This window comes from Papaver somniferum, chromosome 7, assembly GCF_003573695.1.
Source record: "Papaver somniferum cultivar HN1 chromosome 7, ASM357369v1, whole genome shotgun sequence".
Taxonomy (NCBI): domain Eukaryota; kingdom Viridiplantae; phylum Streptophyta; class Magnoliopsida; order Ranunculales; family Papaveraceae; genus Papaver; species Papaver somniferum.
Genome location: NC_039364.1, coordinates 19780855 through 19852943, shown reverse-complemented (window position 1 = coordinate 19852943; position 72089 = coordinate 19780855). Strand labels below are relative to the sequence as shown.

The following is a 72089-nucleotide window of genomic DNA, read 5'->3' as shown; positions in this document are numbered from 1 at the left end:
AAGAGGTAGCCAAAAGGAGGAGCGTTTCGATATTATCAGCAAATGGTGAAATTTCATTCTCATCTTAACATCTTAATCCTGTTTGTGCCCCTTCTGTCAGACATGCAGCTGCTCCTACAGTCAGATAATATGGCCTGGCCAGGAGACCCTTATGCCATTTTTAACTCATGCTCCAGCTAAATTCTTGATACTTACTGACTGATTGCAAGTTTATGCAGGATGAACGAACTAGCTTTGCTTAGAGAACAATATGAGTGGTATCTGGAGTTTCGCAGGAACGGAACAATTAAACATGCATGCTTCAATCTAGAGCTAGACCATATGGTTCTCTTCTCCACTGGCCTTGTTGATATTAGAGATGTCATCCCTTTTCCTAGAAGCTACGGCAATCCGAGATTCCAAGACTGGGAATCCAAGTGTTGCAGCTTCTGATTCCTCCTGACAGTTTGGATCATTGGATGAGAATGAGATATACGAGTAAGTTTATCGCAGCACCAAAGCTCTGAACCAAGCTGTCTTGTCTATCGAGCTGTATTATCTATTGAATTTGCCTCCATATCTCTTAAATATGCTATAGGTTTGTTCAATATATGTTGAGTTGAGCTTTTAGTCTTTGTCCAAATATACCTTGCAAACTACGATGGTCCAGAAATAACTGCGTCGGCAGCGATGAACTAGGCGTACTCTTTGTTTAAATGTAATGACGAGTTTGTGTCTGATAGACGGATATGCCTACACCGCACAGAACATTTTTTGAATCTTATCCTTCTGGATTCTTTTACCTGCATAATGTATGTTGAACAACTGTGCCTGCATCTCCAAACTTAACTCTGCTTGTATAATATTACATCATTTTCTAATAAATGTGAATGTATCCTGTCATTGTCCACTGGAGACCTTGAAGGAGGTCAGGAGGCTTTTGAGGAATCACTGGGTTTTCTCTGGTTTTTTTTATTTATTATTATTTATGGCTCGATGTAACCCTCTGGGTCAAGGAATATTACTGGTTGTGGAATCCGTATCAACAAGCCTGATTGAAAGCATTTTCATCGATGGTCGCCTACTTTTCGACTGATTTTACCGTATCTATTTCTATGTGTTTTCTGCTGACTCGCATCTGTCTGAGTTGCACACTGTATTTAACTTTAGGCTAGGGTGATCAGTCAAAAATGCATTACTCTTTATCTGTTGCTGTTTACATCCCATCTAACTTCAATACATTAATATGCCTCTGCAAGGCATGCAAGTCAGATCGGCTAAGTTAGACTGAAAGATACACTATATATAGGTTATAGAGGATTCCCCAAAGAAAGGGCTGGCTAGGCATATGTGTATCTCCAGTAGGACCTCTTCTAGGATGTCAATAGTTACAATCTTTTCCAACAACGGTGAAGGTGATGAAGCTACATAAGAAAGTTCTGCTTTTTATGCACACCATTCCATTATTAAGTTCTGAATTCAATCCAATGACAAATGAAACAAACCCATTTGAGCTTAAGGTTCTGAGAATTCCATCCCAAGAAACCCTTGTTCTTGATTTGCCATTTGAAATAGACCCACAACTTGAAGATTGAATAAAGTGATCAAAAACCAGATCAAGGTTGATTGGAGAAAAGGGTTTAAGAACACCATGAATTAAGTAAGCACCTTGACTGAAAATACCATGATTCGAAATCAAAGCACATGTTTGTCATTAAAATATAACTTAGCAACAGATTAGGGTAATTAAAAAGCACAGCAACCAGTTGCGACACAGCAAGACTTGTTCACATGATAAAACTGATATACCAAAAGCTGAGAAGCAAGAAACTCTGAACAACCAATTTACAGACTTGACAAATGAAAGAGCAGAGGCTCCGCTGCTGGTTATCATCTGCTCATTCGTCTCTTTTCTAATTAGGATGAGTAAGCAATTCTCCATGTTTACGCGCCTCCTTGATAATATATTTCAGCTCCTCAGAAAATTCTTCGGGTTCAAACTCCTCCTCCTCCCCTCTACAAAGCTGCATTTTCGCCAAGAAATCTGCAGCTTCGTTCATGCTTCTATCACAACTTACTAATAGAATGAATATTATCTTCTTACCGTATTTAGAATAAGGAGAATGATCTCCGACTTGATTATTGTAATTCCCAAAAGATATTATGATTTTGATATAAAGTTGAATCCTGGAGAAGATAACTCGACAAGGAAACCTTTCCCAAATCCAAGATGGTATCAGCCCCTTCTACGATCCTATTTTCTCTAAACCATTGAAATCAATGGCGACGGAACAACTGAAGCTCACAGACATTGCTGAGGCATATAGCTCCATGCATCTACAACAACCCGATGATGCTTTCTACATGGATGTCGGTGCTACATCGCACCTTACTGCTGATCCAGGTAATCTACACAACGTTTTCAATTCTAGCAATGTACGATCTATCTTAGTTGGCAATGGCATAGTATTCCAGTTACTGCTAGTGGTACCAAGTTCATAACCCTTCCTTCTCGTACTCTTCAACTCAAAAATACCCTTGTTGTTCCCGATATTATCAAAAACTTAGTTTCCGTTCGTAAGTTCACCACTGATAATCGTGTGTCTGTTGAGTTTGATCCTTATGGTTTTTCTGTGAAAGATCTGAGTTCGAGGAAAATTATCCTTCGATGTAATAGTTCAGGGGAGCTCTACCCTATCACCAACTCTGTCGTGCCACCTATAAAATCGTCCCAGTCTTCCTCTATTTCTCTTGCTGCTTTCTCTCCAGATATTTGGCATAGTCGCCTCGGCCACCCTGGCAAGGCCATTTTAGATGTCTTACGTTCCAATAAATCTATTCAATGTAATAAGCATAATTCTTCTACACTTTGTCATTCTTGTCAAGTTAGTAAACATGTTCGATTGCCATTTTATGAATCTAATTCCAATACTTTTGCACCTTTTGATATCATTCATAGAGATTTATGGACCTCTCCATTACATATCGATACCGGTTTTCGCTATTATCTTATCTTGCTGGATGATTTCACCAATTATCTTTGGGTTTATCCTCTAAAATTTAAATCCCAAGTCTATGACAAATTTTTGGAATTTCGATCTCTTGTTCAAACACAATTTGAGCGTAAAATTAAAAGTTTTCAATGCGACATGGGACGTGAATTTGACAACTCTTCTTTTCACAATTTTGGTCGTACTAATGGTCTAGTTTTTCGCTTCTCTTGCCCCCAAAATTCCTCTCAAAATGGCAAGGCCGAACGTATGATACGTCGTGTCAATGATATCACCCGCACCCTTATGTCTCACGCTTCCGTTCCACCAAAATTTTGGGTCTATTCTCTCCTCATGGCTGTTTATCTTCATAATATTCTTCGAATGGGTTCTATTGGAACTCTACGGGCTTTTCCTCGCTCCCTTCATTTCGAACTAAGACTGCACTGATAGCATATGAAGTTGCTCCGAGGTATAATGTGAGGACCTCCGATGGCTCGGGTCTTTGTAATACTGGAAGACTTACAAGATGTAGCTTAATATTCTGAAACGCCTCCTCACAGGCATCCGTCCATTTGAATTTCTCTCCCTTTTTAAGAGTGCTAAAGAAATCCTTGCATTTTTCGGACGACCGAGATATGAATCTCCCCAATGCTGCTATACTTCCGTTCATCTTTTGTACGTCTTTTATTGTGGCTGGTGACGGCATCTCAAGGATGGCTCTGACTTTCTCGGGAATTGCTTCTATCCCATTTGGAGTGATGATATATCCCAAAAATTTTCCCGATGTGACCCAAAAATCGTATTTGGTCGGGTTAACTTTCATTTTATATTCTCTCATCGTTCGAAAAATTTCCCGCAGGTCTCAGATGTGATTCTTGGCTAGGCGACTTTTTACTAGCATATCTTCGACATAAACCTCAATGGTGTTGTGGATCTGGTCTTCAAACATGTCGCCCACCAACCTCTGATATGTGGCGTATGCATTCTTCAGCCCAAACGTCATCTTGGTGTAGCAGTATTGGCCCCTTGGTGTGAAGAAGGAGGTGTGCTCTTGATCCTCGGGAGCCAGCGGGATCTGGTTATACCCCGCGTATCCGTCCATCAATATTAGTGCCTCGTACCCCACTATAGATTCCACCAGTTGATCAATACTTGGGAGAGGGAAATTGTCCTTCGGACAAGCTTTGTTCAGGTCGCTGAATTCGATGCAGATTCTGACTCCTCCGTTTCTCTTTGGTACCACGACCATGTTAGATATCCACTGTAGGTAGTGCGATTTCCTAATTATCCTCGATTCTTGTAACTTCTTTAGCTCCTTCTCGACGGCCGTCTGTAATTCTGGCGCGACTCGCCTCATCTTTTGTCAGACCGGTTTGAAGCTTGGGTCGATCTTTAAATGGTGACAGCATACCTCCGGGTCTATTCCCTCCATATCGTGCACGCCCCATGCGAATGCGTCCATGTTCTCCTTTAGCACTGCCACGAGCTGGCTTGTTTGCTCGTCTGATAGTAACGACCCGATCCTCACTATCCTTAGTTCTTCTATAGTTCCCAAATTAACCTCCCGAGTGGGTTCTACGGCCGAGAAGTTTGGTTTTGGTTCCTTCATCGGTGTCGTCTCCTTTAATTGCTATGAAGGTTCATTTCCTTGTGTTTCGTACGCCATGACCGCCTGCAAAATAACTTTTTCCAAGTCCTCAGCCGCTTTGGGTTCTTTAGCCTTGTTCTTCTCTCTCCTTTGTCGTGCTCGCCGCTCCTCATTTATTTGAGCATCGACCTGCATACACTGTCGGGCTGCCTGTGAATCTCCTACGACCTCAGCTATCCCCTCGTATGTTGGGAATCATAGCCTCTGATGATAATCCGATGCCACTTCTTTGATTCCCGCGATCCACGGTCTCCCGATAATAGCTTCATAGGGCGAGGCGACATCGACCACACAGAATGTAGTTAACGTATCTAGGTAACCACCTCCATCCGATACTCTTAGAGTTACTTCGCCGTTTGGGATGGTCACGGTCCCATTAAAACCGTAGATACAATATGTCGATGGGACGAGTATATCATCTGACAACTCCATCCTCTTGAACGTGTCGTAGAAGAGTACTTCGACTGAGCTCCCACTATCCACTAGTATCCTTCTTACCCCCCATTCCTCAATCAGCAGGGTGATAACCAAGGGATCACTGTGAGCTTGGCCGTTCATCGGGACATCCTGAGCCGAGAAAAAGATGGGTCGCAGCATCCAGGATTCCATCGACAAAGATTTTGCTACGCTGAAAATTTCCTTCCTATTATGATCCCTCTTGTGGATTCTAGACATGATTCCAGGATTCAGATTGTACGCTTGAGTAGCCGAATGCGAAATCGTGTTGACAAACTGCGTGGATCTGTCGATCCTGACCTGATGGACGGGTGCATCGGGCGCTGCGGTCATCTGGGATGGGTGTCGGACGAACTGTCTCAGGTAACCGTCTCGAATAAGATGTTGCACGATGTCTTTTACTTCTCGGCAGTTATTTGTAGAGTGGCTTCTATATTGATAATAATGGCAATACTCTGGGTGATCCTTGGTCTCCTCGAACTGTATCCCTCTTGAAGATGGGTATATGATGTCACTCATTTTCTTGACCTCTTTGAAGATTTCTTCTAGTGGAGCATTCAAAGGGGTGTATGTTCTCGCCTCGTGCCTCGGCGTCTTTCCTTTAGCTAACCATTCCTTCTTCCCATTTACTCGCGTAGGTGGGATCAATCTTTTCTCGGGTCGACGTTGAACATTGACCGATGTCGACTCGGGCGCCGCACTAGCCTCTTGCACTCCCCTATCCCTTGATTCCTCCTGAGTTTCTTCTAGGGCGATGAAATGCTCTTGCATTTTCCTCATTTCTTTCAATGTTTGTGGTTTTTCTGTAAACATGTCTATCCAGATGGGATCCGACCTCCCAAGTGCGTTTTCGAACCCGAATATTTGTTGGTCGACTGGTACTTTCCCAATTTCTGTACACAAATTTCTCCATCTATCGGCCAATGATCTGAGAGGTTCTCTGAACCGTCGGGCCAATGTGAATAACCTGTTGACCCTGGGCCGAGGTCTGCTGTTGTGCATGTATTTTTCAAGGAAGGCTTCGACTAGAGTCTCATAACTGTCGACTGTTCCTGGTGCGAAGTTGTAGAACCATTTCTTTTCCTCGCTTTCCAAGATTGCATGGCAGAACTTGCACATTACCACCTCATGGTTTTTCCATTGTATTAGGGACATTGTGTACATCTTCAAATGCTCAACTGCGTCTCCCGTGCCATCGAACCTTGATGGGAAGGTGGGGAGCGTGAACTTAGGTGGGAAGGACCTTAGTTCTAGCTCTTGGGTGAAAGGGGTCCTCTTGGCCTCGCTTATGACCTCGGCGAGCTTATATTCTTCGCCGGTTCCTGACAACTTCCTTATCTTTTCCTCTAACTCTCTTAGCTTGGCTTCATTCGCATAGTCGGACCTTGTGTTTCTCTGTTCTCTCGTGCCTTTCGTCGTCTGTCGGTGAATCCTCGGGTGGACCGTATATTCCGATAGGTGGTGTTGGGGGTGGTCCTGATCGACCGGAATTGCTTGGTCCTACTGCAGGTGGTACCTGCCCGATTCGGCCTTGGTTTCCTGATATCCCTCGGCTAGAAGATCCTCTCGACCTCGGCCTTAAGTTCCGTAGCTGATAGTTCTCGAACTCTAGATCTAGGTTCCTCTGCTGAAGATCCCTTAAAGCCGCCTCTTGCCTTCTTTGGCTTTCTAGAATTGCGAGCAGTGTTGGATCTGTACTCTCATGGCTAGAGTGACCATTTGGATGGCCTAAATGGGCAGAGGGTGGTGTCGTCATCAAAGGTGGTGGAGGTGGTACTGTGGGGGATATCTGAGTCGATGTCGCCGGATCGATTCCGATAGTTGTTTCTCTTCCTAGTTTTACTCGCCTTAGTCGTTCTTGCTCTCGCCCGAGGGCTTCTTGATACTCAGCTTGTCGTCTGATGTTTCTTCTCTGAGCATGCAGGATTAATGCTTCCTCCTCATCATATTCCGTGTCTGACGCGGTAAGTCCATCTATTTGATCATCCCTCCTTGGGGGCGAGACGATTCGCTCCAGAGGCGATGGGTCATCGTCTCGTTCCAGATCGATCTCCTCGTCCACAGTTGGCATACCCCTTGCAGCAGCTCGTGATTCCTCTGGTGGTGGATGCCCATCACTCCCTCGCCTCGTCCCAGTTACTCCTCCTTGCATGATGTTACTGGAGATCGTGCGGTTCCTAAGAGTTCTTCCCATCCCTGACGTGCTAGCCATCGGACACAGTGTGCTGTTAGTCCGAGAGTCGTCCCTACCTACGTCAGTGAAAACTGACAACACCTTACTTTGACCTGTTTTTGAAAAGTTTCTATAGTACATACAGTTTTAGAAGAAAAAGGTGACTGACACTAAAATTGAGTTTCAAAAGTACGATTCCCTCTACTCTGCCATACTGACCTCGCCAATTTTCCATGTTCAGACTCTAAGTGTCTCCTTTTATACGGGTATCATGCTACGTCGCTTTCAAAGTTGCACGATGTCACTTTCAGTACCACGACTCTGCATTAACAACAATTTGTCCTACATTCCCTAGACTCCAAATCATTAACACCTAGTTATTTGTGGGTAAAAGGTCCAAATTCGTACTTTTATGAGGTCAGCACGCTACGGAAAAAACTGGACTAAGACTTACGCACTCCCTTGGAACTACAAAGGGATGTCTTCCCTTGATTCCTTGGATTCCTTCACCGGCAACCAATAATCTCGTCGTGCTGTTATTTTGGCATTTTCCCCAGCCAACATGGAACCTCAAGCAACTTCAAACACACATCAAAGATGTTATTTGGGAGTTTATGGGTATTCCGTTGTTGAACTCGCAAGACAAAGCTAAGATCAAAATACGAAGACAAGTGCAAAAAATACTATGAAAACGAAGATTAAGACACGAAAACAGACTCGCCTACAAGCAAGACTAGTCGACTGTTCGGGATCGACCCAACTGAAAATGTTTGCTAACGACTCGATCTTAACAACGAAAACCTAACTATCTCAACATACTTCAAACCAAACGATCATATACAGACTTTCACCGAGCAGAGTTCATCCCATAGCATCAACTAACACGCAAAGTGTTTTTAGGAGCTTTTGGATCGTCTCTGTCGGCACATGAAGTCAAGGTATCCGGAGAACTTAGACGTTCCCCTTAGTCGGCGCCAAAATGTAGTGGCATAAAACCACACACCACATCCAACGAAGTGGAAGATGATTCAACACAAAGTGAAGATACACAACAAATATATACACAAGGATATACGTGGTTCGGTATGATAACCTACGTCCACGGGGTGAAAGGATGAATGTTATTATTGCTCTTTTTTGATTACAAGTTGTTCTCTCCCTCTCAAGTGGTGAAGCTCTCACAACTCAAGTATGATGACTTGTTCCTCTCTCCTCTCTTAACCTGCCTCTCTTTCTCGACCTGCCCTTATATTTATAGGCCAAGGTCGACATACAACAGAATTACAATGTTGATCACATTACATCAATTTAGATGTTCCCTATCGGACCTTCGCTGCTTGCCCGACTTTCTGGTTTGACCGATAGTTCTTCACCCGAGGCCGAGTCTTAATCGTCTGGTTAACACGATGTCGCCCTTCTTTCTTCTCGTTCCTTTGTTTGACCATCTTCCTTCGTCTGACCGAGTGATTTCTGATTTTTCGCCCGACCTGTCAGAGGATAAGGGTCACGTCACATCCGACAACTATTAGGCCATCACGTCCGACCCACGTGATACCTCGCTCTTTGCGCCGTTTGGTTCTATCTTGTGCTTCGCCGCTCTTTGTTCTTTGGTATATCACAGCTTAGGATATTGCCACCTAGCCCTGTGGATTATTTACACCTACAATAATCATAATCATCATCATCATCTTCATCATCATAAATAGTTAGCACTTGTAATTGAAATTTAGAAAGACGATCACCATCAGGCCCCTCACTGCTAATACCAACATCTTGGTACCTCTCATGTGGAAAGGCATCTTTACCAGTGCGAGGAGGGTTATAAGACTACCTAAACCACGGTATTTTTCTTCAACCTCCTGGGGACTTAGATAATAAGAAGGTTCTGGGAAAGACGAGGAACTGGCAGATCCAGGATGCTTGTTTTTAACTCTGCCTGCTGTCATTAAACAGTAAGAAAATGCCATCAATCAGACTCTAGAAATAAAAGAGGTTTACAAAGCGGAAGCGTAAATAGTTTGGATCAAAAATCCAATGGACAATGAAAACTAGAGAACAAGTAATAATATTGGATGTAGAATTTATTTGTCTCTGCACGGTATTAGTCCTTTTATATAGCTTTAGTAATTCCAAATATACTAGGAAAAAGAAAAAGGAAACCGTTTAAACTAGGAAACTAACCAAAACTTGGAAAAAGAAATCCTAAATTAAGAATATGTGTCTCTGTACAGTATTATGCCTTTTATATAGCTTCAGTGATTCCAAATATTCCGGAACAAACAAAAAGGAAAACTCTTAACCAAAACTTGGAGAAGGAAATCATAAATTAAGAAACAAACTAGAAACTAGGAAAAGAAAGTCCTAATAGTCTAATTTTATCAAAGCAAAGTATTTTACGGATACTCATCCTTTACATTATTCAAAAAAGACTCAACCTGGAGTTGGAGAAGCATAAATTCTGAATTTGACCTCGCCAAGAGGTTTAGCTTCTGGTCTCTAGGTAAAGGATTTATGGCAGGATAAATGGATTCTCCACATGGAAAATCTTTCATTTCCCAAAGAAGATGCCAACAATCCATATTCTTATGTTTATGTTTCTGATTTAATATGTCCTCACAACAGCAGTTGAGAGAAGTCTGTCCTGGAAAGAAGTTGTTTCTAGAATTCAGCTGTTCATTTGGCAGACACATGCATACTTCTGATCAGAGTTACCTAAGATGTAATGGTCAAGTGGGATCTACTACGCCTATTATTCTTGATTATCCATATGCAAGGGTCGTATGGTTCAGAGATATATTTCAACTATTACTATGTCATACAATTTTATCTTATCCCAAAGCCAGTTAGAAGGAAAATTCACCTTTGTTACTTTTAATATTCAAAATATTGAAGGGGACATCTGAGCTCGTAGAACGACAAGGAGGAAGGTTTTGGTTACTGCTAGATTCATCCAGCTCTGTAAAACAAAGGGTTAATTATAGTTTGAAGAACAAAAAACCATAATTTCTAAGAACAAAAAACCATAATTTCTGAAAAATAATCCCCCATTCACCTTCAAAACGCCTAGATTTGGTAAGTAACGCATAACTGTTGATGAACCTATCCGGATCTGTTGTTAGCCAGTAAGAAAAAGCAATTATCAATCAAACGAAACATTTTAAGAAACTAGAAAAAAAAAAAAAAAAAAAAGGTCATCATCCACATCACCTTCAAAAAAGCTACTGCTACCACCACCACCACCACAAGCACTGCAGGGGTAAAATATCGCACATGTGAATAATCATGCGAGACAACTGAGTTACTAAGGAGCGAACATAGTTCGCACATAGCATATCTTAAATGACGAAAACAATGACGTCACAAAGTCACGAGTAAAGTGTGAGAGTTGTACGAAGTTGAGGAACACGTGCGAGAAGACCAAATACATGGGTGCGAAGACATCGCATGCTAAATCCGAAAATAGGGGCTTTGTTAGCTGTCTTCCACTATGTAAAATCCCTATATATAGGACCAACCACCCTTGTGGTAGAGAGAGATCTTTTTGAAAGTGGAGATAGAGCTTTAAGAGATAAAGTTATTTGTTTCCCAAGTTAGGGTTGTATCTATCATCTTTGTATTGATTTACATACTTAATAAAACGGTTTCTAAGTGTTATTCATAATGTTTTCTTAGTTTGATAGATAGATTGTTTAAAGGGTGTAGTAGTAGGATTTTCTACTACTACATTTTGGCGCTAGAATACAGCTCGGGATTGGGATTGAATCTGTTTGTGAAAATTTTAAGAGGAGTTTCTTTTTCAAAAATTTCTTTCAAAGTAAAAGTCTCTTATTGTTTTTGTTTTTGTGAAGGATTTTGATCATAAAGTGAAAATCAGACATTTGGAATCATTCATTGAAAACACAGTTTTCATCAAGAAAGAAAATGTTAGTTTACTTATGTTTTAGCTGTAGTTTTCATAAGTCTGCATAAGTATTATTTCAAGAACACAAAATGGTGAGGCAAACATCCGCAGGAGAAAATACACCACCGGTTAGGAGGAGTCGAAGGATTGCGGGTAGAAGAAGAGGTGAAATAGCAGAGACATCAAGAAAGGGCAAGAGAAACAACGGATCTCAGCCGATCAGATCCGAGATCCAACATGAACAAAGGGAGAACGATCAAAGAAATTATGATACAGTAAGTGTCCATACTTCGGATACAGATACCGCCGAGGAAGATGATGAAATGACACATGTAGTAGGAGCTGAAAGAGAGACGAAAACAACATAACCATTGCAGCATTAAGGCAGCGATTGGCAGAGGAAATAAGAAGAGAAGCAGAACTACGTGCGAATTTGACACGACAAAATGATGAGTTAAAAGAGGAAAATCAGAGACTACAAGAGCAAATGTCACAATCAAGTTCCAGAACAACGCATGCGAGCTCAAGATCAAGGACAAGCAAGAGTACTACTAGGATGAGTAGATCTGAGCACGGAGATAATACACAAGGACAATTTTTGGATAATACTTTTCAGGAAAATGAAAATTCGCAGGAGGAGCAAGAAGGGGATCGCATAGAAGACAGGTATATCCAAGTGGGAGAGGATGGAACCAGGCGAATGCGTCGTAGAGAAGGTAGATTGGAGAAGAATGGGGAGAACAATCGCGCGCATGATGACGAACATCGAGAGAATGACGTAGAAGAAGCAAGGATGATACTTCATGGAAGAGAGATGCTGAGACAGCAGGATGAGCGAGATAGAGCAGCACAAGAACATGCGAGAAATGAAAGGGAAAGAAGAAATGAGGAAGAACGGCAACAGCTAGAAGAGGAAATACGCAAAGCAGACATGAAAACAGGATGAGAGAAGCCCGGTTGAAAAGGCCAAGGGAACAACAAGAAGAAGACATATTCCCAAACGCTGAAATCCGAAGAGAAATAGTGGAGTTAAGAGAATTAGTGACTAAAGGGAAAGATGGAGGAAGAAGACAACTGGAGGATGCGATAGAAGAATCATCAAGGACACCCTTCGCACGGAGGATACAATCAATAACAATACCAAGAAAGTGTGCATTGCCCACGTTTCCTAGCATCTTTGATGGATCTACATGTGCGATCCAGCACATAAATACATACAGCTTGGCTTTGTTACAATATGAGGATAACGAGGCAGTCTTATGCAAGTTTTTTCCAGCCAGCCTCGCAGGAGAAGCCTTGAAGTGGTTCGATGGGTTACTAGTAGGAATAATAAAGTCATTCGAGCACTTACATAGTCTGTTCTTAGCGCAATACATCAACAGTAGTATGCTAAAACCAGGAATCGAAAAAGCATTCAGCCTACGAAAGAGAACAAACGAAAGTCTGCGAGATATGACCAACAGATGGAGGAAATGAGTAGTGAAATGGCGGGGAGGGTGGATGAAAGAAATCTCATCTTGTCATACATCAATGCGATGTTACCAACTGACTTGTTGTTTACACATATCTTTAGAATGAAAGACATAATAACAATGGCTGAGCTGCGCGAATACCAAGAGGAGTACATCGCACTCGAAGAAAAGCATAGAGATATGGAATCTTACCCGATCGCGGTAACGAACGAAGGGACAGGAAATGATAGTCTATTAACAAGGATGGAAAATGCAGTTACGAGTACTTCGCATGGAAGCAAAGAGAAATTAATCGCAGAAGATCAATCCAGGCAGGTTGCAATGAGTAGCAGAGACCAAGAAATGTATGAACAAGAGTACATAAAGAGGAAGTATAACAACCACGGAGGAAACAACAAAGTGTCAAGATATGATAATCATGACGACGGATATGGAGGAAATAGGAGGTATTACAATCAGGGTACGAACTACAGAGGAATAGAGGTCAGGATGCCACCTCTTAACACAACAGTGGAGAAAGTTTGGGAAGCTGTTATATTGATGGAGGAGATAACACCACCACCCAATCTTGGGCAAGAACCACTATCGGGAAGAAGAAGCAAAGAGTTTTACGCTTATCATCGTTTCCACGGACACACAACAAATAACTGCAAGAATATTCAAAGAATAATATTAAGAATGATCGGACAAGGAAAGCTTAATCACTTCCTAGCTACGCCACTACCTCCTCCACCACCAGCGCAACCAACAACAGGAGGACCATCGTCAGGAGAAGACAAAGGAAAAAATACCTTTCTAATAGAGGTGGGAGCGAGTGACAAAAATCTACAATGTAATTCAATAATACACTCGTACAAAAGCATAGAGGACTTCCATGACAATGTGTTGTGCCGGGTATACGCGAGGGATGCTGAAGGAAAAGAGATTATGAATTTAGCAAAGATACCAAATCTCAAAGAATGGCAGAAACAACCAATAACATTTAGCGTAGAAGAAGTAACTGGAGGAGGCAAATTTCACGAGAGTCCACTAGTGGTTAAGTTAGAAATAATCCCGAAAGAAAAACCGAACAAGGAAGAAGAGGAACAAGACCTCGCATGGGTGATAAATAGGATACTAATTGACTCTGGAAGTTCTGTGGATATTCTCTTTTATCACACATATAAGATGATGGGAGGAAAAGATGAAGATTTGATCCCGTCAACATAAAAAATATACGGCTTCAATGGAATGGCAAACAAGCCGAAAGGAGAAGTCACCATGCGAATACCACTTAAGACAATCTCTACGGAAGTAACATTTTGTGTTGTAGATGTCGAATCTCCATACAGCGTATTGATTGGAAGACCGTGGTTACATAGCATCCTGGGTGTGGCTTCCACATACCATCAGTGCATTAAGTTCCCATTTTCCCAAGGTGTTGGAATCATAAAAGTAGACACCAATGAAGCGAAGACATGTAATGAAATCGATGTAGAGAAAAGTGAAGAGCGTGCGATTAAGAGAAGGAATGTCTGGAAAAAATACGTAGAAGAGAGCAAGAGGTGCGAAAGATTGATGGTTCATTTCATAACAAAAGAAGGAGAAGATGATAAGAATGGAGAATACTCGAAGGAAGAAGCATGTAATAGTGACCTAACTCAAAAGGGAACCGAAGGAACAAAAGGTCTTAAATATGCGAAGCAATCTAAAAGGGAAGACTTTCAACCAGGATATTTAGTCATAAGCGAAGTGCCACCTTATCGAAAACAAGGAAGAAAGAAGAAAGGAAAAACTTTATGGGATGGACCATATGTGGTGAAGAAATATGTTGGTGATGGGATGGACCAGCTAATGGAAAGAGATGGAATAAATACGGAGAAAATGGAGAGTCGACTTTACAACAAGAAGTATCTGAAGAAGTATTATGGTTAGTATATTATGTGCATGAGAAGTGAGTAAAGGGATTAAGCAGTGAGTAAGTTTTAAAGTACTAGTAGGATATTTATATTTGTGCGAATAAATATGAAGAAAAAAAATCAAATGTGTACGAGCAACAATTATTACAAGAAAAATTTTGTTTCTTCTACAAATGTGTAAAAAGAGGACAAGGAAAAAACAATACCTCAAAGTAAGACCTCAATATGGAGGAAAAAATTTAAAACCTCTAACTAGGGAGGCTGGGTAACTAATTATGGTGTGCATCCTAGTTCGCACTTGTGCAAGAGTAAAAATAAATAAGCCCTAACGCGCGTCATAATTGGGGAAAAACCTGGTAATGCATGGCTCATACGAAATCCATACCAACCCTGGGATCTGAGTCATGGAAGGTGGGGGAGAAATAAAAGCATATCCGGTAGAGACTCCTTAGTCGAAAGGCTAAGGTACTAAGTTCTCTATTATGGAGTGTAGAAACTCGACCATGGCGCCTCGGTACACGGTTGAGCTAAGGGTGCCAGGGGCGTCTGGAGCGTACCTCACCGCTCTTAGCAAGTCCTGGCAATGATACACTCGGTCCTCAAGAAACCCCACTTAGGGAGAAGAATCGAACGAGTCTGCGAAAACAAATGGTTGTTGCATCACTGGATGGGAGGATCCCACCCAACCCGGTAGGGGTACGTCTCCTTGAAGGGGAAACCAGGGGGAAGATAAGGACGACACCCTCTGATGTAGTTTTTAAGTGGTAGTAAAGTTCGTTTAACTCAGACTTGTGTAGACTCGATTTTAGACTCAAATTAAAATAGAAAACTTAAAAAGAAATTGTTATCAAGATTATAAAAAGCACTGAGACTCAGGATTCCACCAATCTCCAATTTTTATGTGATTTAATCGAGTCAATATTTATGCAACTCTTTACGTTTAAATTGATTCTAATATTTTTTCCTAGACAAGTAGATTCTCAAAACAATAGTTGTAAATCGAAAGCATGGACCATCAAAAGACTTAAACTAAGCATGACCCATCAATTGAGAACACAACCACTTAATCAGAATCATATATTCGATTTCAGTTCAGTGCAAATAATCATAAAAGAATTACAAAAATTAAATTAAATAGAATTTACCACATAATAATTGAAAAAATGGCTTCCTCCGTCGCCTCAGCAATGGGGTTTAGCTTCTCATATTAATCACTTGCTCAAAATATTTGTTCATAGCCCAAAAGTTGATTAAAAGAATGAAAAACTATAAAACTGATTGTTTGCAACGCTTTAATGGCGTTACAAAATGATGGACGACTGTTACAAAGAAGTCACTGTAGCAGCATTACAAATTTGAGACGTTGTTCTTATTTGCAACGTTTGTTCTTCGGCAGCAGCAGCAGCAGAAACGCGGGTTTTCCTGCAACTCGATCTCTTCAGCTCTGTGGTGTTACAAACTCCTCCGCGACTGCTCCAATGACTTCGTCCCCTTCCATGGAACTCGAACACACCTTTTATACTGCTCAGAAACCTAAAAATAGCGCTTAATTCTCTCTTTTTCTTTTCATGCAAGCCACGGCAATAATCTTCTCTGCCAACTTCCTTACGCGTTTCTAAGACTTCCAAATCATCCGAAACTCTTCCTTAGATAGAATCTCACCTTAGGAAACAATATCACGCCTTTAGTCTCCCTGAAATTCCTAGAATAATTTCACACAGTTTTCGTATACAACTCAACCTCTGTTTCCTTTTTCCGGATTATCCAGCCCAATTTTATCGATTCCATCGCACATACCAAGCCTGTTATGCTCAATCACGTTCAGCCCAACAAATTCCAGCGGTTGAATCTCTCTAAAACACCCTAGAAATCCAACCCAAAGTCTGGTATGCAACCTGGTTCTTTTTCCCGCCTTTTTGATTTTTTGAAATGTTGAAGATGACCTCCCCCTATCCTGTGCTGGTCTCCCTTTAGCAGATGCCTGGAAATGGGTCACCCTTTAGTAATTAGGTTACCCCTTATCCAAAGTGAGAGTCCGTATAGTAATTTTCTCCCACGAGCGCAAAAACCACGTTTTTATCCAATTTCGCTGCAAAAGCTTATTTCTCCAAAAATACCTACAGGGACATAAAAAGCCATAATAAATATAAAATTGAGCACTAATAATATATACAATTGAGATTATATAAGACACAAAAATGTTCATATCACCCTCTATTAGGGAGCTGAATTGTGTCAAAAGACGTCAATATCATGGGACTATAACTCAAACAAGAGTATAGGCATGTTGTATTGGCGCATAAATATATCCTGCAGAGGCAATAATACGAAAGATGATAAGGCGAGATCAATGGGTCAATACGCGAAAGCGTAAAGACCTCCTGCGATTTCGTCGTACGACCCAAATGAATACCCTGAGGCAAAAATAAGTCATATTAACAGGGGAGGCTGATTAAGACCTCTACTTAGGGGGGCTCAATAAGACCTCGTGAACAAACACAACAGACCGCACTAACATTATTTTTGCAGATATAAAAGCAGAGGAAAAGGGGCGATCAAAACATGAAATACAACCATGCACGGGTAACTACAAAGGTTACTTGAAAAACTAAGGATTTAGCAGAGGCAATTACACTGTTGTGAATATCAGAGGCAAGAAGGGGATTATAAACTCAATAAGAATATGATATTCGCACTAGCATAATCGCCTCGTGTCAAATGTGATAAAAATTGCATATTCGCATGTATGGTAGATTTCTACTACATTTTATTATTATATTCGCACATATGACAGGATCATAACATGTATCATTATATTCGCACATATGACAGGATCATAGCATGAATTATCTCACTCACACAAATGATAGACGCATACACATGTATTGACATATTCGTATGTATGATGAACTCACGCACATAGGTTATCATATCTAACCCTGAAACTGACATAAGTTTCTATAAAGAAAAGCATCATTCTTTGATCCACAACTAGAAGAAAGGGCGAAATATACTAAAAGAGGAAATATATTCAAAATATTGACTTCAAAGTCATCATCGTGTACAAGGAAGAAGTTATCATATGAAGAGCGTGAAAGAAGGAAAAAATGAACAACTAAATCTTCCCAACGTCATCTCTATCAACTTCAGAGTCACGATCCTCTTCAGCATCTTCATCATCTTCAGAATCATCATCATCCTCATCAAAATCTTCGTTCACAAAGTCACTATCAGAAATCTCAAGAAGTTCCTCATTTGCAGGGGGATCTGCGAACTCGTAATGTGAAGGAAAAGGGATTTGGTACTGAGAACAGAGCTCGCCCACTTCTTCTTTAAGAGTCGCATCACGTATGCGAATAGCATCATTAGTCAGATGAGAAACAGTGGCCTTGAGATTTTTATTGAGATGACTATACTTGGTATTACGAGCATCAAGCATGGTTTCCAACCTTTGAATTTCAGCCTGAGATTTCGTCTGCAGACTTTCAATATCTCGCAGATAATTCTTCTCCTTTTCAAGAAATTCCTTCTCAGAAATTGCGAAGAGAAAAGAACAAAAGTTATATTCACACATGGCTTAAAAAATAAAGCAGAAGCAGAGGCATAAAGCAAACATGAAACCTTCTTTTTCGTAAATGATGGTTTCGACCAGGGAGTCATAGTCAGATTTTAAACTAACACTCGAAGCCAACTCCAGTCTAGCATTATCAAGGACTCTAGCAGCCCATGCGAACTCAACATCACTCTCAACCAGAAGACGAGAGCGGATTTCATTCTCACGAGCGAGAAGAGCATTCTTCTCACTTAGGGCACGATCCCTTTCTACCTGGACTTTGAGTAAAGCCTCATGAAATTCCTTCAAAGCCTCAGCACCATTTCCAATCACCCGATCTTTCTCAGTGATAAGTGTGTCCCTTTTCATTTCTAAAGTGTTAATTTTCTGCTTATACTCATGAGTACGACGTTGAAGGTTCTTACTACAAACTAGCATCGGCCTATGATCACAAATAAGGGCTTCATATTTTTGTCTTAATTCCTCCCAACTAAGATTCTCTAGACCACGCATGGGGAAATTGTCCACTGAGGCATTAAGAAGTTCTAGAAGGACATCATTGTCATCAAGAAGCCCAGCCGCCTCTTCGGTCAGATTATAAAGTTCTGCAAGTATAAGTGGTAGAGAAAACATGAAGATAAAACGAAGACAATATGGCATGAGGGAGCGAAGAAAAACACACCAATTATCTGAATGTTTCTCCGACGAAGAGTATCCGCCTCTTTTGTTTTATTCGAAAGTTCACCTTTGAGCCTCGTACACTCGGCCTCTAAGGATTGGTTCTTCCTTTGCGAGTCGGAGGCAACTGCATGAGAAGTTCGCCCCGCCTATGAAGGCAAGATAACAAAAGAATTCAATAAAAGTATGAAGGAGGAATGTCAACCTAGAACTCACCCAAAAATACAAGAAGAAGGCTATAACATACCATAGAGACCATGGAAAACAAGAATTCAGGAGATATATCTGAGGCAGATCCTCGCAGAGATTCATCACTCAGCGTGGGCGCATCGTATATGGTCGAGATCATCTGGCATGTGCAAATTAAATTCTCATCGCCAACAGCTATGAAGGGATCTTTGAAGATTTGAGATAGCGAGTCATGGGAGAAGTTAAAGAAGATACATCTGGGAATGGCAACTCATTTCCCTGAAGACGAGGAACTGAAGAAGTAGGGGAAGAGGTAGTAGAGGTAATCTTTCTCTTCTTGTTGGGATTATTCTTCTTTTTGATATTCTTCGAGGAATATTTGGAAGCAAGAACCTTTCCTTTAGCCTTCGCACGAGTAGAAACCTCCTCCTCGCCACCAACAGAATCTTCATCATCAGAGCCCTCGATATTTAGTTCATCCACCTTCGCACACAGATGAAGATAAGAAACAGAGGCAATAATATTTTTAAAGAAAAATTAAAGGGTATTTCTTACTTCATCAGTGATCGAACGTAGCGCGTATAGTGTGCTTTGCCTCCCATGAATCTTAAAATCTTTCTTCAACTTGGCAATCTGGAGGTGAGAAAATTAATGAATAAGCGAAGAAAAGAAAATAAATGAATTAGAACTAATGAATGAACAAAAACATACCACATTAGCTCGTTCAGGCCAGTTAAATACCCAAGGGGAACAAGCGGAAAAACCCTCAGGGAGAGGATTTACCGATTTATCAGCACCAAAACCAGTAATGAAAGGACCCTCAAGAATGACAGGATAAACGTCCTAGCGATTATCATTAGAGTTCCGTGCGATGCGATTAGACTTATCATTAAAATCAACATCTCGCATAATCTTCTTATCCTCTGCGATGCTATCTTTCCTGACCAGACGAACGACCCAGCGAGATGATTCACTCTTCATGATAGCGACTTTGTAATTTTCAAAGAAGCTCTCAACTGTATAATCAGGAGGATTAATTTCTAGCTCAGCATATACGGGATTCCTGTATTCTTTAGGGTAGAGGGATCCTAATCCAGCCGCACGACGAGCAAATTCCCATATAATTCGAATAGAATCCCCACTCAACTGGAAGATCGCACGCTTGGAATCACCATGAGATAAAATTTGGTAAAATAGAGGAATTCGCGGGTTAAAGAGCGGAATGGGAAGTCCAGCGAGAAGTTGTCCTACGGAAATGATGATCTTTTGATCATTCCATTGATCAGTTTCAAACCATTTAGGGTTAAGTGTCAAGGTAGGTCCTGATAAAGGAGGAGCGGATAATTTAAAACCTTTATCTCTGAGTTCAACTTCAAGCCTCTCGAACTATTGTATCATTCTCCACCCTGCTTTATGCCCCATTGATTGCTCTAGCAGAAGCGGTTTATAAATATCAAAGTTGATTAAGATGATCAAAAAAGCGAAGTAATATGAGAATAGAAGAAAAACAGTGAGAAAAGAAAGTTGCAGAGGTCGAAGGAGGAGGGAAGAGAGTAAAAAAGAGAGAAATAAAGTGAGAAGGGGATTATAAAGGATTTTGTTCCCACCGATGAAAATTCGCTTTTATGAAAGCATTAACGGGTGAAAAGACGTGAAGAGACGGTTGCGGATATCAGTCATAACGTGTCCAAAAATAAGACGAGGAAAGCAACACGTGGAGTAATTGAGACCGAGATCTCGGAATATTGTCAGTTAAAGAATATGGACAGTTGAGGGGGTGCGAAAGTCATCATGTAAAGGAGCGAAAGTAGCTAAGAAATTTTTTCTCTCATCGCTCTATCCAAAATAAGATTGATAAGAGAAAAGGCAAAATGTAGGGGTAAAATATCGCACATGTGAATAATCATGCGAGACAACTGAGTTACTAAGGAGCGAACGTAGTTCGCACATAGCATATCTTAAATGACGGAATCAATGACGTCACAAAGTCACGAGTATAGTGTGAGAGTTGTACGAAGTTGAGGAACACGTGCGAGAAGATCAGATACATGGGTGCGAAGACATCGCATGCTAGATCCGAAAATAGGGGCTTTGTTAGCTGTCCTCCACTATGTAAAATCCCTATATATAGGACCAACCACCCTTGTGGTAGAGAGAGATCTTTTTGAGAGTGGAAATAGGGATTTAAGAGAGAAAGTTATTTGTTTCCCAAGTTAGGGTTTTATCTATCATCTTTGTATTGATTTCCATACTTAATAAAACTGTTTCTAAGTGTTCTTCATAATGTTATCTTAGTTTGATAGATAGATTGTTTAAAGGGTGTAGTAGTAGGATTTTCTACTACTACAAGCACCACCACGAAATTCAACATGTAAATAACCTGCGTCTGGTGCGACATTACGACAATTGTTGAAGCCATCCATCTCTCTGTCACTAACCAGTACGAAAAAGCAGTCAATTTATCGAACTTAAAACCCCTAATTTTTTAGAGAAAAAAAAAATCAGATCAAATGCTAAAATCAAACTCAGTGACTAAATATGGCTGTATTGAAATCAAGAACAGGAAAAAGAAAACCAATTTTAAAAAAGAAATGTTGTAACCTTAGATAACTGGTTTATATACAATAAGAAAAAACACAAGGAAAAAGCAGCGAAACAACCATTTTTTTTTATTTTTTTTTGAAGCATGAAATTTATTAGATTATACTGAAATTACACTGGGTACGTAATACCCATAGAGTCTTCTATTACAATAGAACTGGTAGATTTCGGAATTGTATTTTCCCATACTGCTGTCGTGAGTCTCCCTATGGAGCAATCATCCGCTGCTCGGTTTGCTAAACCATCTGCGGCTTGATTTGCTTCTCTGTAGACGTGGCTAACGGTATATTTCTGGATTTGGGTGAGCCTTTGTTTGATCTCTGCAAACAGGTCAGATATATACCAAGGGGGGGGGGTGATGCGTGTCGTAAGTGCAACAAATTAATTAAGATTTTTCCCACTAATTAACTGGTAATATAGCGGCAATAAGGATCGTTCCCACAGAGAGTTGTGTAATTGAAAGGTTATTTGATCAGCAAAATAAAGTAAATAACAAATGGGGGATTGGTTTTAAGATAAATAAAAAGATAATAAGAAAACAAAGATGATTAAGGAATCATTCGCCGCCACTGAACATAAAATACTCGTTTATTCCTTGTTAATTTTCTATTATCACCAACCGTAGAATAGCAATAAGCTCTGCCATCCCCGGAATTCCTGTTGTCACTGGATACGGAGGCGCTCGACTACCAGATTCTATCCATCTGAGCCACCATGAATAAGCTCTCATGGTGTAACCCATCGAATGCATTACGTTTTGTGAATTAGGTTGATCCTAGCATCATACGCATAAGCTCGGCCTGCTTACTAATGTCATCTCTATACACAATTGCTTAACAGAATCCCTCTGTCAGCTTTTGCGATGTACTACTTGTGTATGAAATTGAGTAACTATTACACGTATCACCAATCCCAATACTAGTAGAAGAATTATCATTAGGTTAATTCAAATGGCCAGTTGAATAACCCAGTAATAATCTTAGACAATAAAAACAATAGAGATAATCGATAAGAAAAATCAACTTAAAATAAACTTGTAAACAGAATCAGAATTCCATTATGAAAAATTAGGACTTTGAAATCATCCTTAATCAATAAATTTAGCTACACATGTTACAAAAGAGAGGAAGAAAATCTCGGTTTCACCTAATGGGGTAAACCCTAAAATATTGAATAAAAACCTTTATATCTCTCTTTGTATTTTTTTTTCTCTGAAAAAGTTGTCTCTCTAGCTCGGTTTCTCAAGCCTTTATATAGGTTTGCACGAGACCTAACTTATGCGACAATGATAAGGATGTAAAGTCGGTCAACAGTATTTAGGATCTGCCGAAGACATGTGCTGCTGATTTGGTATAACATAGAGCATTGTAATATGATAAACACGGCTTTTGATTGGTTTGAACTTCAGTGGGGACTTGTCTGAGCCAATGACCTGCTCTAACCTCAGGTGTACATGCAGCTCCAATGCTCCTCGTTTTACCAAGTTCCTACTTTTCCATTCCGCGTAAATATTTTCACTTGCTTCGGAAATCTTCTCTGTATCTATCCTTAACTAGTCTTTCAACAGCAACCGAACTCCATCACCGCTTAATCCTCTTCGTTCATCGTTTACATCAATGGCAAGAAGTCATTCCTCTTCAGCTAGTTTCTCGGCAAAGAAACTCAGTTCCACGACAGCTATATACCGTGCTCAACTCGTACGTGTTTGAGTACCTCTAACCATCTCCTGTATTTCTTACGCACCCAACGCACCCAACAGACCCCCTCCATGTTTATCACCATCTTCACTGCCATCAAGTACCGTTCTCGGCATATAACATACCCATGACCCGACTCAACTCTCTCTCTGTCTCCGACCATGAGCTTCCTCTTCTTTTCTGTTGCGTTCCTCCCCGTCTCTAATAACAGCAACATCACCAGCAAACTCCCAACACCATCATTCAACATTAGCAGCTCCATTAATGGCAGTAGACTCGAGCTCTACCTTCCATATCTTTTATACAGCAGAACCAACTCTATATTCCTCGACTCTGATCATCATCTCGACTCCACCAGCTCCATCTTCATTCTCAGCGTAGTCACGGCATCGACTCCACGTCGTACCCATCTTAATCATCACGATCACCATCGACTGCCAAGGCTCATTCCATCACCGTAAAAACTCCATTCTTCCCTGTTATAATCATCACGATCAATTCCAACCAACCAACTCTATCCGCTATAACTCATCGAGTCCCCTTGGTTAATCAACGACAAACACACAACTAAACTTCATGAACTGCGTCGTGACCGAAAGAAGATAATGGTGCGGTGCCCTTAGCTGAAAGTGCTAGTGTCTTTAACAATATTTGAATCAGTAGCAGCCCCTTAGTAATTGACTTGACTGCCTTTAGAAATTCCTTTGAAACAGGACACCCCTTAACAGGATGATTGCCCCTTAACGTACTGTGGGGTGCCAATATCACTTGTCCTAGAAAATGACCATTCTGCCCTTTTAGTCTTCTCGTCCTCTACAAAATGAAATGTAGAAATCTTGCACTTGAACGAGTCCCACTTGGTCTTTGGACCTTCTTCACTTGTAGCTAGCTTCTTTTATCACACAATTAAGTGCCAATTCACCTCTTTTGGACGATTCGCCTAATGAAAGACAAATACAAGAAAACAAGCGTAATATGCGATAATTTGCAAGAAAGCCAACAAATGCTAGCATGGAATTGACACTAAATATATGTAAAATACGCACTTATCAAATTCCCCCACACTTGGCTTTTGCTAGTCCTCGAGCAAACTACCTAAAGTACAACAACTCCATTTCGCCGAGGATACGGTTGCACTTAGCATGTGCAACAAGCCTTTAAATCCCTAGATGTCCCTAGGGGACGAGTTATAGTCTCGTGAGGGATTACGAGAGATATACCCACAAAACCTACTCCAACTTCAAAGCATTCCAGCGTCCCAAGCATCCAAAGAGCTATGAGGACATAGAGTTTCTGCATGCTAGTAGTAAGAAATTAGAAATGCCAAAGAACATATTCATTCTTAAATCTTGAGTGAGAAATAACCACACCATAATGAGAGAATGCGTGTTTGAGAGCGGTCAATAAGCATTTCGCCTCGACTTCTGCCTCACTTAAAAGGATTTTTATGATAATTGCACTCAATAAGACATCTTTTTTATGGGTCTCACATGTGTGTAGGTAGGAATGAAGAGACAAATCCTGCACACATTGAATGGTGGGAAGGAAACCTTCCGAAATATTTCTGGAGACCCCACTTAATTGTGGGAAATAAAAGACTTTTTCTGATGATCTCTAAGAAAGGAAATCAACCATATGCAAGGATGGGAGTACTTACCACCTTCACATCTGATGGGCAGTGAAGAAAGCACCCTCTCACAGCATCCAATAGAAACATCTTCCTTCCTTCGGCTCGGCTTCTTCATCTTCTTGGTCTTCGTTTTCGGTCTTCAACTGTTGTTGATAAACTCTTGATCTTCATAAAACTTTGACAATTTGTAACTCTTTTCCTCTATTTCTTGTTGCTTGGAACTTCTTTATATATTTTTCTTCCACGTGACCTTATTGAATAAATAACAACATAAATGCAAATCTTTTTGTATTTTCTCTTTCTTTTCTTTTTTTTTCTTTCTTTATCTTTTTCTGTTTTTTTTTTTACTTTTTTAAACAAAAAGATTGCAACTACAAATATAATAACGGAATTAAAATAACATGGCCATGAAAGAAGTACTTTAGCACTTTGATCTTCACAACTTGTATTGTCTCGTATCATAAACTTCAATAACTCTCATCTTTTGATTTTCTTCGCTCTTGTAAATAAATCTTCAATTTTGATATAGAATTCTGCCCCTTGTGTAAAGTCTTCAACATGTATATAAAAATATGCTCATGTATATGTTGCTTTACTTGAATATAATTTTTTGCTCTTCCTTGTATTGTTGCTTGTAAACCTCAAACGTTTTCAACTTTTCCTTGTAGATTTTGATGTCGCTCCACTTGTTGATGATGATGTTGTTTCTATGGATTTGTTGTTGGCGAGAGATAGAATGGCGCTAACTGCAAATCAAACTACAAGAAGGTTGCTTTCATCTATAGACGTCACCCTCATGATTGACAAAATTAGCACTCAAGAGATCAAAGAGTAGTGCTTCTATTGGTGGGAGGTTGGATAGCTCACCATTCTACCTGGAATTAACGTACGGTGACACACACTCAAAAGAAAGCTCTTTAGTCATATACAAAAAAAAAATCTGGTCTGGTGCCTCAGTTGATATGAAAATATGTAGTCTCCACTAATGATTGATCAGCGGCTCTAATAATGCATTTCTCCCTGCTCCTAATTTGCATCACCGGCATGATTAAATCCATTATTTAACACTCCAATTCGTAAGAAATATGAACATAGTTCCCTAACACTTCCAAGTTTAGTTATGTCGGTCATAATTCTCTATGTAAACATACCTAGAAGGATGCTAGTGACTCTAAAATCTCTACAAGTTGAAGGTTGAAAAATCGACTCAAAAAGGCTAAAAACTGTATATGCAAAATATCCAAACACTCCCCCACACTTAAACTTTACATTGTCCTCAATGTAATTGACTCATCCTAAGTAAAGTCAAGGTGGGAAATCCTAATATGATATGCAAAAGAAGAAAACTAAAAACAAAAGGATAGAAAATAAAAAACCTATGGGTTGCCTCCCATTCAGCGCTTAGTTTAACGTCCTCATCCTGTCCTTCTCGTTATCGGCCATACACCAACAATCTGAAAATCTGGTAGTCCATCCAGAAAGTAATCTGCAATTCTAATAACAGCTTCACAAAAACTTCAGCATAAGATAGAAATATTAAAGATGCTATTTTATTGAAGTTTCCCCCACACTCAGTCCTTTCTACACTCGAAAGTGGATAGAGAACATAAAACATGGGTACTTCAAAAGGTTCCTCTTGGTGAACCTGCAAACTATAAGAATCAAACACATCAAGTGGTGGATACTTAGAAGAAAAATAATCCATTAAAACTTTAGAAGCACATAACTCCAATCCTAAGTGAGGTATTTTCCTTAAAGTCGGGTTAACAACTCTTTGAGAAGCTACTTCAATTATATGGAAATGATCAATATATATAAAATTATGTATAGGATTAGACAAACCTTGTTCGAGATCCTCATCTTTTGTCTCTAGTGAATTATTTACCTCAAGTATATCATGGTCCTCTATCGAAATCTTAATTTCTGCTTCAACCGAAATCTTAGCATCATTATATTCCAAGACAAGCTCAATTGGGTCTTCCACGACTTATAAATTTGGTTTCATTCTCAATCTCAGTCTTTTCAACAACCTCGTTATCGGAATCAGAATCTTCTCCCAAAAAGTCTAGTTCGTAGGTGCAAATCCTAAAATCTTCACTTGTGTACGTTACACCATTGATAACAACATTTATGTCATATCCATTCTCCTCCTTTTGAATAGGCGAGTGATCGTTATTATGATCCGGAGTAGGAATATTCGTATCATTGTTGCAAGGACTTTCGAGAGGTGGTTCATCTGCATCAGAATCACTGTCATCCATAGGAATTTCAGAATTGGTTTGGTTTTGAGGCTGAACTTCTTCTTCATTCCTTGTCTCCTTGAGTTGAGAAATTTGTATTTTTAAGTTGTCCACATTCCTTTGAATTTCCTGAAGTTGCTCGTATTGTTCATCTTCAATTGTATGGAGCCCTTGTTGATGTTGTGCCATCACTTGGAATTGGTCAAGAAATTCATCGAAACCAAAACCTTCACTCACCACACTGTTTCCAAACCAAGTCTCCCCTTTTTGAATAGGTGAATGATCATAACAACGATCAGGAGTTTGGTTAGATATATTGAAGTAAGATTCGGTTGGCATATTGTTCTCCGTGCTTAGTTGCTCATTGAGTGACTCCAGTGTGGACATAATGGTCTTTATATAATGCATAATCTGATCAAACTTCTGCTCAAGTTCAGGAGATAAACTATTAGAAGTGTAACTATCCTCCCGTCTTTGTGATTGTTCACATGCATACCCGTCATAAGGTTGTTGACATGTATGAGAATATCCATAAGGTTCCGTGGGATACTGATCATAACCAAAAGATTGGTTTTGATTATACCCATAGGATGGTTGGTAGTTTTCATATGAATGAGATTGAACACCATATTGATTACCACTATTGTGTGTGTAATCTTGTGCTCCATACATGTTATTTACGTAAGGAAACATGACGACTCACAAGAAAAGATAAAATCAAACAAAAAACAAGCTAAAAAAATAACAAATCAATTAGCAACCGCTCCCCGGCAGCGGCGCCAAAATTTTTGATGCATGTCGTAAGTGCAACAAATTAATTAAGATTTTCCCCACTAATTAACTGGTAATATAAAGGTAGTAAGGGTCGTTCCCACAGAGAGCTGTGTAATTGAAAGGTTATTTGATCAGAAAAATAAAGTAAATAACAAATGGGGGATTGGTTTTAAGATAAATAAAAATATAATAAGAAAACAAAGATGATTAAGGAATCATTCACCGCCACTGAACATAAAATACTCGTTTATTCCTTGTTAATTTTCTATTATCACCAACCGTAGAATAGCAATAAGCTCTGTTATCCCCGGAATTCCTGTTGTCACTGGATACAGAGGCGCTCGACTACCAGATTTTATCCATCTGAGCCACCATGAATAAGCTCTCAAGGTGTAACCGATCGAATGCATTACGTTTTGTGAATTAGGTTGATCCTAGCATCAGACGCATAAGCTCGGTCTGCTTACTAATGTCATCTCTATACACAATTGCTTAACAGAATCCCTCTGTCAACTTTTGTGATGTACTACTTGTGTATGAAATTGAGTGACTATTACACGTATCACCAATCCCAATACTAGTAGAAGAATTATCATTAGGTTAATTCAAATGACCAGTTGAATAAACCAGTAATAATTTTAGACAATAAAAACAATAGAGATAATCGACAAGAAAAATCAACTTAAAATAAACTTATAAACAGAATCAGAATTTCATTATGAAAAATCAGGACTTTGAAATCATCCCTAATGAGTAAATTTAGCTACACTTGTTACAAAAGAGAGGAAGAAACTCTCGGTTTCCCCCTAATGGGGTAAACCCTAAAATATTGGAGCCGGGAAAAACAATTCAGTTACCCGCTTGATTTTTTTACGCAAGTATACGTTTTCTGAAGAAAAATATATATGTGTGTTTCCTTAATTACATTTTCTTTGACGGGAAGCACTGCATATGCTTTGCATTATTTAGAGATGGAAATCTATTTTATATTAATATCATGATTTTTTTAATGTCTCTATATCACATATCGATGCCTATATAATGACTAATGACATTTCCTTGATTACTTCTTTGATGGGAAGCACTTTGTATGCTTTGGACTATTTAGGGTTGACAATCTGTTTTATATTAATACCGTGTTATTTTTAGTGTCTTTAATGTCAGATATCAGCACAACTACATAATATGTGTAATTCAACTACAAGAACTACAAGAAGTTGGAGCCTAGAAAAACAGTTGAGTTAGCCGCTTTATTTTTATCCCAAGTATATGATTTCTGAAGAAAAATATATATGTATGTTTCCTTAATTACATTTTCTTTGACGAGAAGCACTTCATATGCTTTGCCTTATTTATAGTTCACAATGTATTTTATATTAATATCACGATTTTTTAGTGTCTCTAACTTCAGATATCGATGCCTATATAATGGCTAATGAGTGTGATTTTTCATTTAACTATAAGAAGTTGGAGCCTGGAAGAGCAGTTGAGTTGGTCCCTTAATTCTTAACACAAATATATGATTTTCGAAGAAAGATATATCAATGCATTTGCTTGGTAACATTTTCTTTGACGGGAAGCAATTCATATGTTGTGCACCGTTTAGAGTTTTCAATCTATTTTATATTAATATCGTGTTTTTTTAGTGTCTCCAATATCAGATATTGATACAACTGTATAGAAAGTATGATGTTTCAGTTAACTATCAATGGTACTGATACACGTAATATAATGAACTACTGATTGATTTCAAAGGTCGGTATAATTTTTCAAAAATATTTTATTTAAGAGGATTTCTTAATCTCCAACCCTTTAAACAACATGTATTGGTGAATAATTTGGTTTTGATTGTTAATCTACTAAATGATTGCTTCAAAAAAAAATTGATAATTGGTGTTTTCATGGTACACTGCAGTTGTTAATTGAGATCGCTTCTTGGACGGGTACGGGGGTTCGCCCAACTGAGAATCGATTCTATCGTATCCGGATCAAAGCACGGGTTAAATACTAAAAAAAACTTAATTATGCATTTATAGCTTAAAATATTTTAGTTTATTTGTAAAATTGATTATTATTTTACTATGTTGCATGAAATTAATTTTCAAAACCATGTTAGATCTTCACATCATAATAGTATTATATATTTGATTATTATAAAGTTTTAACTATTAGTTATCAATCTATTGGATAGTAATTCTATAAGCTTATTAGAACTCTTATTAAGACGGGTGCGGCCTCAATGAACATGAACCGACGATGTAAGAAATTCCAGTAGTCCCGGTACGTAGCACGGGTTTCAAGCTAGTGAAAAAGAAACACCAAATTATTATCAATGTAGATGTTCATCGCTTCCGCGTTTATGCTCTCCTCTCTCTTGCTCGATCCTTAACAATAACCACAACGGGTACCCGTCCAATACAATACGCGTTAATCATAAAATAGGTTCCATCCATTAGATGCGCGTGCAAACGACTGGCCATGTATTTTAGATTTGGCCTGAATATAGAAATTTCTAAGTTATTAGTGGTGTATTTATAAGAAATGACAAAGATTGTACTAGTTTGCATTGACGGCGTTAGCTTGCACTCCTAGTTCTTCCTACGAGTGCGTGCGTGGCAACACATACACAAACAAAAATTGACGGCATTAGCTAATGGTAGGCCGCCGGCTTTGTTTAGGGTGAAGCAGTCAATATAGCTGCTAGGATTATCCTGCAGGTTAAAACATGGGCGCAAGAAAAAGTAGATAATGATCACTAATGACTCACTCAGTTTCCGCGGAGTTGGAAGTTTGGCACAGTCCATTGGTGTGGATAACTCAGTTTCAGCGGAGTTTTGAGGAGCTATTCATGCGTTCAGAATAGCTCGGTCAAAGGGTATGTCACGCGTATGGTTTGAATGCGACTCGATACATGTAATCAAAGCATTGTCTGATTATTCTTTGGTGCCATGGAGACTAGCAACGCATTGGGATAACTGTGAAGTTTTTATCCACAATTCAGTTTAAATATTCCCACATATATAGAGAGGGAAATGCAGTAACTGATCTCTTAGCCAAATGGGAAGCTTCTACAGGGTCTCAATGGTGGCCTGAGCCGCCAAATTTTATTTGCTCTGTTCTAGGAATTGATAGGTGAGGCCTGCCAGTTTATCGCTTTGGATAGTTTGTATCATGTTTTTTCGCGTCTTCGTTTTATTTTGTTATCCCTTTTTCTCGTCTTTTGAGATATTGGCTTAGTCCCCTTTATTCTTTTTTTTTTTTTGCCTTTCTCAATAAATCGCTCCTCGTGAGTTTTGTCACAAAAAAAAAAAAAAGAAGTTCACCCAATAAATCGCTCCTTCTTTAGACGTACAGAACTATAATGTATCATGGGTTACTGTTAATAAAAGGGTTTAAAGAAGTTCACCCAATAACCATGACTCTTCCCCGACATGAACGAGAGACGAGTTCACAAACGGCAAAAAAATCCCGACAAAAAATCCCTGCTTTTTAATCAGTGAATTATAGTATAATCTATGTTACAAGCCTACAATCAGTCCTAATGGACTTTCCTATGACAACTTGACAAATTGGCCAATTAGCAATGCATTAGTTCTACTTGACATGGCTCTCTTTGCCGTATCTAATTCCATTCGCTCTGATATTGTGCATACCAAAAACATATCTAATTCCATTGGTAGTTGAATCCTGAGAGTTTTCATCTATCCACAAAATTAACTACACAGTTTCATTTTATTGTCTTCAGCCGTTGATCAGATAATTGTAGTCTGATTTGTGGAATCGACATATTATGATTCCGATTAAATTCTCATCACCTCAACGGCATATATTTCAGTCCTACAAAATGGTTGCACAGTCAAGAATTCTTTTTCCTTCCCAAAAGGCAGAAAGGATAAGAAAGACCATATTCTATGGGTAGATAAAGAGTCTATCATGCAATTTAGACTTCTGTACGAGGAATTTTTATAATCATCGCAACCCCCTAATCAACTGGTTGATAATGCAACTAAAGTAAGAGCCGAATCAATTCTCTGTAGGGTAAATTGACTTGGAAATACACTGATTGAGGTTCTGTGATGTATCATCGTTTACTGAACTTTCTGTTAATAAAATGATTTAAAGAAGTTCACCCAATAACCATGACTCACTTATATTTCCCTGACATCAACGAGAGACGTGTTTACAAAACGGCAACAAATCCCTGCTTTTTATTCGTCAGGTTCACCTATGTTAGATCTAAGCTCTAAAAAATGATAATATGTAATCGCACAAAACGGCACTGTAAATGAAGGGATTATACTCAGTAAACAGTTTCCTATCAAGATGCGAAACAATGGAATTTTTATAGGTCCAATCATAGCATTGATGGTCATTGCCAACTTATGACTGCCATCAACGTGGCTCGGACCAAGCTTAAACAAAATTTCTGGATTTGCTGTTCATAGCCGCTAATTCATAAACCAAATGAAAATTTAACATCATCAGAAATCAAGGTTAATCTCATACACAGTTTTTACACTGTGTCAGAAGGTGTCCTAAGATAATAACTGAGAATTCATCATTTGATGTTTAAAATTTTCTTCTGAACAATTCCTAATTGAGATTAAAGAAAAACAGAAATTAGGGCTCAGAAAGAACGTAGCGATAAGAGATAATATTAATTTGGGATCATATTTCAAATCACCCACTCCGTTCTCATCATTGACCTCTAAAATAACAATACACAACAAAAATTAAAAGAAAAAACCAGAATCTACAGACTATGAACTGATTTTTGGGAGGCGGTGAAGAAGAAGTGGCGACGAAAAGTGAATGTGAGAGATGGCAATAATCGTAGTGTGGAATTTATAGTCTTGTGTTTGGCAAACCCTAAAGTAGGTTATCTATCTCAGCCGTAGGATCACTCCATGATCTCACCGACACTAGGTCGTCAAAGTAGATACAACTTGACCAATCAGTCTTGGCGACGGTAATAAACTCATTGCTCTTCTCTGGCGGGACAATGTTGCATTGTGGGAGTTCACCTCAGTACACCAACTTGGACCTCTTACGCATTTATGGACCTGGTGCATATCCCCCGAAAAATGGTTTCTGCAGAAAAGTGTTACCATAGCTACTAAGGCTTTTTTTATAAAGTAACCACCTTTTTGAACTATATTTAAGAATCTGGCAGTTTTTTTGAATTTTTATATGATCCGGCGATTTTAGGTGGTTAAGTGTCTACATGGCAGTTAACCTGCTAGGTAAAAGACAACATAACATTCATCTATTTTGATGTTTTCCAGCGGAATATTGTCTACATCATCAACAAACTTAATTTTATTTGTAGCTTTGACCCAATGTCCAACATCAAATACATCATCATCAAGGTCAATGGCTTTGGGAATTGGTACATCTTCAGTTTGTTGTACCAAATCTGTGAAACTAAGCTTTCTTCATACATCTTCTGCTGACTCTATAATATTATCCACTTTATTTAGCCTTCGAGATCTTCTAGGTGTACTGTTCTTACTAACTGTCTTCTTTGGTGTAGTCTTTGGAGTCCAAAACTCTGTACTCTTTATCCCCATCCACAAACATATACGCCGATCATCATTCACATAAGAATCCTCCAAAAAGTCATCAAAATCATCATTAGTTAGCAATGGTTGTGCCATACATGCATCCTTAAACCAATATAAACAATACTTCTCCTTAGAAAAATCCAAACACAATCTAGAATACACCATATACTCAACCTTCCTCAAATCTGTTTCATTTATATGACACTCAGGAAATATCAAAGTCTCATTCCTTGACTCCACATACACGTTAATATTCCTCAATTTGAATAGACTGCAACACAAATAAAAAAAGGGCAAAAATCAGATAATTAGAACTAATTAGAACACATACACACCAAATCCCCCACTGCACATATGAATTTCAATTACAGTAAATTACTACACTTTTTTGTCCATATCTGCCGCTATAACATTATGGAACCTTCATCTAGTTGAAATAAACAACTACAACATGAAGAAAATGTCTACATTTAAACAAGTCTGAAAATTACAGCAAGGAAACCGCCACATGAATATGAGAAACCACATAATGTCCATATAAAATGGTCCAAATCAAAAAGTATTCTGCCATACAGGGCATAAACTGGTTTCCATTTTCACATAAATCATATATCATAGGGCCCTATATCATATAAATGAAACTTCTACTACTTAATCAATACTTGCGCTATTAAATTTGGGCAATTTCACCCTGTAAAAATACCACATGTAAGAAGAACTTCATTAATACCATGTGACAACATCTTGAAAGTATTAATATGTAAGAAGAACTTCATCAGGGATATAGCAGCAGACTATTTTAAATTTAACCTCCTTAACTACAGTATATTTAGACTTAAACATGATTAAATAAATACTTGGTGTTGAACAAGCATAATACCTAAACATCTTTAGAAATTCAATTAGCCCAAATAAACCCCCCACTGAATCTAAACAACTCAAATTAACTCTAATTAAGCAATAATTCATACAAACAAACACTCAATCACAAAATTTATAACCTAATTAACCAATAAATGAACTCATGCATTTCGAATAAACCCTAATTACAAAAGGGGAAAAACAAAAACCCTAGAAATAGAAATCAATCGATCAATCATTGATTTTCATCATATATTAAGTTACGGGTTACATTAATCTCACCTTGATTCAGATTTTTTGAATCCCAATTTGTACCTCATCTTCACTCTATCAAAATCGTCTCTGGAACCCTAGATATCCAGAAACCCTAGTCTTCCCAATACGATCTGGTTCTTCACTAACATCTACGTCTTCAACTGCTACTGCTTCTTCCCTAATAATAATTCCTAACCCTAGTTTCAATAGAAGGAGAATGGAGAGAACGATGGAGAGAAGAAGGGAAGAAAGAGAATGAGAAAAAGAGAAAATGAAAATTATCTGCAGTTCACGCGTCTTTGAACTGGATAAGGGGAATGAAGGTAATTATGCGCACCGAGTTAGACTTATTCAACACCGACGACCGATCTGGTGGGTCCAGGCGTGACATCTAACGGAATGGCCAGTTTATAGAAGAAATTAGAATTTTGGCTGTTTTATTAATTATATGGTTTGAAGCTGGTTAGTTTGTTAAATTGCCCTAGCTACTATCACCGGTTCTTAATGCAAAATTAGAGATCTTAATGTCCTGATGCACTCTTATGGAAAATATGGTGGCTCTGCAGATATTGATATTATATGTAATGAGTTCAAAAGTATGATAAGAGAAAAAGACATTTTGGATTTGGGCTATGGTGGTCCTTCCTTCACATGGTCTAACAATGCTACACAAATATCTCTAATATTTGAGAGACTTGATAGAGCTCTATGGAATACATAATGGATGATTCTTTTCCCTGATGTAGCAGTTCTACATCTCCCCATAATTGAGAGTGACCATGCTCCCATCATTCATATTACAATGAGGAAACCGCCAAAAAGGGAACCCAGCTACAAATTTGAGTTTTTCTGGACTGATCATCCGAATTTTAAAGATGTTCTGAAGACAAGCCGGGATAACTTTATAGGAGAGACAACTACAAAATCACAAGATGCGGGGGAGAAACTAAAGAAGTGGAGCAGGAAAACTTTGGTGATACAAGGAGAGATATAGAAAATGAAAAACAAAAACTTATTGACTTGTAAGTTACAACTCACTTGACTGATATAAAAGAGGAGGAGAAAGCAATCTGCAACAACATCGCCTGTCTTGAAAAAGATATAGGATATTTTGGCAACAAAGAAATAAATCCAAATGGGTGTCTTCCATTGACAAGAACACTCGGGTATTTCACGTATTCGTTATTCATAGAAGAAGCACGAATAAAATATTTGCTCTGAAAATCATGAAGGTGAATATGGATATTTGATCATGAGAATATCAAAAAACTCTCATTTTTGTGTTTCAATCCATGTTTACTAAAGATGAGAATGTATTTCCTAATTCTTTTATTTTGTATTTTACTAATAAGTTATCTCAAGATGATTGCAGACATTTAAGTTCAATACCACGTGTCGAAGAAGTATTTGATGTAATCAAAAAGATTGAGTCTTTAAAACCACATGGACCACATCAGTATCCTGTTTTGTTTTACAAATAAATATTGGGAGATTATAGGGCTAAAAGTTGTGCAGCTGATTCAATATTTTTTCAGATTCTCCTCTTTACCCCGAGGTCTAAATCGCACTTGTTTAGCCCTAATACCGAAGAAAACAAATGTTAGTTCTGCAATGGATTATAGCCCAATTGCTTTATGCAATGTATTATATAAAATTGTCACTAACATCATAACCAATAGACTGACTTATTTTTTAGACAGTCTCATTGAGAAAAATCGATATGCTTTTGTACCAGGCAAACTGATTATTGACAATATAGTTGTTGCAAAATAAATTTTCCATTTTATACATACCTCAAACAATGATCAAAGAGATTTTACTCTTAATCTTGATATGAGTAAGGCATATGATAAGATAGAGTGGGATTTTCTTAGTTAAGCTTTATTAAACATTGACATAACTGACAGAGCTCATACTCTCATAATGAACTGTATAAAGACTCCATCTTTCACTGTACTACTAAATGATCATCATGAAGACTTATTTATGAGTGAAATAGGGATCAGACAAGGATGATCTCTATCACCGTATCTGTTTATTATATATTCTTATACTTTGAGTGTAATTATAAACATAATAGAGACCGAAGACATTTACAATGGCTACAAAGTTAATAGATGGGCTCCTAGTATTTATCACATCATGTTTGTAGATGATACCATGCTTTTTGGCAACACAGATACTAGCACAATTAACTCCATTTTCACTATTCTGCAAGAGTAGTACAAGGTCTCAGGCTAACTGGTAAACTATATAAAATCTTTAACATATTTCAGCAATAATGTTGCATCTTATGAAGATGAAATTGTGTCAACTCTAGGAGTCAACATAACAGGAAAAGAACAGAAATATATGGGGTGAAGATTCTATAACGAGGTTTAAGAGTCTCTCACTTCAATTTTCTTATTAAAAAATTTGACTAAAAACTTTCAAGGTGGAAAATAAAGTTATTGTCTCGTGCTGGAATGACAATTCTTATATAATTAATTTTAGCTCTTATCCATGTATATTACATGGCCACAACTCTTATCCCTAGTATAGTCCTAAACAAAATCACTCAAATCATCAGAGACTTCTAGTGGGGACACAATAGATATAAAAGGAAAATGCATCTTCTCAAGTGGGAGTGGTTTAATTTTCCAAATGAAAAGGTTTAGGTCTCAGATCTCTCAGTGATCTCAAGTGGGAGTGGCAAAGTTGACATAACAAGATCAAGAAAATTTGTGGGCAAAAATGATGCATGTAAAGTATTTAAGAGAGAAGTCTTTTTGGGATGTAAAGAAGACCATAAATTGCTCTACTACTTGGTATGCAATGCTGGATAGCAAAAACTACTTGAAGAAAGGGTGCCTGTGGCTAGTTGGGAATGGAAAAAACGTTAATATTTTCTCTAACCCTTAAATTAAAGATAACTCTATCTTAGTACCAGCTAGAATCTCTGATACTCATCCAGAAATCACTATAGTCAACCAGCTTATTTATACTGACAAATGGTATTGGAAGATAAATCTCATTCAAGATCTCGTGGATCCATGTACTGCCAGTCGGATACATGAATACTGATAAATTATCTAGCCCCATAGAAGATAATTTGGAGACTCACTCCCCACTGAGACTTTACTTCCAAATCTTTTCGAAAACTACTTCAAGACAATCAAGGTGAATCATCCAGACATGGTGAATCCACTTTCACAAGGAAGAGGTTTTGGAAGAACAATATAAACTGCACCAAAAATAAAGACTTTAATCTGGAGAACACAATGGCATTGCTGTATCGCAAAATATTGGAAGGTTCATAGATAGAGTCTCAATAGACTGCTGCATGTGTAACAATGCAGTAAAAACGATAAACCATCTTCTATTTCAATGTGAACTAGCTCAACCAATATGGTTCACTTTTCCCTTTGGTTTAAGACTTCAAGATAACAACTCTTATGCAAACTTGGATACTGAAGAAAAAAGTTACTACTCCATTTCTCTTAGTATGACCATCGATTTGTAGGGAAGTATGAAAGATAAGAAATGAGAAAGTGTTTGAAAATAAGCAGAATAATGTCCATGGTGCACTCCAAATTGCATTATTTTGGTATTACAATCTCTTTACTACAAATGAAACTGAGGCTGATGAAAACTCTATTCAAGCATCTAATAAAGCAGATCAAAGCTGAAAGGCACCTGATATGCCTTACATAAAAATCAATGTAAATGCGACATGGAAAAATGGTACTTATGCGTGTGCAGCTGTCGCCGAGGATCATAACAATGTTTGTCGAGGAGCTGGTACTCGTATTGGTAGGTCTAATACATCTATTTTCGCAGAAGCCGATGGTTTTCATTTGGCAGATGAACTAGAATTTTGGTTGAACCTCAAAGATATAATCTTCGAAAGAGATTGCAAAGTAGTTGTAAGATGTCTTACATGAGCAACGGTGAGACCACTCTGGAGACTATTGAAGATAAAAGATGATATTAAAGAGATCGTAACCAATTTCAAAAATAGTGAATTCAGATTTGTACCATAAATGGTTGATTTTGCAGCTCACTCTCTAGAGCGATTACTTGTTTATTTGTTTTTTGTTTCTTAGCTTTCAATACCAAAAAAAAAAGGGTTAATAAACGATTAACTTCTAGTTATGAACCAGTACTCCACACCATATTCGGTTTTAAAATTACACAACAAGAAACAAAGAAGTCATAAATGAAAAAATGTTACGGTGAAACTTTTTTAATATAATACTCGATAATATAATAGTCTCGATAAAATAATGAAAATTTCCAGTCCCCTTTAACATTAATAAGTCCCAAATCATCATTGTTATAAAAAGGTATGAGGTTTGTCTCCATGATAGTTAGGACTATCAGACGGACGTTATTGAATGTGGGCCATTATCCGGCGGTCGGAAGCTCTGGATGATGGAGTTTTTCACTGGACGGCTAGGAAATTTCGAGTAATATGAAGTTGGTCGACGCGGGTGAATAGGGGTGGGAGCCGGTTCAGGCTGTACGATCACGATTCAACAAAGTTCAAACATAATACAGGTTTCTAAAAACTCTATCTGCCCCCTATTTCTTTTCCCTAAAAACACTTCAACCAGATTTATGTAATTTCTGTTTGATTCCTCGATCTCATTAGTTTCATGGGGTTCGGTTGTTATCATTTTCACATACAAGTCCTTCTCAGAAGATAATCTAGAGAAAACATTGTTCCTTTCGAACCTTTAGTTTTTCAATTTCTTATATGACATCTACAGTTTTTGATTTATTGTTATTTTGAATTATAGAGTTCCTCTTATGGGTTTTAATAAGATTCATAATATATTTGATTTTTAGGGCATTGGGTTTAGCCGTTTAGGAAAAATTAGTGTTTTCTCCAAATTGGGTTTTTCTGGGTTTAGCCAATTCTAGGGTTTTTTTACTCTTCCGTGAGATGATGTCACTCCTCCACCATCTGCAACTGTAACGGCAACATCAACCCCTCTTCCATTTAATTCCTGCCGAAGTAACTCCGTTCATATTTTTTTAATACATGTTAGAAATTTATGCTTTTCAGGAATTTTGGGTTGTTTTTTCAATATTTAGTTGAATCTAAAAGTTTATAAGAGATATTCTTTGTTTGTAATAGCAGGAAATGGCAATTCAATGATGCAAGGGGATTCAATCGTGGTATTCAGTGCATCTGTTTAGATATACGAATAGAAGCTGTCATCTGCAATTCTTATATGTTGGCGTTCTATTTGGCAGGTATCAGAAGCCTTTATCAAAGGAACCAGAATTTCCAGGACAAATCTTATATGGTCCACAAATGCATGAATAAGGTACATTGCACTGCTTCCAAGTATGGAATGCTTAGAACAAATTTTATAGACATGGAAATATGGAATCAAAATAGAGTGGATCTGATTTCTAATGTTGATATTTGGGTTTTGATTTTAGATCATTCTTTTGATAGTATTGGTGGTGAACATAGAGGTTATATAAAACATGGTGGTCGTGGTGGGGTTTATAGTGTCATGGAGGTGGTGTTGTGGTTGTATATAACACTTATTAGGTAGAAGTGATGAGGGCTGCTGCATTGGTGGGTGGATATAGGCGGTTGAGGTGACAATGGTTTTAGTGGCGGGTGTACATGTGAAACTGTTAGTAAAATTATTTTATGAATTTTTATAACAACTACAAAAATTATAAGCTGTAAATGGAACTGCAGAGTCTTAAACGTGAACCCGAGTTGGAATGTTTATTTTAAAGGTTAATTGATGTTCTATTACTTGCAACTGAAGATATATTGTGTTTCTGTGGTTCGTTGTGTTGCTAATTTTATTTATGTTGTTGCAGTTGCCAGTACCTTTCAAGAATTTAACCACAATGTTTAGTTCTCAATGGATAATTTCTGAAGCACGGGGAGTATTTTGGATTCAGAGAGTAGCAAAAATCGTGGTCATTTTCTGTACGGCACACTAAGTTGAATGAGAATTCAATCAAATGGCTGGGTTTTAGAAGACGCTCTTAGTGGCGAGGTAGGGGATGTTGGAAAATCTCTATTAATGGTTACTTTTGTCGTTATTCTAGGCTCACCACCTTAGTTGTCAAAATAGTCATGTTAGTGGTCTCATTATTAGACTGAGCTAATCGGTGTTTACTAATGCAATTTCCACCTAGACAATTTAGCAAAGTGGACGGCACCACATTTTATTTAAAGTACGGATTGCGTTGCCTCTCAGTTACTTACTTATGTAATTAAGATAAAATGTGCGTGCCTGACAGAATTATTTCGTGCAGATGCTTTAGGAAAATTAGAATCCGTCTCAGATGTTACCATGGTATTGTTTGATACCCAGGATAGGACTAGCGAAGTGCCAAAGAGGGAAATAGCAATCCAAGATGCAAAGTAAGTCGGTATTTTGGGATGAAGGTACTAGATAATCACGTTGTTTATATATATCAGCTGCTTTTGCTTTTTGCTGAGGTTAATGGATCGACATGAAGGTAACTTTGTGGGAAGAATGGTGCATATCAGTAGTGGGGGAGATGAAGATGGAAATGTGCCAGTAATTGTTATAATAACTGCAACGTTCGTAAGCGAGTTTCTAGGTTAGTGATCTGATCCCATTCCACCATAACAAAACATAAAGAGATGTTTAGTGATCTGCTCAACTGACAACTGAATTTAATTGTAGGTACACTTGGATTGGCCACAAACACTGCGTTCAAGGTATTGGTCAATCTGGCCATATCTGAGGTCAATGAATTCAGAAAAATGTAAGTATGCATCATCTGAAGTGGACTGTGTAATATTAATAACTGCACACTGCAAATGGACAATTAATATATTTAGGCTTGCTCCAGAAAGAAAATGAGATTTCAAAAGATCGACCTGGCCCTGCAAGATGATCCATCCGAGATTGTAAAGACTATACAGGAAACGACTGATATGCTGCAGTACGATGATAACAAATTTATCCATGCAGTAGGATAAATATTCACCTGTGAAGCGATATACTTGGGCTTAGTTGGGTAGAGAGTGGTTCTCATGCAAGAAATGCACTAGAAAAGTTGTATATGAAGGTGATGAGCCCTTCTGCAGCAAGTGCAACAGAGATTTTAAAGAAGAAGTGCCGTGGTAAATTTAAATTTGCAAATTTTGACGCAGGAGTAATTCACTGAGATATATTTGTTTTGATGCGAAAGACGACGGAAAAGTTGATGAGGTGCACCGCTGATGAGCATGTAAGGTACATGGAACACTGTTGCAAGGTATGGGGTATTGGTATGAATCGTATGTTTGGATGGATACATATTGTACTGTGGGGTCATGCTCACCAAGTTGTTATATAGTCTAATTGCAGGTCAACAAAGCGGAACAGGAAGAAAGTTGGTTTAAAAAGATCAAAGATAGTACTTTTGTTTTTCAAATTGGTGATTAGAGAGTACAATTTAACCAACCAATCTAAGAACTTTATGGTATTAAGGTTTTCTCTTCTAATTAGATTAAAATGTAATAATTGCTAAATACAATCTTCGAAACACGTAGGATAGATTTGAGGAGCCCGGTTTGCATCCAAGCTTTTGTTTAAGGCATGGATTGTTGATGAACTAACTCTTTCTTTGAGATCTCATGTATGAGCTCCAATAATAGTGATAGATCACCAGGATTTTTTATTTTGTTATTTTTGAACTTATTCTATTTTGCAGGTTTTAGACTTTGACTAGCCTTATTAGGTAGTTCTAATAAATCATAGTATCTATGCTTATTACCAGTAATTGACGAGGCTTAACTGAATGGACCTGGACATGTAATTAGGAGCCATATAGTTCACATTGGTCGGTTAATCAGTGCTGATCTCAGATATTAATCCTTCCCTCCTTTTAATAATTTTAAACTCGATGGCTATCTTTATATCTAGCAGTTCAAACCACATTATGCATGTTAGTCGGCGTAGAAAAGAACTTCGCTTAGTATGATGCGGCTGTGTCCTATATTTTTTTCTCTTTTTTTTTTATTATAATGTTTGATTTGGTTCACTGAGGCCTCTCTCTGTTGCATATTCTGGTAAATTACTGATTGTATTTCACTGTAATTAGGATATTTAGTTTCAGTGTCACTGTTTTACAATTTAGGTCCACTGGGTGCAATATGATAAATGCTTAGGAATTTGTTGACCATGTGTGTTATGGAACCTTTCATGTGCAACGTCTAATGATGGAATGAAAAATCATTTGGGGTTCAATGTACACAAAGGTGAGCATCAGCTTGAAGGTTGAAAGGTTAATGTGCTTCCGCATAAATTGCAATTGACAATTCTGTTTTTGTTGTTTAATTCGATGAGTATCTTTTTGCAAGTACCAATTGGGTGATTATTGATATACCAATTTGTTTCGTTTAACTTTATACAGGCGGTCTCTCAAACCATGGGATCTGAGACCACTGATAGATGATAAGAGTCACATTGAGCTTTAGATTTATTTATCTAATAGCCAGTACGGTTCAACCTCTGGCATATTCTTTAAAGTTCCTCAATACTCGGTGTATTTAGTCATTACTGATTTACTATATTGTTCATAGCTCAGTTTGTGCGTCTTTTTTTCTGTCTTGATAGTCACGTGAGTCATTACTTATGTTCCTTTTAGGTAGCGACTCCTTGATTACCTCATGACGCGTCAAAATTTCCATATTCTTGGCTTGGATATAATGTTGTCTCTAGATATCCCCATCACGCACATGATTGACCGCCGGAAATTCAAAATTCTTTGGTAGGTTCGTGTTGTAATTTCAGAGTAACATATTTAGAAAGTAATATGTAGCACCGAGATAGCTTCGGTTGGTTTCTCCATATTATTTTGCAGTGAATTCGCTGAGCTTGGCACACTTGCAGAGATCGGCTGTGTTCGCCAGTACACTCTCTCACTGCTACCATTAGTTTCACAGACTCCTAGAAATTAAAAATATAGTTCTGATCACTTTTTTTGTTCTAGATAAAGCGTATTGAACACCTTTAAAAGGACAAGAATCTGCAGTTGGTGTGCAACTAACCTTGAAGTACGTAGAAGGATCGCGTTTTTACAAACTCTCGGTTCATAAGGATGCCACGTTTTCCATTAGTTTTTATAATGCTATCATTGAGGTGATATTTGTGTTACTGTTTGGACAAAACTAACTTGAGTCATGTTTCTGTCGTCACAATTTGTACTTAATTAGTTAGTCAATTTTTTTTACCTGCTAATTCTCTGTTGTTCGTCTTTTATGATATCCATTAGGGTAACATGTGAAGTAAGTATCAGGGAAAAGGAAAGTTTCTCAAAGTTGTTGATGCTTCATCTCCTAATACGGGGGATCAGTTATAATTATAAGTACCCATATCTTCTCACTATGTTATTGATTTATGTTCCAGAAGTTACACCATTATTTTTGCTCATCAGTGGAGCACTTCGGCTTTAACTTTCTCTTTCTTTTTGTACTCCTGTTTGCTTCGTATTTGGACCTATTGGGAAGTGCAGGTTGGTCTCTGCTTCATCTTCATAATTGTTGTAGTTGCAGAGGGGTTCCTTGAGGGTGGGTTTATTTGGGGACATTTCCTTTATGTGTCCTGAGTTCATGCAGGTACTGTTTTCTTTTTTATCTGTCAACACTGGATGGTATTTGCTGATTTTGTTTTTATTTAAAGAAATGCAGTCTTTTTTGGGGGTTTGGCTACATCCAGCATTTCGTATGTCAGATCTATTATGCTCATCATTCTATAGTTGGCGAACCAATTTAGTTTAGTAAAATGAGCAAAACTATGACATTATGAGGCAAAATAAACCATCAATTTGTGCACCAACATAGTTGAGTGAAATGAGCAAAACTACTTTGGTTTTGGAGAAGTAATATGGTGGGGCCTCATAGATAAATGGTTCCTTCTGAAAGAATGTCAAGTTACAACTTTACTTAATCTGTATTGCTCATGTTTTTATGTTTCAAACATCCATGTTAGTTGTTGCCTTCTTGGCTTCTTCCTATCCTACATTATTACTATTTTGACATATCTCTCACTTCTTTCTATAGTTTTGGGAAGGTGATCATGAATACACAGACGTCGTCATTCACTGAAATACTGGAGTATCTGAACGTTCCATCATTGATATTGACTTCTGCAACCACTTAGAAATAGCTATAGCAGTTAAGTCTTATGACAGCTACCTTTGTTAGATTTGACTACCGCAGTCAGGTAAGTTATTGAATGCTTCTTTTGTTTGTTGTTTGAAATTCAGATATAGAAAACTTTGTGTTTCGCTTTTTCTTCTTACAGTTCATGTTTATGGTTGTAGAGCTGCTAAATTAGGTGATAACCTAAAATTTTTGGTGGTTTATTTAGAAGAAAGTTTGTGATTGCATTCAAAATTGTGTGTTTGATTTTGCTGGACTGGGAACTGTTGTGATTCATTTTAGAGATGTTGATGATATGGAATATACATCTTACTTCGGGCGATTTTAAAACCAGGTTCTATCTACGGGCTTTACCTAAGCAATCAAATAAAGTGTCCAATAACATGACAAAAAAAGAGATTAATAGAAAAAAGTGTTAGTTAAGTACAACTCACAGTTTATCAATAAGAACACCAATGACTAGCATAATAGAGAAAAGTAACTCCTTATCTAGCATTGAAAAACTTATGATAAGTAATTTAAGCTTTATGGTTGGTTTTGGACAAATTATCAGGATATGGCAATTTGGGCCTTTTAACTGTTCAGAATTGTGCCTTTATATGAGCATCGAGTACCAATACTTATATTAGAGGCTAAAATATACTTACTTCGTAGAGCCCAACGTAGATGAGTCTTCTTAGCCTTTTCTTGCTGCTCAAGCTTTTACATCTGGGTGCAGAACTTTAGGTTGCTGAATTTGTTTTTCTTTTACTGGGAGGGGTTCATTGTGCATTAATGTGCGCGTTCAATGGTCGAATATGTATGTGTGGATGCATAGCATAATGTGTGGGGGCATATGCTTATGAACATAGGTTTAGCATGTATTAGTGTTTCTGTTCCTAATGTGTTCATTTCACGATACTGTCACATATTTTATGATTGTGTATTGCAGCTTCCTCCCTGCTCATTTGCAGTACTTCCATGTACATTGTTGAGCCTACGTGACAACAAAAGTGATTAAAGACAAGTCTGACTTTATTCAATCCTAAGTTTTTTCATCGGTAAGCTTAGCTCAGTAAACTCTGCAAGTCTTAACACATATTGTTCAATTGTTAAGCTTCCATTTTGTTTCCCACTTAATTGGTGATGCCCACAACAGAGAAATATTATTAGCACACCTTAGGGGATGTTTTGGGTGCTCAAATATACATGGTCTAGGTAGTTCATTGATATGGATGTCTACTGTGAATGGTGATCATGCTACAACTATTTTCAAAAAAGAAAATTAATGGAACTATTAAACAACACATGTGTATATTTGCAACTCCTTTACTTGCTGTCTTAGCTCAAATGGCAGAGCGCATGGTTTTCACCGATGTGGTTGTGGGTTCGACTCCCTTAGATGGCATAGTTCATTTAGTAAGCCAAAACCTTTTATTCTTTAGATCCCAATACATAATACGAAATTCAGTAAGCCAAAACCTTTCATGCTTAAGATCCCAATACATAGTGAGAACATAGGTGTAAATGTAGAAAACTTTTCGTCTGTTTACATTTTTTTTGTATCAAAATCAAACAAATACCAATGAAGTGATTAAGTTTTTTTTTGAACATAAGTCAGAACTTTAATGGGTTAATGTCATTTTGAAGTACGAACCCCTAAGTTGGACAAAAATTGATCAAGCACAAAACATGGACAAAAAGTACCAAAAATCAATAAACCCAAATATTTTTCGCTAGTACTTAATAAAGGAAATAGGTTCACTCAAATATATTTTTCTTAAAAAAGAGTTCCACTCAGATTTCTGAGTTCCATCTTGCGTACTTTCCCATATATGATGTTTTGTTGTCCCCTTATGATGAGTTAGGTTGGAAACCATCTCATATGCAAGAAATAAACCAACTTATTCTTATTTGGAGTCTCAAGATTATTCTTACATGGAGTCTCAAGATCAAGCCTCCATCAATATTTCTCACTGCAACTTAATGAAGGAAATAGGTTCGCTCACATGTCGAGTGTCATCTCGCATACTTACCGTTATATGATGTTTTGTAGTTTCATTATGGTGGGTTAGGTGGGGAACCAGAGATGAATCAATAAGATGCAGAAAATTTTACCATATCACGATTACCGAACATGAGTTATTTTATAGTTTTTTTTTTTCAATGCCTAAGTGAGTATTCTGCTTAACAATAAAACCAAAAATTCTATTTTAATCTATGATTTTCGGGATTGATTTTTTTCAAGAATTCTGGTAATACATTGAATTAACTGAGAAATACCACCCATATAATATCTCATGCATAACCAATAGATGTTACAAACGGAGAATTCTGTACGTTCGTATAAAATATAAACGGTGAACCTGAGTTGGAATTTTTATTTTAACAGTCAATTGATAATCTATTACTTGCAATTGAAGATATATTATATGGTTCGTTGTGTTGCTCATTTTATTTCTGTTGTTGCAGTTGCCATTACCTTTCAAATGTAGGTGTTGGCTATGGAAGCAGACGAGGTCAATGCTTTGTTTCAAATCCTAATCCATTGATCTCCCTAGGTATAGTTTGAGATATATAAAGATTCGATGGCAGTTACATGTTTTAGTTATCACCTAGGTATGATTCTGATGACTATTGCAAATCCCACCCAGTTGGTCAGAAATTAGAGAGAAACTTCTACGCTATCTATATTGTGTTGAGGGTTTTGATTTAATATTTGTTCTCTCGGGTTGAGAGGAGATCATTCGATGAAATAAATCTAGGAATGAAATGTATCTGGTAAAGGTTTTACATAAATTGAATTTCAAAGAGGTTAATTACTTCATGTACATTTATCTAATATTTGAGTGCTTCAAAGAAAAAAATCTCATATTTTTTTCATCGTAGAAAAACTACAAACAGCCAAACAAGTTGAAATATCTGTTGGTGCTAAATTTTTCGATGAGCAAATTAACTCAGTTCTCTTTCTAATTTGGGTTTGTTTTGTTGTGTGGATTGTAGCAAGCTATTAAGGTTGTCAATTGCACAAGTTTTGACTATGATTTCTCAGAAACAAAAATCTTCTTTAAGGATTCTTATAACGGCGAGATTTCTACCTTGATCAGTTAACTTTTACTTGCAGATTGGACATAAAGTGGTTTGATTAGTTGTTGTAAGATGCATAGGTTTAACTTCATTGGTAGTCTGAATTGATAATTCCATTTCGTTTATTATAATACATTATATAAAGCTCACCAGACATTTCAGTATTATACTTCTGGAAGTTTATCCCCGGTCATCTTCATATTAGCATGTGGAAGTCTAGATTTATTCTTAGCATTCTATTTCTACCATAATCTAAGATATCAAAAGGATTTGGAAAGTTGTTTGTTTTACTTCAACGAATTAATCCATTGTAATGTCTGAGGTTCAGTTTCCGTCATTTAACAGTCTCCCTTCAACGTTGCAGCCGAATAAACAGCTGTAAGAGCATCAGACAGTTAAGAAACTTTAAAATCATTCATTTGTGAGTTTTTCAATATGGTGTTCTTTGCAATATCTAAACATCAAATTATGGGTAGTGGTTGACTAGATAAGACACTGCGGACTGCATCTTCATCGTATTTGAATTTCATATCTTGGAGAATCATGTCTTTAAAAATTTTAATTTTATTTCTTAGATATAGAAACTCTCATTTTTGTAGTACCATGTTTGTCCAATCGAGTCAAACTAACTTGGTTAAGCATTAGTCAAGGCATGAAAAATGATTTTCATTGACAACCAAAAATATATTGCACTTTGATTGTTGTTGAACATCTTGATTGTCAGTTTACTTGACCGTAGTCACTTTTTTTTTTAATTAGTCCTATGTACCGAGTATTTACCTAGGAGTGAATAAACTAGAATTTAAAATTAAGTAAGCATATGAAATATGTTAAATTAAGAACTCTTATATTGGATAACGATAAACATGTAACCAAATACCAAAAACCATAGGTTGAAAATGTAACAAGTAATAACATGTTGAATCTTCTTTTCCAAATTAAATAGGCTTATTGTGGACTAAACTATTATTGAAAATGTAAATGTGAACTTAGCATTATTCATAATTTAATTAATAAAACTTATATTGAATAACCATGGAGAAAATAAAATATACAATGATGAAAGATTGAGCCAAGGACATAGGCAGTGTGATGCCTAGAGACATAAGAAAATGCAATCATTGCTTGAAAACAAGATAATTAAATTCTGTAAAGGATCAAGAGCTCTGTCAGTGATGCTGGAAAAGAACAAGAACGCATTAGACAACAAAGGAAAGAACAATCAATTCTTGAGGCATTCTTATAGGTCCTTAATCAAGAGACAAAATATTCTGATAGCGAAGACAAATTAGAGAACTTCTTGGAGTATCAACATCAACAAGATTTTGATCAGATTAAGAGCAACGAGAAGTATAATCGCAACATTGGCATCTTATTATAACATGACAACAAGATACTCGAGGCTTATTTGAAGAATGAAGATCACATTGAATATGAGGAAGATAATCGCGATTTAGAAATCAAAGAAATTTGAAAAGAACATGATTACATTTTTAGGAGGTCGGGTCAAGATAATGGTGTTTAAACAACGAGCATGCATCGGTCTTTTTCTACAAGGTGGGTTCGAACAAAAAAATTACAAATGCATGATCCATGAAAATATGGATAAGTTAAAATCAAAAAAGAAACACAGGCTACAATGATTCAAAACAATGTCTAGAAAGGATATACAGTTCCCGGTGCGGAAAAATTTGGAATCGAAACAAGAATAATGAAATGCCCAAAGAGAGAAGTTTGGAGTTCATGGACGGGTCAAAAACATATTCATTCACTTTTTGGAGTAGCTTTTAATGGATCTAAATTCTTTTACTATTTTAGCCAATTTACATTCTTGACTATGTGTGTTACTCCAGTTTATATTCTTCGTTGTATCATATTCATGTGGCACTAGGTTTTTGGCCGTGTCAAAGACATTAACAACTGCTTGAACAACTTAAATAGCTTTTGCATCATCCACCTAATTATTTACCTTATTATTGTTGTGGTATTTTAAATTCTTATCCATATCAGATTGTTTTCTCTTCAGAATAGATCTTCTGGAATGCATTATTTATAAATTTTGCTTTAATATTCTTAAAAAAAATCTAAGCAAATACTGGAATTAATTGTTCATTTGTTCGTTTCAATTAAATAATTCAATTTTTGTTCAAACCACGGTTCAGCTTAAATATTTTAGATTACAATGCTCAGAACATTCCACTTAAAGTCACCTGATACTTTGACTTGATGTTCACTTTAATCAATGACCACCATTTAGTTATCCAGGAATCAATGAACTGACAATACAAAGGAAAAAATTTTAGGAAATCATCAACGATGATACCTAGATAACATAAACCAGACAATATCAACGGAAACACCTGGATAACCATCGTATTATTGATATTTAAAAATATTTTTACGGGACTTATCAAGCTAAAAATCATGAGTCAAATAACGAAATCTATGTGACGCTTGACACTAATCAGAGGTTGAGCCGGGGCCGTAAGGCCCCGGTGATACCTATTAATATATAAAATAATAATTCCATATATCACATGTTTCCATAAATCGCATGTTTCTAAATTGTTTCAGGTGTCCATGTGATGTCAGGAAGAGTTCTTTTAAGATACGTTTTTTTTGGGTCTTCGATGATTTAGTACTCAATTTTTAGTTATACTTTTGTGATTATTGATATATCTATAAGTCGTTCATTGTTGTTTTTTCTTAACAGAAAGTTGATGATTGTTCTTACATATTACCCAATCTTATTCATATCATTCATCCAGTTCCCATTTACATAATAATTTACCGATTTAGGTGACTTCAACAAGTGTTCCAAATAGGAACTGAGCTTGATACGGCACAAACACATCTTTTTTCTCTTTTGCTTCTTCGGGTTAAGCTTTTCAATATTTCCTTCGGTTGTAAATGTCCCATGTTAAAGAAAAAGAGTTTAATGGTAAGCAGAAATAATTCGAAGAGAGCAAGGGTAAGAGCTCTAATGTACATATGACATTTAGTACATATCGCATGAAAGGAACGCAACTTCAAGGCAAGGTTTGGGTTATTCAGGGCCATGTTGTACTCTCTTCAAATATACAAATATAAATAGTAAAAAAATGCTAGATTAGTATATCTAAAAGACTTCGACCTTTCGGCTGCTGCTTTTTATTTTGATGTTAAAATTCCATTTTCCATATATGTAAGTATGTTCTTGACAAATTCCAATAGCTTTATGTTAAGAGGTTCTATCTAAATTTGAGAGAAACTCAGTATGAAATATTAATGGTATGATATATAAATTCAATCATTGTATACATAAATTATGTACATTGACAATTTTTTTTTTACTAATACTTCACAAATGGAACATTATGATTAGACAATCATCTAAGAGCATATATAATTTCCAAAATAGCTTGTTATGTAAAAATTATCGTGGATCTTATTCTCGTCTCTTGCTTAGGATGAGTCACATAGGTAAGGAAAGTTTTTACATGAGAGCATGAGAAGGGTTGATATCCACATTGGTCATTATATATTGGATTCAGTTAAAGATGCGATTGAAAATGCGGGGGTCTAACAACCACACCCAACAATTCGTTTGGAAATCTGAGAGGACTTACTCCAATACACTTTCTAGAGAATCAACTAGACAGTCAGACTCAATCTAGAGTAAAGTATATCAAAGAGTTTAATAAAGAGTTTAATATCTCTAACTCTTAATTCAATCCGCAATCAGCAAATAGAAATTTCCGAGCCCGATTGAATATAAGAGAAGTAACTTGAACGGTACCAAATACCAATGTTCAAGTGTCAATCAATGTAAATCAACAACCCGAGGTTAGATATTCTAATTGATTGATCTTTAACGCACAACCTGTGATATTTCAATTATATACTCCCTCTGTTTCAAAAAGACCGTCCTCTATTCCATTTTGGTTTGTTTCAAAATTGTGTCCATATTCTATTTATAGTCATATTTTTCCAATAAACTCTCTAATATACCCTTAAGTTTTTTATATTCATCAATTCTTTTTTATTGGTGCCAATCTAAAATATTAATGAAATTTGTATAACTAAGGAAGCAAATATATCCTTCATTCCTTTTTTGTATTTCCCATTTACAATCCCATAAAAATTTTGGTAGTTTTTATTACTAACAGTTTTATTGAAATAAATTAGGAAAGTAATTAAGGGTAGGCATGTAAACCGATATGGTCTCCTTAATATCTTGACAAAGTCAAAGTGCACAGTCTTTTAGAAACGGAGGGAGTAACAAAATATAATGCGGAATCGAAATAACACAGACACCAGAATTTTGTTAACGAGGAAACTGCAAATGCAGAAAAACCCCGGGACCTAGTCCAGATTGAACACCATACTGTATTAAGCCGCTACAGACACTAGACTACTACCATATACCTTCAGACTGGACTGTAGTTGAACCCTAATCAATCTCACACTGATTCAAGGTACAGTTGCGCTCCTTACGTCTCTGATCCTAGCAGGATACTACGCACTTGATTCCCTTAGCTGATCCCACCCACAACTAAGAGTTTCTACGACCCAAAGTCGAAGACTTGATAGACAAATCAGTCTCACATAGAAAATTCTATAGGATTGAATAAATCTGTCTCCCACAGAAATACCGAAGAGTTTTGGTTCCGTCATTTGATAAATCAAGGTGAACAGGAACCAACTGATAAACCAGACTTATATTATGAAGAACTGCCTAGTATTATCAATCACCTCAAAATAAACTTAATCGACTAGCGAAACAAGTTATTGTGGAATCACAAACGATGAGACGAAGTTTGTTTGTGATTACTTTTTTATCTTGCCTATCTGAAAAAGCGGGGGTCTAACAACACCACCCAATATTTCGCTTAGCAATCTGTATGGACAAACTCCAATATACTTTTTATGAGAATCAACTAGACAGTCAGGCTCAATCAATAAAAAGATATATCAAAGAGCTTATATCTCAATCTCTCGATTTGATCTTTACTCAAGCAAATAGAAATCTGCGAGTCTTTATCAAAGAGAGATAACTTGGACGGTACCAAAGACAATTGTCCAAGGATCAATCAATATCAATCAACAACCAAAGGTTGGATTTCCAATTGATGATCACGAAAGCACAACCTATATTATTTCAATTATATAAAATATAATGCGGAAATAAATAACACAGACACCAGAAATTTTGTTAACGAGGAAACCGCAAATGCAGAAAAACCCCGGGACCTAGTCCAGATTGAATACACACTGTATTGATCCTCTACAAACACTACCCTACTCCAAGCTAACTTCGGACTGGACTATAGTTGAACCCCTATCAATCTTCCACTGATACAAGGTACATTTGTACTCCTACGCCTCTGATCCCAGCAGGATACTGCGCACTTGATTCCCTTAGCTGATCTCACCCACAACCAAGAGTTGTTGTAACCCAAAATCACAGACTTGATAATAAACAGATCTGCCTGACACAAAAAAGTCTATCAAAGGATCAATCTGTCTCCCACAGATAAACCCTAGGTTTTGTTCCGTCTTAAGATATAAAATCAAGGTGAACAAGAACCAATTGATAATCCGGTCTTATATTCCCGAAGAACAGCCTAGATTAATCAATCACCTCTCTACAATCCTTCCGGACTACACAAGCGGATTGTCGAGGAATCACAAACAGTGATACGAAGATGTTTGTGACTTCTTTATCTTGCCCATCGGAGAAATCTCACGATCTCAATCCAATCAATCGATTGTACTCGTACGATAGAAGATGCAAGATCAGATCACACAACTACGATAAAAGTAGTATCGGTCTGGCTTCACAATCCCAATGAAGTCTTTAAGTCGTTAACCTGATTTTAGATAAGAAAATCAAAGGTTAATGGAGATCGACTCTAGCGAGTGCACTAGTAGCCCACAAACGTGTGGGGATTTGGTTTGATCAATGCTAGATGTCTCCTTTATATAGCCTACAAAGCAGGGTTTTTGCTTAGGTACAAAGCAATCCTTATTCATCGTTAGATGAAAACCTGATTTAGATTCAAGCTAATATTTCTCAACCGTTAGATCGAAAACTTAGCTTGTCAAACACACTTGGGTAAACGTTTACTGGGTTCGTGAAAACCATGCTCAAACGTGTACGTTTATGTTGGTTCAACATAGTAACCCAAAAGGTCAACCATATGAGCATTTCATATTAACCTTGTTCTTCTTCACCATAAATAGTTCAATTGACTCAAATGAACTAGTTAGAGAGTTGTTCAATTGCTATGAGATCTTATGTAACTACACAAGACACAATTGAAACAAAGATGATTCGATTCGATTGAATCGTCTCATGAACATTATAGCCACGGTTTTCATAAAACATTCCTTAGTAATTTAATGTTTCTTGTTTAGAGCACATCTTTAGATCATAACCTCTTAAGTTCACAAACAAGTTCGCGGACTTAAGTTAATCGGTTGAGTTTTCCAAAATCAGCAGAAATTCTCGGTTCGAGAACTTCCGCCAGTTTGCGGACTGAGTTCGCGGACTAAGCACACAAACGAGTTTTGGAAAATCCAGCAGAAATTCTCAGTCGAGAACTTCCGACAGTTCGCGGACTTGGGAAGCCAATTCCACAATCCTCCCGATTTCTCTTGATCAACAAAGTTCGAAAATTTCGGTTCAAGGAATACATGGTTATGTAATATAAACTCTCATTTCAATCATTGAGACATTCTCAGAGGACGCTATGTAGCCGTTATTCACAGACCGATTCATGTCAGAGCAATTCTCAAAGTGATTGAAACTTTCATGACTTTCGTCATTAGGTGAAGTGTAGATGGGGGAAAACGATTTGCTGGTTTTTAAGGAATTGAAGAGATGACCGTACGGAGGAGACTCCTCGAACCGAGCGAAATGTTAAACCTCACACAGATGCAACGCTACAAAGGGGGTGCTTTAGATTCGAGAGATCAATCTGTAGTACTCCGGCCTAAATCAAGACAATGACCGTTCCAGAGTAAATTCGGTCACAAGAGAGGATGGGTTGATCTGTAGGAGGAAAGCTGAGAAATGTGTGGAATCAATGGTAATCAAAGATTGTGGGTGTGTGAATTTTGAATACGATAAGCTCTGAGTGATTGAAATTTCTCAATTGAGGGTAGTTGCTCAATTGATGAGTTGATGATCTCGTGTTGTCGATGAGACGTGAGATTGATGATACTTATCCTTCAATCATGATTCAGAGACTTTTTATATTGCTGGAATTGTAGACACCATGATCCCATGAAGTGTGACAGTTGATGGAATCAAGGAGTGGGGAAGTGGAGATCGTGTTTGAAACCAGTTGCTCAACGTGTGGAGACTTGGTCGATTTTCCACCCACTACCTCGTGATTCCTTCAACTGATTGCACGACTTTCTCACATTCCATCGTGTGTTTTAACACACGTGCCGTAGACCGCCAGAGCAAAACCCTAAGTGATATCCCTCCAAGTGACACGATTGACATCTCGTGGTTTGTTAGTCAATTGATGACTTCGTGGTTTGATGGACGATGAGTCCATGTAGTCGTTGAGTTGAACATGATGTTATGAAACTCATGAATTGAACATGTCATGAGACAGAGGTATAGTTCTTACGATGGAGTGATCAAGTATTGCTCATTCGGTGGATCGTTGAATATTGATTGTTGAACCAATATTCCTTAGTTTGAGCAAATATTTATCATCTGAGCAAATGTTGCTCATGTGTTGAATTGTTGAATATTTGATCATCTGAGCATGCGTTGCTCGTCTGATGGGTTATTGGCAACGTACCAATAACCCATGAAAATCCAAAGTGTTCCGTGACCGCCTGACGACCACTTCATGAAAATCCAAAGTGTTTGGGAGAGTTTTGGACCTAATACGAGCAATTGTGCAAATTAGGTCAAAACTTGTGAAAATTGATGGGACCGGCTTCCGTGAGCCAAAGATCCAATCTTGGTCGGTCAAGATAGTGCGCTCGTGTCCCCAAGGCGTCCGCGTCTCAGTCCTGAGAATTTTGATATTTTCTGGCGTGCAATTGAGCATCCATTCGAGAAAATATGTCAAAATTAGGGTTTCGACGAAACTTAGGAAAACACCATGAGATGATGAAAAATAATTATAAAATAAGGAATGAGGAGGCGTGGGACCGCCGTGGTCAAGGAACGGTCGGCCCGTCGTGACCACGGTCCCGTGATGCTTTTTCCTTAGTTTTATAATATTTTGATGATTTTATGAAAAATTCATGAATTTTGAGAAGTTTAATGAATTTAGGGAGTTTCCATGAATTGAAAGAGTTTTCATGAGTTCAAGGAAGCAAAAAATATTAAAATATTAAAAACAATGGCGTGTGGGACCGTGGAAGGCATGGCCGTCCAGCTAGGGCTCGGTCCCACGAGTTTCCCTATTTTTTAATATTTGTAAGTATTTTGATGATTTGAGGGAATTTTTCCTAATTTGAGAAAAATACCATGAAATCAAGGAATTTGATGAATTCAAGGAAAACTAATAATAATAAAATAATAAAACAAAGGGGCATGTGGGACCGGCTAGGGCATGGCCGGCCGGCCAAGGCCCGGTCCCACAAGTTTTCATAATTTATTTTATTTTATTATTATTTGATGATTTGTGCAAAAATACCATGAAATCAAGGAGTTTTTCATGAAATTAGAGAAATAATAATAATAATAATAATAATAATAATAATAAAATAATAAGGAACCGTGGGGTGTGGGGTCGGTCGGGACCAAGGCATGGCCGGTTGGCCAATGGTCACGCCCCACACTCCTTTTCTTAATTTTATATTATTTTTTATGGATTTATGGAAGTACCATGAAACCGAGGAGTTTCCTCGAGACGAATGAAATTTGATAAAATGAGAGAATTTTCATCAAATCATGAAAAATAATAAAAATGCATTAAAAATATAAAACTGGCGTGGGATTGACCACGACACGGTCGGTTGGTCATGTGTCCGTGCCCCCAGCACCCTGGTCAATATTTTTAATTATTTATTATTTTCTTCTCTATTTTGCATAGGTTCATCGTTTCGTTGTATTTTTTAAATACTCGTTCGTGGGTTGACTGTTAGTGTATCGTCGTTGGATACACCTTCACCATTTGAATCGAGGCTTACTTAGAGGTAGCTCAGACGCCCGGTTGTTGATTATTTATTACTAATTATGGAATCCAGTGGAGAATAATTCACAAAACTGAGTAATAAAATGTTTATTATTAATTCATAGGATCAGCTGAGGATTCGACTATGAATTCACAATAATAAAGTGAGCATTAACATTCCATGGGATCGTAGATTCGACCATAAAATCGGAGTAATTAAGATTTATCTATTACCATTTATGAGACCAGTTGTGGATTCGATCATGAAATCGGAGTAATGAGATAATATAGTTATTGCTATTCTATGAGATCAAGTCGTGGATTAGATCATAGAATCAGAAAAATTGTTATTGCCATTCCAGGGGACCAGTCGTGGATTCGACCATGGAATATGAGCAATTGTTATTGCCATTCCATGGGACCAGTCGTGGATTCGACCATGGAATATGAGCAATAATAGATTATTCTGGGAATTCAGTAGTGAATGTCACGGCAGAATCAATCTTAATTAGGAATAATTAACTTTGTGGCTCTATACTAGCAGCAAGCTGTCTAGGAGCATTAATTATCCCGATATGAGCTTGTCGGTAAGTCATATCCTTTATATAGTCAGGGGAAACTCGTTGTTTGTTCCTGAAGATGTTATCGCTCTATACTAGCAGAGCAAGCTGTCTAGGAGATGTCCATCTCGTGATGCTATATAGAAATAATCACTGAAAGTATTCAGTATTCATGAGATATGCCGTTGTCCAGTCGTGAGACTACATATCTACATGTACTCTGAGAGAAAGTACTCTCCGTTGAGAATTCGATGAGAGACTCGTGTCTCGATACTCACGTCTGATTGCTGAATCAGAGTTTCGTATAATTATGAGTTTACGAATTTAGCCTTTGTAGAAAATCCACCATCTACATTAAGTCCCCTGCTTACTGAGGAAAGCTTTGTTCCTCAGTCAACATTAAATGGTGATTTTTCGGCCATAAATAATAATACCAGTAATTGAACTTAGTCGTAAGTTGAGACGTTACCGGATTTAGAGAGCATGAGAAAACCACGACTTGATGAAGGCGTCAATGTCATGATTGGAGCATCGTTTGATGAGCATAAATTGGTGTTGAACCGCTGGTTTGGACGACGAGTCCGTGGTCGGTTAGGATTCGCGGGTCGGGCCCAATAAGGAAATCCTTAGAAAATTAGGTTTTGGAAATAAAATTGATATAAAAGGGATTAATCCTTTTTTTTTATTTCACGCCCAGAGCTCCATTGCGCCTTCATCTTCATCACTTCCGAGCATCAGGAGTCTTTGCCAGAGCTCTGATCGCCGCCGACCGTCGCCGCCACCGGCCGACCAGTGCCGACCAGGTGAGCGATTTTTTTTATTTTTTTTTGCTGTTGTTTACATGAATTTCATGAAGTGATCATGTTGAGATCATATACATGTGTATACAATTGGTGTGAGTTTTATGAAAAACCCTAGTTTTTTGTAAACGTATGTTCGTTCGATCATTAGTTTTGTAAACTAACTATAATCCCAGTTTTAGGAGAGATTTTTTTTTTAGTATATGAACCTAGGTTTAGTGATAAACCTTAGTTTATGAGCTTTCATGTGTACCAAGGTTTTATCATAAAAGAAGTGAATTTTCATGAAATCGGAATAATCCTTCGTTTTAAAGACAAATAACGATGACATGAAGGAAAATATGTATGATGAACTTCTGTCCAGTGATAAAATTTTGCTTATGAGCTTTCATGTAAATACAAAACTTTATCATATGTATGAGATGTGAGCTTTCACAATATTTTTGAAATAAACCTTCGTTTTAAAGACAAATAACGACGATATGAAGGAAAATAAATTTTTTTTTATATATATATGCAGCCGTGACATATATTGTATAAAATATGATGGTATATTTTATTTGCATGAATTTGTTTTCATTACATAAAATTCTTGAGAATTTATGTATACAAGTTGCATTAATTGCTGCTTTTTTTTCGAAAAATCAAAGCGTGGGTTTTGAGGATTCTTCAAAGATAGAAAATATATTTATGATATAATATTGTATGGTTATGAACTTCATAAGTCAGTTGTGTGAGTGTTCACATTATGAAAATTGTGTCCGTGATTCCAAGAAAAATCAGTTTCGAAATTAAATAAAGTTTCGTTCGTTTTTGCAGTTTTCGAAGAGACGAACGATTTTGATGTGTTAACTCTAGCATTACTATCACTATTGTTAGTGGAAGTATAAAAGGTAAGAGTTACCATTTTTGCTTGTATTTCCTTGATTTATATCTGGACGGCATACTGAAGTAGAATGTAGTGTGAACCTTTTCAGCTACTCAGCAAAGATGACCAATTCCCAAGATGTCGACGCCTCGAGGGAAGAGATGTGCGTTGATGATGGTATCTCCAGAGATGAGACATGCATGGATGAAACTTCTGTTGGGGGAGACGAAGACGAAATCCCTGGGATTAAGAATGTCCCGAACATAGATGATGCATTCTTTGAAAAAGATATTCCAGGAGCTGAGCAACATTCGAAATCCCCAGTGTATCGTCTTTTGATAAATCCAAGAACTGTTACTCAGAAGAAATTGGTGACTCCTAAGACAGTGATTCGATTTTGTCTTGAACGAGGGGTCTTCACCTCATCAATCATAGAGTTTAAGCTTTCTCGACGACCTTTGGAGAAATTTTCCGGCTGGGCGAGGCATATGTTAGGTTTTCCTCATGTGAGGACTATGCTCGACCAGGCGCAGGTGACGAGAGCTATTCAAGCTTCTGGAGAGTTGTTCATTTATCATGACGCAAGTGGTATTGTGGCTCTGTTTGCTCACTGGTGCATTCCCACTCACACTTTCATACGTTGATGGGGAGAGTTTACCATTACCTTGGAAGACGTGGCGGCTCTGATGCATCTCCCGATCACGGGCAATCTTCCTGGGGATCTTTCAGATGAGGAGACCGCCGTTTCTCATGTCTTGACAGCTGTAATGGAGAAAGCGAATAAGGCTGGTAATAAAGGATGCTATGCTTCTTGGTTGACACACTGGTGTCCCAAAGACGAGGTTTCTGATAAACCCATCGACGGTATGTTACCCATTGCTGCTTTCTTATGTTTATGGTTGTCCAGATACGTTTTTGAAGACAATGGAAACTTGTTGAAGCCTTTTGTGATTCCCTTTGCTATTAAGATGGCTCAAGGTGAGCAACTTCTGATAGGTATTTTATTCTTAGGCTCCTTGTATTATAACCTGGACTCCTTGATTATAGACTCCAGTGTGTCGAACGACTCTATGAAGATTGAGTGTTAAGCCAACACGATGTTTCTTCAAGCTTTGATGTGGGAGCATTTTAAGAATTATGCACCTACTCCACGTAATGTTCTGCAAGGACCGAATACTGATGCACGCCATACTTTCCCTGAGAAAGATAACGCTAGGATCATGCATTGGTCCACAAAGCATCCTCGTTCTAAAATACGCTTTATTGATGTGTTAGATGAAGAATCTGAGTTCAATTTTCGCCCGTGGGTGTCAGTCCCTGATTATGTTTCTCAGCCGATGACTTTCAATACTGGAGAAAGCACTAGTTTGACGTCTGGTGTGCATCTGAGTGATGGCGAAAGATCTTTCATGTTGAGTTGCACCCCTGGTCATTTGTTATCAGCCTTGTTTGGAGAGATTTCAGTGGAGGAGTATAACATTGATAGAGAAGCTCGACAAATGGGTATGGATCAGTGTGTTCCAACCATACGGAGAAGGAAGCCATCAGTTGAGCAACTCAGGACTCATTTGGATCATACTCACGTGGATGAGAGTAGCTACTGGTTTCCTGGTTCTGATAGATTCGCCTATGTAACCCCAGGTTATGTAGAATTCTGGGATCAACAACTTGGGCGTTTGCGTGAGTTTGTAAGATTTCCCAGACCTCCATTCAAGGATCTTCCTTCGGCTGAGATGATTTCCAGTCGACCAAGATTGAAGTATATTTCTAGTGATAAACGAAATTCGTCTCCAGGATGCTCTCAGGTATGTTTTTTTTTTTATATAATCTTCCTGAAATTATAAGAACTGTATTCTGATTATATTACTGGATTTCACCACAGGACGGTCGTAATATACGACCTCGAATCGATGTAGATTTCTCAGAGACTGAGGCGGTTATTCATGGCAGAGGCAGGCATAAAGGTTATAAGCTGTTACCCAATACCGTAAAGTCCCCAGTTGGTGCTTTGGTGAGTTCCCAATATTTCTCACCGTGACTTTCATTGCTATTAACATTAGAATCATGAAGCCAATGTTGTTAATTTTGTTGCAGAATTTTACTCCATCGAGTCTTGAAGGTCTTCAATTTTCTGCTACTGAACAAGCAATTGCTGATTTGAGTGACGAGGAAACTGTAAGTATTTATTCACATGTTCAAATGTGGTGCTTCATGGATGAAAATATTGATTGTAAAGGACGTGTACAGGAGGATGTCGTCATGGAGATGGAGAATTCTGGAACTCAATCATCCTCTGGGAAGGGGAATGGAGGTAATTCCCAAGATTCGAAACCGTATGGAAGTAATGTTCATCTTGTCGTTGATGTGGACAATTCCAACCCCTTGGACACTTCGGTGACTCCTCAAGTAAGTATATATCCTGTATATTCTTCATAGAAGTATAAAAGTGTTGACTTGTGAATGAATGAATGAGAACCCATGTGAATATATGAAAACTTAGTCGAATTTCGTCGTCAGAAAATTCAGAACCCAGCTTTTTAGTAAAAACGCTGTAGAATCCTCGTCCGGAGTCGGATTTTGATGATCTGCATGTGCAAATTCAAGCACGGAAAATTTCCAAGCTTTGGTAAAGAAGCTTTTAAGTTTTGAGTACGTTCAGAGACTGAAAAAGGCGAAATAGTAAACTTCCAGGAGACTTCCAGAACCTTTTCAGATTTGCGCGTCACTTGATATTTTGTCCACATCTACTCGCTCGTTCATCGGATTGTCATGAAAGTTTGACATGTCATAGAGGACATCCATACGAAGATTGCTGAGGTGAAGTTACCCACTCGTAGATTTTGATGACTGCTAAATTATTCATGGGGAGAAGTCCCTATACCATAGTAGCGTATTTGAACATTGGTAATATTGGATCAAGAGGAGGAATAAGACTTGCCTGAGCTCGAAACCTTCTGACAAAGGTGTGTGGATTATCTCTAAGTTCATGCGTAAGTCCCATCAGAGTTTTTACTTTTTCCAGATGCTCAAACGGTGGTGCGTCATCTGCTTCGCCTTTCGACTCAGAATCCTTGTCGATGACAGGATGTGTTGAAGGCATCATTGTCCTTCCAGCATGAATCCAAGTTCTCCCAAGGACCATGTCGTATCCAGGGCCTTCCCGGATTATGAAAAACTTGGCCTCAGTGTAGATCAATCTTTCCGTAATTTTGAAAGTGATGAAGCCGTATGCGTCTCTGGAGATTCCTTCGTGGTCCCTGATTGCTATGGGAGCGTGGGTGGCTTCCCGTCGAGTAATACCAGCAGCTCTGAGAGTTTTCAAAGGGATGATGTTGACAGCGGTACCAACATCGACGAACGCCCTCTTGAACTCATTTCCTTTAATGTGCACTGTGGTGAGCAGTCCCCAGTCATACATTTCTGTGCCGGTGGTTGAAGGTCCGGTGGTGGTCTCTTGGATCAGCGGACGTCTTCCGGACACGATGTGGTTCAGTGCAGCAAACATGTCTTTCCTTTGAGCTTTCGAAAGATACAACAGCTCACAGACATGTTCGATCAGATATTGGACCGTTTCCTTGACAGGAGGTTCAGAGATGGTAAAAGTTCTGACTGGAAGGGGTTTTTTGTGCACCCCCTCAGTCCCCAGGTTGAGCTCTCCTGATTCGACCTTTTCTTTGAATACGCGCTTCAAAATTTTGCAATCACTCTTGGGATAGCTGACGTATCTATGGAAGCGACAATACCGAGGATTTTCCATGGCCTCTTCAGTTGGTTCCTTCTTTACATAAGGCAATTTGATTGCGTCGTCTTGAAATCCAGGCATCGAGTAGTTCATTAACTTCTTCCATTGAATAGGGAAAATCAGGTGCTTCTGGATCTTCCGTATGCTGAGGAGGGATTTTCGAATTCTCCTTCTTGTGTGTCTTTGAAGGGGTGGAGGAAGTCTGCTTGTGTTGTGGTTCTGCTTTTCGCTTACTCCCTTCCGCGACAGCATTTGTTGAAGATTACAGGTTATACTGCTTGTTGATTAAACGCCTGCTTCCTCGAGTGTCTTTTGAATCTTCAGTCTTTGTAGACTTTGCTCTTTCCAAAATAGCGGGTGCAGTGGTTGCCGACCTCTTCGCAGCTTCGTGAAGCTCTGAGAAAGTATGGAATCAGAGGTTTTCTAGCAAGGCCCTGTAGACCGGAAGCATGCCATTGATGCACAAGTCCACCAGTTGTTCCTCCGTGACGTTTGGGTCATGACAATCCAGGGCTTGGACTCTGAATCTTTTCACATAATCATTGGGATTTTCATTGACCCTCTGAAACATCCTTCCAAGGTCGGAGAGGGTGACTTGTTCTGACACGAAGAAGTATTTCCTGTAGAATGCATTAACCATTTCTTCCCAATTGTTTATAGTCCCTGGTGTGATGTTGTTATACCAGGTGTATGCTCTGCCTTTCAAAGATTTTGAGAATTCCTTGAGACGGACGACATGATTGTGTTCATGTTCTCCCAGGGATTCGAGAAAACGAGAGACATGTTCCCTAGCATTGCCAGTTCCATCATATAAGGTGAAGGTTGGAGAAACGTAACCTTTGGGGAGTGGAGTCCTCTGCGTAGCGGCAGGATAAGGAGGTTGATGACAATGGACATGCGATATTTTGTCTTTTCCACGGTTCTCCAAAAGGTGCTCCAGATCCTTGCGAGTGATGAAATTCGATGATCCCTTCGCTGATGAGTTGTCTGTAGCAGTTTTGTGGACTTTGTCATCTCTTACTGTATGGATTGGAATTATTCAGGACCGTTGTATGAGGATTTATCCTTCTCCTCTCCCTTCTCTTGAGTCTTCTCTGACATCTTGTCAGCAAAAGTTTTGAGATAATTACACAGCTCCTTCTGTGTAGCAGCCATGTCAGTCTGGTTCTTTGCAAGAGTCTCCTGCGCTTTAATAAGATCAGAATGGTAGGCGGTGGATCTCCTCTGACTTCTTCAGGGTGTCGTCCGGACAGTGGATGACCTTCGGCGTGAGGAGGAGTAGTGTCACCACCATCGGTATTGGAGGTCGGAATTGTCTCCAGGATATTCTGTTTGTTGTTGTTGCTAGTGCTAGCATGGTTTGTGTTAGGATTCGTAACTGAACCTGACCTGAGATCAACCATCTTGTGAAATTCTTAGATTGCAACAGAGAGATTAATCTCCCTCTGTGGTCGCCAATCTGTAGATGGGGAAAAACGATTTGCTGGTTTTTAAGGAATTGAGGAGACGACCGTACGGAGGAGACTCCTCGAACCGAGCAAAATGTTAAACCTCACACAGATGCACCGCTGCAAAGGGGGTGCTTTAGATTCGAGAGATCAATCTGTAGTACTCCGGCCTAAATCAAGACAATGACCGTTCCAGAGTAAATTCGGTCACAAGAGAGGATGGGTTGATCTGTAGGAGGGAAGCTGAGTAATGTGTGGAATCAATGGTAATCAAAGATTGTGGGTGTGTGAATTCTGAATACGATATGCTCTGAGTGATTGAAATTGCTCAATTGAGGGTAGTTGCTCAATTGATGAGTTGATGATCTCGTGTTGTCGATGAGACGTGAGATTGATGATACTGATGATACTTATCCTTCAATCATGATTCAGAGACTTATTTATATTGCTGGAATTGTAGACACCATGATCCCATGAAGTGTGACAGTTGATGGAATCAAGGAGTGGGGAAGTGGAGATCTTGTTTGAAACCAGTTGCTCAACGTGTGGAGACTTGGTCGATTTTCCACCCACTACCTCGTGAATTCCTTCAACTGATTGCACGACTTTCTCACATTCCATCGTGTGTTTGAACACACGTGCCGTAGACCGCCAGAGCAAAACCCTAAGTGATATCCCCCCAAGTGACACGATTGACGTCTCGTGGTTTGTTAGTAAATTGATGACTTCGTGGTTTGATGGACGATGAGTCCATGTAGTCGTTGAGTTGAACATGATGTTATGAAACTCATGAATTGAACATGTCATGAGACAGAGGTATAGTTCTTACGATGGAGTGAGCAAGTATTGCTCATTCGACGGATCGTTGAATATTGATTGTTGAACCAATATTCCTTGGCTTGAGCAAATATTTATCATCTGAGCAAATGTTGCTCATGTGATGAATTGTTGAATATTTGATCGTCTGAGCATGTGTTGCTCGTCTGATGGGTTATTGGCAACGTACCAAAAATATTAATTAGAATATTGGTTGTTGAACCGAGCATAATTAATAAAATTAATGACCATGAGGTCGTCGTAAAATTATTAAGGTTAGAATCTGGAGTGATGATCCTTGGATTCAGAAACCCTAATTTGATCAATTGATGATCAATTCATGGTTCGTCAGAATTTCAACCATGGGAAGAAGGAGGGAGCGACTACATGGGACCGTGGATCAACCATGTAGTGTCCATATGCTCGCGTGAGCAAATACGAAGAACTCATGAAGAGTTGACGATTTGTTGGTGGAAGAATGATTAAATGCTGGTTTAATCATTTATTCAAAAATGCTCGTCCGAGCCTTAGGTCAGAAAACCTAATTAATTATGACGTGGCGAGGGACCAACCATGGAGTCATGAAACCGGCCTTGGGTTGTTCAGAGACCGCCTGACGATCACTTCATGAAAATCCAAAGTGTTTGGGAGAGTTTTGGACCTAATACGAGCAATTGTGCAAATTAGGTCAAAACATGTGAAAATTGATGGGACCGGCTTCTTTGAGCCAAAGAGCCAATCTTGGTCGGTCAAGATAGCGTGCTCGTGTCCCCAAGGCGTTCCCGTCTCAGTCCTGAGAATTTTGATATTTTCTGGCGTGCAATTGAGCATCCATTCGAGAAAATATGTCAAAATTAGGGTTTCGACGAAACTGAGGAAAACACAATGAGATGATGAAAAATAATTATAAAATAAGGAATGAGGAGGCGTGGGACCGCCGTGGTCAACGCATGGTCGGCCGGTCGTGACCACGGTCTCGTGGTGCCTTTTCCTTAATTTTATAATATTTTGATGATTTTATGAAAAATTCATGAATTTTGAGAAGTTTAATGAATTTAGGGAGTTTCCATGAATTAAAGGAGTTTTCATGAGTTCAAGGAAGCAAAAAATATTAAAATAATAAAAAAAAGGGCGTGTGGGACCGTGGAAGGCACGGCCGGCTGGCTAGGGCCCGGTCCCACGAGTTTCCCTATTTTTAATATTTTTAAGTATTTTGATGATTTGAGGGAATTTTTCCTAATTTGAGAGAAATACCATGAAATCAAGGAATTTGATGAATTCAAGGAAAACTAATAATAATAAAATAATAAAACAAAGGGGCGTGTGGGACCGGCTAGGGCATGGCCGGCCAGCCAAGGCCCGGTCCCACAAGTTTTCATAATTTATTTATTTTATTATTATTTGATGATTTGTGCAAAAATACCATGATATCAAGGAGTTTTTCATGAAATTAGAGAAATAATAATAATAATAAGGAACCGTGGGGTGTGGGGTCGGTCGGGACCAAGGCATGGCCGGTTGGCCAACGGTCACGCCCCACACTCCTTTCCTTAATTTTATATTATTTTTTATGGATTTATGGAAGTACCATGAAACCGAGGAGTTTCCTCGAGACGAAGGAAATTTGATACAATGAGAGAATTTTCATCAAATCATGAAAAATAATAAAAATGCATTAAAAATATAAAACTGGCGTGGGATTGACCACGACACGGTCGGTTGGTCGTGTGTCCGTGCCCCCAGCATCCTGGTCAATATTTTTAATTATTTATTATTTTCTTCTCTATTTTGCATAGGTTCATCGTTTCGTTGTATTTTTGAAATACTCGTTCGTGCGGTGACTGTTAGTGTATCGTCGTTGGATACACCTTCACCATTTGAATCGGGGCTTACTTATAGGTAGCTCAGACGCCCGGTTGTTGATTATTTATTACTAATTGTGGAATCCAGTGGAGAATAATTCACAAAACTGAGTAATAAAATGTTTATTATTAATTCATAGGATCGGCTGAGGATTCGACTATGAATTCACAATAATAAAGTGAGCATTACCATTCCATGGGATCGTAGATTCGACCATAGAATCAGAGTAATTAAGATTTATCCATTACCATTTATGAGACCAGTTGTGGATTCGATCATGAAATCGGAGTAATGAGATAATATAGTTATTGCTATTCTATGAGATTAAGTCGTGGATTTGATCATAGAATCAGAAAAATTATTATTGCCATTCCAGGGGACCAGTCGTAGATTCGACCATGGAATATGAGCAATTGTTATTGCCATTCCATGGGACCAGTCGTGGATTCGACCATGGAATATGAGCAATAATAAATTATTCTGGGAATTCAGTAGTGAATGTCACGGCAGAATCAATCTTAATTAGGAATAATTAACTTTGTGGCTTTATACTAGCAGAGCAAGCTGTCTAGGAGCATTAATTATCCCGATATGAGCTTGTCGGTAAGTCATATCCTTTATATAGTCAGGGGAATCTCTTTGTTTGTTTCTGAAGATGTTATCGCTCTATACTAGCAGAGCCAGCTGTCTTGGAGTTTTCCATCTCGTGATGCTATATAGAAATAATCACTGAAAGTATTCAGTATTCATGAGATATGTTGTTGTCCAGTCGTGAAACTACATATCTACATGTACTCTGAGAGAAAGTACTCTCCGTTGAGAATTCAATGAGAGACTCGTGTCTCGATACTCACGTCTGATTGCTGAATCAGAGTTTCGTATAATTATGATTTTAAGAATTTAGCCTTTGTCGAAAATCCACCATCTACATGAATATAAACCTGATTAAAGCGAAACGATTTACCAACACACGGTTTCGAGATAAAATATAAGCAATGAATGCTCAGCTCGAAATGTCAAATGTGTATGATCTAGTCTATATAGCATACGACTTTTGTCTCATAAGAAGTAGGAGATAGAATAGATAGACTTTTGAGTGATAGATAAGTTCAAGTCTCCACATACCTTTTTGTTGATGAAGTTCCACGGTTCCTTGTATATATCTTCGTCGTTGTATGATGAATCGTCATGAAGTTCTTGAGATTAACTACTTCCGAGACTTAGCTATGTAGGCTAGAAATCAAGACTCATAGTTTTGATAACTAACATTGACAAACATGCTTGCGACAGCAACGCATGCGAGGTTGACCAAGCTATGCTCTAACAATCTTCCCCTTTGTCAATTTTAATGACAAAACTATAAATACATATGGAATACAAAAAAGATAAACTTTCGTGGCTCCTATTCCACAGTATAATCTTCAATGTTCCCTGAAATCTTCGTCCTTCCAAGTACTCCAATGATCCCAAAGGTTGTAAGTTTAGCATCACCGTTGTTGAAGATCCATAGCTATAACAATGAGAGAAATCGATATTCTCGATCATTATTATACAATATCATAGTACTATTATAACATCAAAGTCCAATTGTATCACGACTTCAACAATAATACTATGGTGATATGTATCACTCCCCTGTAGTCAATACTCCATCTCGATCATGGAAACCACTCCCCCTTACACGATAATCCGAAAACCATATGTATTTGTAGTGTGAACTACAATATTTCTCCCCCTTTTTGTCAATAAAATTGGCAAAGGTACAAGAACGGGATCATAATGAAATTTCCACAAGAGACATTTCATAGACTAAAAGAAAAAATACATACAACCTTAATTTAGATGCAATCATAAAGCCGAAACTAAATGCATTCATCAAGGAGTTTTAAGATACAAGATAACACCTATAAAATTCCACAGCCGCACTCCCCGCAAGATATTACCATTAAGCACAAGTTCAAAAGAACTCTCCTCCATTTGATGTCATTACCGAAAGAACAACAAGAACGACCTTAATTTCGAAAGGAAAGAAGGATTTTTTTATTGGATACCAAAAACCATGAGAATGATTTTCTATATCCAAAACTCAACCAAATTAACCACAAGTAAACCCATGATTAATTTAATTGGAATACACAACTAAATCAAATCACAAAAACGATCAATTTAATTGAAGGTGCTCAACATAGGTAAACTTACGGAGCTATGACTAAGGTAATCATACCGAGACGACTAACTTAATCGTTCACATACTCAACATAAGGAAAACCTTACGGAATATGCGACTACATTAACCAATAGAGTATGATTAGTATAGCCGTTCATATACTCAACACAAGAACTTATGGAATATATGAAAACTCAACTAGATTAATTACAGGAGAACCTATAATTAATCCAATTGGAATACAAACAACCAAACTAATTACAAAAGTAATCAATTTAATTGTCAAAGGATTTGCTCGACAAAAGAAGACTTTCGGAGCAAATAACTAAATAACCAATCAAGATGATTAATTTAGTTCAAGAATGCTCAACATATAATATCTCACGGAATAACCAAAAAAGCCAAAATTAATCGACTTAGTTGTATCGTGCTCAACATGAGACACACAATGGAGCCTTCACGGTAATACATAAGATCAATGAAGATCAATACTGTGGATAACATACAAGGATCTATTCTATTTTCCATCACTATATGCATAACGACATAATAGACTTTATTTCTTACAAAAGATTTCATCTTATTTTCCATCAAATAAATGACTGCATATGCATAACTTTTGTATTTGTCAAAAGTCCATTCGTCCTTTCATCAATACGAATATCAATATATGAATGACTTTACTTTTGACAACATATGGGACCTTCAAGTTCACGGACGCAAACAATACATATCCCATAAAATATTGCAATACTTCAGAATCAAACAGATTAATACTGCAATAACATCATCCTTCAAATATTTTTAGAATTTAAAAACCAATAAACCTAAAAAACATGAAGATGAAAAAGTTGGACATAGCTATGTGTAATCACAATAATGGCTATTCCAAACTCTAGTAATCCTTCTCAAAAACAAGAATAAATTCTCATACGAAGTTTCCTAGGCATCAAGACAAACTCGTAATGCACATATAAGATGATTTTTCCTTAGAGGGTAGAATCAATCTTTTCCGCCCGAATTTACACCAAGAATAGCTACCAAAGGCGTATAAAAAGATTTTCACAAAGAAGAACATTCAAAGTCACGAACGACCATGCACCATAGTTCACAAAGGATGATTGTGAACATTCAAGAATCCCATAGCAATGCGTACTAATTTCCATTCTTGAACTTCCTTCTTTGTGATTCACCAACGATATTTTAGTAAAAGCTACAAATTATCTTAGAAGAGTATTACTCCAAGAATCCAAGTGCCCAAGTACAAGAGAAGTGGAACAAGTGCGACGAAATGGAGCAAAACACTCAAAAACAAGAGACAGGACAAATACCAATCTTAACTCTTCCAAAATCAATAATTCTCATCTCCATTTTGAATAGAATTCAAAGAGGAAGAGAATGCAAAAAGAATGAGTTCATTTCAGACGAAGAAGTTACGGCCAAGACAAGTTTACCGAATATCGACGTCAAGTATGCATACGGGTTTGCAAACGAATTTTCATGACAAAAAAAGTTTGCAGACTGGGTTTGCGAACTTAAACCCCTGGATTTTGATTTTAAATGATGGTATGCATCCCTGGAATGTGTACCATGAAGTCCAAACATCCCAAATAGTTATTTTCAAACCTAAATATATAAGAACCTTAAACACGGATCAAGTTAGGTAGACATGAACGATAAACAAGGTACATGGATCATAATAAGTACTTAAGCAAGTAAAAACACAAATATTGCTCAAGTTTATAGACATACCTTTTTATAAGAATTCAATCGAATTCTACAGCTTTACTGAACATAATCTGTGTGCCCCAGTTCTCGTGCTTCCTTTACCATAACAGGGCATTCCTTGGTGAGGATGCATTTTCAACACAAACAAGTTGTGTTGAAATGAACATTGTCTTGCTCACCATGGCACCAAGAGATAGTTTCTTTCCAGCAACTCTTACATCTTGTAGTGTTGAGAAACACCCAAGGAACTGTTTTTATAAGTCTATCAAAGAACTTCAAGAGAAGCCAAAAGGATTTGTGTTTCTGATTTCTTATTTTCCAACTTATAAAAAACAGTTTCCGCAGATAGTTTTTAGTACTGCGAGGGGAAACTCTTTTGTTAAACAGAGACATCCTAGCTTCTTCATAAAAGAAGGCAATACTACTATCTTGATATGAAGTATCAGGAATTGAGCAACAAATCAGTTCATCCTTTGAGGTGATGCACTCAAGTGATTGAGATTTAAACTCCTCTTGTAATTCGTTTAGTTTATTCATCATAACTTGATTTAGCATGTCAAGAGATTCTTGATCTTTCTGGAGGTATAACTCAACATCAAGAGATAAGCTCTCAAGCTTCTTTTCAAGCCCTGAAAACACTTCAAGGGATTTTAAACCTGGTGGAGGTTTAAATAGAATTTCTTCTACAGATTTAATTAAATCATTCATGGAAGAAAATTCTGAAATCCCTGGATCTGGTGGTGCATTTATTGAGATAGCACTACTGTCCATAGAGTCAGGTCACTACAAACACAAACTGATGAGGTCTTAGCGTGTTTGCCTGCTCTGATACCAATTGAAAAAGCGGGGGTCAAACAACACCACCCAATATTTCGCTTAACAATCTGTATGGACAAACTCCAATATACTTTTATGAGAATCAACTAGACAGTCAAACTCAATCAATAAAAAGATATATCAAAGAGCTTATATCTCAATCTCTCGATTTGATCTTTACTCAAGAAAATAGAAATCTGCGAGTCTTTATCAAAGAGAGATAACTTAGACGGTACCAAAGACCAATGTCCAAGGATCAATCAATATCAATCAACAACCAAAGATTGGATTTCCAATTGATGATCACGAAAGCACAACCTGTATTATTTCAATTATATAAAATATAATGAGGAAAATAAATAACACAGACAACAGAAATTT

At 37.8% G+C, this 72089-nt stretch overlaps 3 protein-coding genes and 5 non-coding genes across 25 annotated transcripts in view; 2 read left to right on the top strand and 6 right to left on the bottom strand.

Moving 5' to 3' along the window:
• Window positions 1-882, top strand: part of LOC113296621 (asparagine--tRNA ligase, cytoplasmic 2-like) — a 3041-nt gene extending 2159 nt beyond the window's left edge. The window contains exons 7-8 of the mRNA XM_026544926.1: window positions 1-45; window positions 219-882. The exon at window positions 1-45 is cut by the window's left edge and continues 14 nt beyond it. Coding sequence (XP_026400711.1) covers window positions 1-45; window positions 219-432 — 259 coding nt within the window. The 3' untranslated portion in view covers window positions 433-882. The remainder of the gene's footprint in view (window positions 46-218) is intronic.
• A 3933-nt stretch (window positions 883-4815) lies between these two features.
• LOC113294296 lies at window positions 4816-6195 on the bottom strand. Its single transcript, XM_026542693.1, has one exon. It carries the CDS (start codon window positions 6193-6195, stop codon window positions 4816-4818), a length of 1380 nt encoding a protein of 459 aa, XP_026398478.1.
• A 25433-nt stretch (window positions 6196-31628) lies between these two features.
• On the bottom strand, window positions 31629-31704 carry LOC113300839. Its single transcript, XR_003335950.1, has one exon. It is a non-coding gene; the product is annotated as a small nucleolar RNA Z155 (small nucleolar RNA).
• A 74-nt stretch (window positions 31705-31778) lies between these two features.
• LOC113300896 lies at window positions 31779-31864 on the bottom strand. The gene has a single exon (XR_003336000.1). It is a non-coding gene; the product is annotated as a small nucleolar RNA snoR8a (small nucleolar RNA).
• Window positions 31865-31956: 92 nt separating this feature from the next.
• Window positions 31957-32093, bottom strand: LOC113300893. Its single transcript, XR_003335997.1, has one exon. It is a non-coding gene; the product is annotated as a small nucleolar RNA snoR74 (small nucleolar RNA).
• Window positions 32094-32138: 45 nt separating this feature from the next.
• On the bottom strand, window positions 32139-32291 carry LOC113300900. Its single transcript, XR_003336004.1, has one exon. It is a non-coding gene; the product is annotated as a small nucleolar RNA snoR2/U65 (small nucleolar RNA).
• A 65-nt stretch (window positions 32292-32356) lies between these two features.
• LOC113300864 lies at window positions 32357-32452 on the bottom strand. Its single transcript, XR_003335972.1, has one exon. It is a non-coding gene; the product is annotated as a small nucleolar RNA snoR31/Z110/Z27 (small nucleolar RNA).
• Window positions 32453-39000: 6548 nt separating this feature from the next.
• On the top strand, window positions 39001-47530 carry LOC113296620. 18 transcript variants are annotated; one of them, XR_003333075.1, is made up of 12 exons: window positions 39149-39725; window positions 39804-39877; window positions 40395-40576; window positions 40839-40947; window positions 41046-41150; window positions 41237-41318; window positions 41406-41624; window positions 41710-41813; window positions 41906-44157; window positions 44602-44764; window positions 45635-45743; window positions 47155-47530. XR_003333075.1 is itself a non-coding variant. In XM_026544924.1 (6 exons), the coding sequence occupies exons 3-6, from the start codon at window positions 40941-40943 to the stop codon at window positions 41533-41535; spliced, it is 348 nt and encodes a 115-aa protein (XP_026400709.1). In that variant the 5' UTR covers window positions 39734-39877; window positions 40395-40576; window positions 40839-40940; the 3' UTR covers window positions 41536-41758. The 18 variants fall into 18 exon arrangements, 1 of the variants encoding a protein (XP_026400709.1); XR_003333073.1 differs by having other exon boundaries at window positions 41895-44157; XR_003333072.1 differs by adding an exon at window positions 39001-39101 and having other exon boundaries at window positions 39688-39725; window positions 41406-44157.
• The last annotated feature ends 24559 nt before the right edge of the window (window positions 47531-72089 follow it).

Coding starts and splice junctions, on each gene's coding strand:
- LOC113296620 (XM_026544924.1), top strand. CDS start 40,941: ATGCAAAGTAAGTCGGTATTTTGGGATGAAG. Junction 40,972..41,045: donor GTCGGTATTTTGGGATGAAG/GTACTAGATAAT, acceptor ATCGACATGAAG/GTAACTTTGTGGGAAGAATG. Junction 41,319..41,405: donor GTCAATGAATTCAGAAAAAT/GTAAGTATGCAT, acceptor GGCTTGCTCCAG/AAAGAAAATGAGATTTCAAA.
- LOC113294296 (XM_026542693.1), bottom strand. CDS start 6,195: ATGTGCAAGTTCTGCCATGCAATCTTGGAAAGCGAGGAAAAGAAATGG.